This window comes from Ictalurus punctatus, chromosome 26 (genome assembly GCF_001660625.3).
Source record: "Ictalurus punctatus breed USDA103 chromosome 26, Coco_2.0, whole genome shotgun sequence".
NCBI lineage: Eukaryota > Metazoa > Chordata > Actinopteri > Siluriformes > Ictaluridae > Ictalurus > Ictalurus punctatus.
The window spans coordinates 9,070,628-9,142,716 of NC_030441.2; the positions used below are offsets into that span (position 1 = coordinate 9,070,628).

The window sequence follows — 72,089 nt, forward strand, 5'->3', positions numbered from 1 at the left end:
ATTACAGTGCAACAGCCAATATGGGTCCAGTCTCACGTTATTTTTGCTTTTTACCTGCCTGCAATATTTTCTAATGAACTTTCTCGATCTATTTCTCAAAATATAAACAATTGAGCAGTTTATAAACCACAAGGATCTTGACCAGATGAATGAATATGTTGCTTGATTAGGAGTAATTGTATTGTTGAGTCCCATGGGATCGCTGTTCTTATACGCGCCTCTAGTTTATACACAACACTTTATAAAGTTACATATGGAACAAAATAGTCTACAAGAGTAAACATAAATATATATTACATGGAAAGACAATAAGAAATATAAGTACAGTCCAGGTGATATTGTGCAGTATAAATAGTGCTGAAAGTGGGGGGGTGGGGGGTAAAATTAGTATTAAAACAAAAAAAATCATCACCAACTGTCTGACTTCTACAAGGTACCGTGCGGTAGCATCCTGGAGCCGCATCAAAGGAATCGGAGTGCCCAAATGCACGACTATCGAGATCATAGTGATATGGTTGCTGTCCATCATTCTGGCAGTGCCTGAGATCGTCGCCTTTGACATGATCGCTATGGATTATAAAGGAGATCACTTGAGGATCTGCCTGCTGCATCCCATGCAAAAGAGCCAGTTCATGAAGGTCAGTATAGTTTGTATTTTTGTGTGTGTGTGTGTGTGTGTGTGTGTGTGTGTGTGTGTGGGTATGTGTGTGCATGTTCGTGTTTATCAAATGTACAAACCCTGTTGCATCTCTAAGATGGTTTTGACTCTAAATCCGCATTCAGAATTCAAGAGCATTAAAAATTGGATAGTTAGATGTCTGTATCGTTCCATTAGCCTGCACAGGAATTACACACACACACACACACACACACACACACACACACACACACACACACACACACACACACACACACACACACACACATACAATTTTTGCACATTGAATTTAAATCATGTCATGTATTGACTGTAGAATTTATAATGGAGTAGCTGTGTGAGGTTTGATTCAAATGGACAGCCATTAAATTATTACATACTTAACCTTTAAGGTTTGTTCTAGTCAAATTGACTTATTTTAATGCTCAATTTTATAAATGGTTTAATGACTCATGATGTGCTTGGGTCAATTTCTCAAATGGACTGTCATTACTGAAAACATTAAACAAGTCATTATTGAATTTTACTATATTTAAAAAGAAAAAGTTTAAAACAAGACATATTGGCATATTTATGATAATAAGAAATGCCTTTGGTCAGTGAGTACAGTAAATGCTAAGTGAGGGAACACAAGGGTTGGAATTAATAACATAGTTTTTCAGGGAAAGTTTGTCAAGAATCCTTTTGATGCTTATTATTAATGTGGTGTGTGTGATTTTTTTTAATCTGTTCTCAGTTTTATAAATCAGCAAAAGATTGGTGGCTCTTCAGCTTTTACTTCTGCATGCCACTGGCCTGCACTGCCATCTTCTACTCTCTCATGACCTGTGAAATGCTGCGAAAGAAGGACAGTGTGCAGATTGCTCTGAACGACCACTTGAAACATGTTGGTGCACTCTATAACTATTCATGACCTCTGAATCCAGTGCCCTAAAGCCCTACAAGCCCCAATCAGCAAGTGGCAGTTTGATGCAATTTGAGTTATACGCTTGCAACATGTCTTTGAAGAAATTGAGGCCATTAAAATACATGTTTTCATCCTCTCTCCACGGCAACTAAGAGGAGTCCCTGAGTGGACAAAGCATTGTTTAGGCCACTGCTGATTGGAGCTTGAATATAATAATCGTGCTACCAAAAGGTGTTAGCTTTTTAATCAGGTACTAGCTATGAATGGGTGATACCACTTATTCTCTTCTCAAGTCTGGGCCAATTATAGTTCAAATAAATGCTTAATTATTAGCACAATACAGTCCCGCCAGGATTTCACAATTTTGCTATCGCAGAAATTAATGTAAAGTCAATTCATCTCCACAGTATTCGGAAATACAGCTTGAAATTTTTCAAAATGAGCACAAAGATTTGTGGCAGGATGCGTCACGTGAGCCAAAGCCCTCTTCGATTCGACACGAGTACAGCTAAAAGGTCTCATTTACCAATAAACATCACTGCGAAAGGTCGTGCAAAACAATTTCACCCGAATGTGATTTCGCCAGTTCGCGTAGTTTTCCACAGAAAAGCATCACAAATTTTGAAAATGGCCGTGGCAAAATCAAGCATTTTTGGCCGCAACAATCACAAAAAACTCCACGAAACCCTGTAGGTACTCACAATACTGTACTTCCTCAAGAATTTTGTTATAGGAAACTAATCAGTGATGTGAAGTGGAAGGCCATTACCATGCTAAAGTTGATTGTTTCCCAATAACAACACATCACAAAGTCTTTTATTCTTCTTATACTTTATTAATCAAAGAGCAACACCTCATACTATTAATTCATTTATACTAACAATTTAGTTCCATGTTATCATTTGTGTTATAGTAGCTCTAAACAGCCGTTCCTCCAACCACATCTCTTTTTTCACTCTACTGATGTTAATAAGACAGAAAAATGACAGCGTGTCATGCAATGGGGAAACCGTGGTCTCCCCCATCTTGAAGACTTTTCATTACAGCTTTACCTCTGACTATTACAATGCACTGACACTGGAGACTACTTCCAAAATGCCCTAACAGGAAGCATAACATATCAGCGATTGCACGTTTTCTTTTTTAAATCCGTTAATGTGAACCATAAAAATTCCTGTGAAGTTGTTACTATAGAAACAATAACATATTAGAACAAGCACAATAACAACAAATAAGCTTGGAGAGCTATTGTCTGAGCTGCTGTTACAGAAATTAATTAAGACTTTTTGCCAATCAGAATCACACATTCAACAGTGCTATATTATATACTAATAACTTTAGTATATCGTGTGAATGATCCCTCTCTGAAAGGATTCTGTCAGTGAACGCTGTTTCTCTCACAAACCCATTTTCCTGTGTTCTCGCCCCATCTGATCTCGCCTGCCTGAGCTCATCACGCTATGTAGCCGGCTTTCTTGTGTTTGTGAAGTCTTCTGGCATATACCGCACTTTGATAAATTGCCAGTTAATGGAGAGAATGGAGTGAGATAACGCAAAATGATCGTTCATTTTCCATCGCTCTATATACGAGAGAAGCACTGGTTCATTAACTCGTCTCGTGTGTCTGTGTGTTTCTCTGCATGGTCCTGTAGGAGTGGGAAGTGGAGGCAAACGGCAGGAGAAGTAGTTATCTTACCCATTTGAAAGTTAAAAAAAAATGATATGCTTCTTTCAGCATTAGGTCTACTTTTAGTATACAGGTACACCTAAAAATGATGTGAAGACTAATTCTCAAAAGGAGACAGATAATATTGAGGCGCCCGTCTCTATAGTTTCATGCTTGCTTATATTGAGAAAGTTACGTTACATGAAAAACTTTGATATCAAAATGTGGCGTTTTTTCTACCATAGAGACGCGAGGTGGCCAAGACCGTGTTCTGCTTGGTGTTGGTCTTTGCTCTGTGTTGGTTGCCTCTGCACCTGAGCCGTATTCTCAAACTCACCCTTTATAATGAGGACGATCCAAACCGCTGTGAGCTTCTGAGGTAAAACACACACTTTTTAGAACTTTGGGCTCAGTTTTTGTTGTATTTCAGCTCACCAGCTGATATGTTTTAAACTACACTGATTTAAAGGATTTCAATAAGAGAGTATTAGGAGAGAATGTTTTGCCCATCAGATAGCAGAAGAACATCTCCAAACACATATTTATGAAAAGCCTGGAACACACTTACATGTGGCCATCCATCCCTCCATCTTCTGTACTGCTTATCCTACACATGGTCGCAGGGAGCCTGGAGCCTATCCCAGGGGACTCGGGGCACAAAGTGGGGGACCCATTGGATGGGGTGCCAATACAGCACAGGGCACAATCACACACCCATTCACACACTATGGACAATTTAGAGATGCCAGTCAGCCAACAGAACATGTCTTTGGACTGGGGGAGGAAACCAGAGTACCCTGAGGAAACTCCCGAAGCATGGGGAGAACATGCAAACTCCAAACACACAGAGGAGAGGCCAGAATTGAAACCCTCAACCCTGGAGGTGTGACACCATGTGTCCAGTTGGTTTGTTTGCAATGAATCATTGTCCATGGTCATTCAGATTTTCTTATGATCAATGACAAATATGAACGGAAACCCGATTACAGTTTAATATACTATAAAGTACATGTTCTGTATTGTATCAAAGTGTGCATGATGTGTTATGTCACTGTCCTCCAGCTTCTTCCTGGTCCTTGATTACATTGGGATCAACATGGCTTCAGTGAACTCATGTATCAACCCAATAGCCTTATATATGGTCAGCAAACGGTTTAAGAGCTGTTTCAGGGTAAGGAAACTCATTCCATCATTTATACATTACTTATTCACACCTAAGGGCAATTTAGAATAGCCAATCCACCTACTAGCCTGGTTTAAGGGGTTGGGATGAACTATTTTCACTTAATACATTTTCCATTATTTATACCCTAAGTATATACTGTAAGTACACTGTTTGGCCAAAAGTATGTGACCTTCACACCCATCTGAGCTTTCTGAACATCCCATTCCAGATGTAGCCCCCCCACCCCTGCTGTTGTAATAACCTCCGCTCTTCTGAGAAGGCTTTCCACTAGATTTTGAAGCATGGCTGTAGTGATTTGCCCATTCAGCCTTAAGCGCATTAGTGATCAAGCGCATTAGCACTGATTTTGGGCAAGGAGGCCTGGGGTGCAGTCGGCATTCCGGGTCAGTAGTGTTCAGTGGGGTTGAGGTCAGGACTCTGTGTAGGACACTCACACCAACTTTGGAAAACCATGTCTTCATGGAGCTTGCTTTGTGCACAGAGGCATTGTCATGCTGGAACAGGTTTGGGCCTCTTAGTTCCAGTGAAGGGAAATTGTATATTATAGCATTACAAAGACATTCTATACAATTGTTTGCTTCTAAATTCGTGGCAACAGTTTGGGGAAGAAGCACATATTTGTGTGATGGTCAGTTTTCCACTTTTGGCCATATAGGGTATGTTTGCTTGAACTTCTCTGTTTGGACAGATCTGTTGTCCTGATTTTGATGCAAACTTTTTGTAATAAAATTTGATTTTGTGCCCAGTCTTGCCTCTGTTGTTGGTGTCTGCCTGCTGATGTGTTGGCAGTGGATGAACAGCAGTCCTGCATGAAGCTGAAATCGGCAGAGCACGGGTCAGAACAGAGCAGCAGCCGAATCACAAACAAGTACACTTCGGTGTAAGTGCTAACCCGAGGGCAGTTCTGTATAAATTAGTAATATTTGTAATACACACTTGTTGACCTCCAATCACCACTGAGACCTGTGCATCATCTGCACCACTGGCAGCACGTACGCTGAGGTTGTCTCAAGCAGTAGGTCAGAACACACTTAAAATGTACATAGTCATATTGTCTTGCTACCTAGTAAACCATTATCAGCTCTCAGTAACATATAAATAGTGTAATCAGATGAAATCAGATGAAACACACCATCTTGTTAAAATCCCCATGATGTTGACATGATCTCTTGAAACTCCAAGGTGTCATGTCACACACTTCACTTGAGTTAGTAAAGTAATCTAATCAGCATATTAAAATAAACCTTGCAGCCCGAGCTACTCTCAATACTGCTGTTATATAAAATTATTCGTTATCTTCTGACCAATCGGATTTGAGTATTCAACAACACTGATAGAAAATCGTTTCAAAGGGTGCTATAGTAGGTCGAATATAACGCTTAAAGGTGTGGGGAAAAAATGGATAAAAATTAATCTCAATGTTCATAGGCAAAGCTGTAGGCATATTTTTCCTCACTGACAAGAGCAAACATACTTTACGTCTTCTGTTAGCTTGGTACGATTGTAGTATTATATGGTTCACTTTTGTACAGAACTGTTACTAACTCTGATGTATTATTATTTAATCTAATGATGTTGCTGCATGTTACTTTAGTATCACATATTTAAATCAGCCATTGTGATTTTTTTTTCATTACTTTTATGTATTTTCGAAGTTCCATGAAATGTCTCGACTGTATGATTTGACTATATGATATTACATCGGGATTTGATTATATGATCTTACACACACATTACATATAGGAACACCTGTACATGTTCATTTTGCAGTTATCTAATCAGCCAATCATGTGGCAGCAGCACAATGCATATACAATGCATATAAAATCATGCAAATACAGGTCAGTGGTTTCAATTAATGTTGACATCAAACATCAGAATTGCAAAATATGTGATCTCTGTGACTTTAACCGTGGCATGCTGTTTGGTGCCAGATAGGCTGGTTTGAGTATTTCAGAAACTGCTGATCTCCTGGGAATTTCACACACAACAGTCTCTAAAGTTTACACAGAATGGTGCGAAAAACTAAAAACATCCTGTGAGCGGAGCTGCAGGCTGAAACGCCTTGTTGATAAGAGAGCTCTGAGGAGAATGACTAGACTGGTTTGAGCTGACATCAAGTCTATTGTAACTCAAATAAGCACTCTTTGCAACCATGGTGAGCAGAAAAGCATCTCAGAATGCACGACACATGGATGGGCTACGGCAGCAGAAGACCACATCGGGTTCCACTCCTGTCAGCCAAGAACAACGATCTCAGACTATCATGGACACAGACTCTCCGAAACTGCATTGTTGAAGACTGGAAGAAGACCAGGTCATTTTATTTTCTAATCCATTTTGGGTGAACCTGTGCCCATTATAGCCTCAGATTCTTGTTCTTGGCTGACAGGAGTGAACCCCAATGTGGTCTTCTGCTGTTGTAGCCCATCTACCTCAAGGTTCAGTGTTTTGTTCACGCTGAGATGCTTTCCTGATCACCACAGATGTAAAGAGTGATTATATGAGTTGCTATATCCTTCCTGGCAGCTCGAACCAATCTGGCCATTTTCCCCTGACCTCTGAAGGCGTTTCCACCCACAGAAATGTCGCTCACTCAATGTTTTTTTGATTTTCGCACCATTCTCTCTAGAGACTGTTATGTATGAAAATCCCAGGAGATTTCTTAAATACTCAAAGCAGCCCATATGGCACCAGCATTCTTGATATGGTTAGTCACACTTTTTCCAATTCTGATGTTTGATTTGTACATTATCTGAAGCTCTTGACCTGTATCTGCATGATTTTATGCATTGTGCTGCTGCCACGTGACTGGCTGATTGGATAACTGCATGGATAACTTTTTAACTTGGATAACTGGTGTACGTGTGTGTGTGTGTGTGTGTGTGTGTGTGTGTGTGTGTGTGTGTGTGTGTATACATATACATATACATGTTATCCATGAGAGCAGAGTATTTTTGTGAGTTTTTTTAACAAAAGATCAAAAGGTTAAACAATAAAGACCATTTTTCACAGCCTTCTATGCTCATATTTAACAAGGGTGCCAATATTAGTGGAGGGAAGTGTGTGTGTGTGTGTGTGTGTGTGTGTGTAATATATAGTGTATATATAATATAGTATCTATTAAATATAAACAGGCTACTTTGTAACAGTTACACATTATACACATTTTTGCTTTGAAACAAGGTTAACTTAGGTTAACTTAGGTTAACTTAGGTGCACGGTGGCTTAGTGGTTAGTACGTTCGCCTCACACCTCCAAGGTCGGGGTTTGATTCCCACTGTCCTGTGTGTGTGGAGTTTACATGTTCTCCCCGTGCTGTAGGGGTTTCCTCCCCCAGTCCAAAGACATGCATGGTAGGCTGATTGGCATGCCCAAAGTGTCCGTAGTGTGTGTATGATTGTGCCCTGCGATGGATTGGCACCCTGTCTGTTGGTGTACCCCGCCTCCCTGGGATAGGCTCCAGGTTCCCCTTGACCCTGAAGGAAGAATAAGCAGTATGGATGGATGGAACGTAGGTTGTGATGTAATTGTTGTGTTCGCATATGACTAGAGTTAATTAGATCTGCATATGTGATCCCAGTTTCTTAGTCTGATCAATGATTATTGTGTATTACTTTAATCTTTAGCCTGTAGCTGGCACTGCATTTGAGTAAAAACATGACAGAACTGGGTCAGAGACAAAAGTTTCAGCAGGTGGTTCAAAGTTCCCAAAGCTCAATTCATCTATGTTGATGAAAACCAAGCCCGAACTCATGCAGCTTGATCTACGTGTTTACTTCTGGACCAAAATAAACTTTTGTAATTTAGTTTTCCAACTTTGCAGAGCTGCAAAGAGAATAGCAGAGTGACTGTTTTTGTCAGGCTTTCAAACTAATCTTTGAAATGGTTTCAACCTCCTGCCTTTGTTTATTTGAATAGAGAGAATCTGAAGTGAATAGTCTGATGTACAATTGGGTTGTGACGAGAATACGCACAGATGCAGCCAATTTGGGATTCTACAATATCAGTTGAACAAAACGTAGTTATCTTTATAAAAATTTTTATTGCCGTTGTCTATGCAGAGGTCATACGGTTCACAGGAGTGCTCCTGAAGGACATCATGTGAGGGAGGAAATACAGTGCCACCTCTTATGACTCCCTCATTTTACTCTCTGGTCACACACAGCACATTAAAGCTGTGAAATCTCCCTTGGGTACTTTTGTCCTGCCTCAGGGGCTGTGAAATTGGCAACAGTGTTGCCACTGATCAGCAGCAGTCTCCCTCCATGGTCCTTGTCAAATCAGAATGGCCAAAGGCCCTTAAATGAGCAAGTAGATTACCTTCCAGGGGAATTTAATGGAAATAGCAAAGGACACAAAGAAAAGTTCACACAGTAAAACGGTGTAATACATTTGCAGTGGGGTCCAAAAGTCTGAGTTTATTTTGTTCCATAAAAAAACATAAGAAACATGTCCAAATTAAAGCCAAAAAGTGCCAATATTTGGTCTGCAATTTTGCTTTACTGATATTTATATGAATTCAGTATCAGGTATTATCCGTTAAGATGCAACAACAATTATTACTTATGATCGTTATTTATAATTACGCATCTTAACTTGTTTAGCTTCTTCTCAACACTTTCAATGTCTTGTTACATTGATTAAAAATAAAATCAACAGGACAGCCATTTTTTAAACCATGTATGAAATAAAACCTTTTTTACAAGAATGAAATGAAAATGCACTAATGAAAATGAACATCCTCGATGTAATGTTTGTTTAATCCATCTAGTGAGTCAAGTACAAGTTTGTCTTTTGTCTTAAGGCACACCGTTTACTGTAATGTATAACTGAATATGTAAATATTGTTCAGATTGAACAGATAATGCATTCTAAATGAAGACAAATACTGATACGGGCAGTAAGTGGAGTATTTCAAGAAAGTTTGCCAAAAAGCTTTTGCATGCGCGTAGGGTTTTTACTTGTGAAAGAGCTGCTTGTGAAAGCACAAACTGGCCCTTTGGCACATGTAGCAAGATTCACATCACAGCTATTACTCAAGAACTGCACAAAAAGTCTTGAAGTTACTCAAAAATGTTCAGGCGCAGAAAAAGCTAGATGTACTATTTCTCTAGTCTTTTCAGGGGAAGTTAATATGGGTGTGCATTTCTGATTTGCAGTATACAATATATTTTCCTTTTCTCATTTTTTTATATGTCATACAATAATCCCCAAAATTCAAATACTATGTAGCAGTTAGGCTTCAAAGGAGATTCTTGGAAGAGTGCTGCATTCCCTGCTTTACCCGCCTTGTTGCAGAACATGTGAAAATGTTCAGAAGAGTAGCCAGAATTCCTTGCAGGTTTGATCATCCATCCATCTTCTATACCGCTTACTCCTTTGGTCACGGGGAAGCCTGGAGCCTATCCCAGGGAGCATCGGGCACAAGGCGGGGTACACCCTGGACAGGGTGCAGGTTTGATCATTTTAACACAAATTTAAGACAAAACAACAACGCATGGATTTTCACACATGTTCCCCCTCACTCCACGGACTCAAATTCTATAATATTACATCCTATACTGCAAACTTCTTTTTACAATAACTAACTGTAGAAAAAATATTTACATAAAAGTACTGTAATATCTTTACAAATCATTCCTGTTATTTTTCCTGTATGTTTCCAGTTATATATTGTAAACTCAACAAGACAAATACGTGTAAATTTGATTAGAATATAAAATAAAACATAATCTGGTGCATTTGGCTGATACAGGATACAATTGGGCAGTAGGCTAGGGGTCTTGCTCAAAGACCCAACCATGGCAATTTGGTAGTGCTGGGATTTGAACACTCAACTTTCAATTCAGTTCAGTTTTATTTGTATACAGCTTTAAACAATGCAGCTTTACAGAAATATATACATTCCGGAGATCAATTTTAAATGTATAAATGTATCCCTAATGAGCGAGCCAGAGGGAATGGTGGCAAGGAAAAACTCCCTGAGACGACATGAGGAAGAAACCTTGAGAGGAACCAGACTCTAAAGGGAACCCGTCCTCATCTGGGTGACAGCGGATAGTGCGGTTATAATAATTTCTCTTCTGTAAATATATAATATACAGTCTAAAGTAAAATTATGTAAATAAGATCTTATGAGATTATGAGTAAATTCTGAGTATGAGCATATGAGAGTCATTTCTGAATTCATTATAGTTTTAACTTAAAGTCTATTATATGGAACTGAAGTTATTAACTGTTCAGTGATGGAGACTTGAGTGCAAACTGTTCTTAGCCATTGCAGTCCTAAAGAGATCCAACAAAGAACATCCACAGCCATCTTTATGGTTTCTATGTGGTACCATCTAGAGTAAACTGATGGTGAACTTTAGGCTGTCCATGTGGAGCCATCCTTAGCTGCAGCGAGTGATTATCAGGTGATGAGAACTCCAACCAGATGTAGGGCATCAGGATGGATCAGGCAGGTCTGGAGAGCAGAAGGAGTCAGGATCACTGGTATCTAAGGAGTAGCATGTGTAGCTCAGAGAGAGAGAGAGAGAGAGAGAGAGAGAGAGAGAGAGAGAGAGAGAGAGAGAGAGAGAGAGAGAGAGAGAGAGAGAGAGAAAACAGATTATTAGGTATGCTCTTGTCACGTAATGGTTAAAGAGTGCAAGCAGAGACTCTGGGAAGACTAGTTATGACAGCACAACTAAAGTGGTGCTTGAAAGTTTGTAAACCCTTTAGAATTTTCTATATATATCCAGAAAGACAGTAGATAAAGAGAACCCAATTAAACAAATGAGACAAAAAATATTATAAATTGGTCATTTATTTATTGAGAAAAATGAGCCAATATTACATATCTGTGAGAGGCAAAAGTATGTGAACCTTTGTTTTCAGTATCTGGTGTGACCCCCTTGTGCAGCAATAACTGCAACTAAAAATCTCCAGTAACTGTTGATCAGTCCTGTACATCTGCTTGGAGGAATTTTAGCCCGTTCCTCAGTACAGAACGGCTTCAACTCTGGGATGTTGGTGGGTTTCCTCACATGAACTGCTTGCTTCAGGTCCTTCCACAACATTTCTATTGGATTAAGGTCAGGACTTTGCTAGTTTTACTAGTATACTAGTAAGTATATTTTGCTAGTATATGCTAGTTTTTTACTAGCGTATAAAGGTAAATTTAAGGTTAACACAAGAGAATTTTTACCGTTTTCACCCCTGCCAAAAACACTAGTTAGCCAACTATGCTGTAAATTTGCAGCAATTTATTCCAGTTTAGGCCAGGAGGGATCTTATCCGATCTTACCCACCTATTTGGCTGGACTTAAAAACATACAACCAAAGTAACCCTTGTTGATGAGATTGAAGACCCCTGTATTTGTATGACACTATGACTTGGGCTCCCAGTGAAGAACAAAAGCTAATAATAATAATAATAATAATAATAATAATAATAATAATAATAATAATAATAATAATAATAATAATAGTTTAGTGCAGTTTGCTGCATTGTCATGTACATGTTTCATTATTTAAAATCAGGTTTAAAAAAAAAAAATCTGTTAATGCTAAATGTTTGTTGTTACATGATCCATTCCATTTATGTAAAATGCTTTTAAAACAGAAAATATTTAAAAGGAAGAACAAACCAGTAATCACCTGAGGTAATACACATGACCAAAATCGCGTAACCTTATCAAAATGATTTCTTGACACAGTTTACCTCTGCTAGAAAAAGTTCAGCAAGCAGTTCAAATTGCACTAATATTTGCAGAGGGGAGTGAAAATGGGTTTGCACATACTTCTGGGTTAGTTGTTCAAACATTTGGGAGAAAAATGTTGATATAATGAAAAGCTCAGTGGTGGGAAAGAGAAAGACAGCCAAAGAAAGGTCTGAGGAATTTTGTGTGCACTCCCTATCTCTGTTTGCCAAATGGAAAGGTAGAAAGAAGAGAAATGGCATTCTTTCTCATTTGTCATTCCTTTTCTTTCTTTTTTTTGTCAAATCCATAAACATATATAGATAAGCCAGGTTGTTGTTTATTCTAATTCAGCTTTGAAAACAAGCTAATCTAGTTTTGCAGAACAGACTATTGTTCTTATTGTAGCACAGAGTTGCATCCTGTCTTGCATTTTCATTGAAATTTATTTTCAGTTGTGTTTCTTGTCATATAGACGGCAAAGGGCTCAGGGCAAAGGGAGAGCTTTGAGATCAATTTCATTTTATTAAAATATTTTTAAAGGTAAAAAAAAGCAGTAGCTCTCTGAGGATTGAAGCATAAGAACTTCTGCAATATATCTGGTCTTAATCGGATAAAAAGAAAGCAAAAAAAAAAACAACAGTTTTTAAAAATCGATTTTTTTTTTCATTTAAAATATACATAATATTCTGTAGAAGCCAGATACATACAGAACTTTAAACAGATGACATTTTACTCCGAATCCTTAACTGGCCATTCTCTGAAGAACAACTCTAGGTGTACAGTATATTATGAAGTTAGATTAGCACCATCTATAAGATTTCTCAGATAAATGCTTTAACCACCCAAATCAATCCCAACAGCTTCCACATAAACAAAAATATTTTCTGATTAAGAAGGTTGTGGCAGGGGATGTTTCACAAGAAAAAACAACAACAACAAAAAACAACAATATTTTAAATGAATTATGAGCAGCTATGGGTTATCCAGGATAATTGGAATCTGGTGGGAAAACTACAAATGATAAAGATGCCCTGCTTTTCTTGTGACAGCTCTCATGCATAATATTCAACAAATAAATATATTATTTCTGCATAAATAATGTGAGTTCTCCAGTGATACAGGTCTTCGCATTTTTTCCCTTCTGCCAGGGGAAAAAAAAGCGTTAGATGACAGATTGTACGAGACAGACTCAAACCATTTACAGATGGATGGAAAGGGATCAAATCAAAACAGGCCCCTGGAATTTTTTATTCTCATATATTGGCTTGATTTACGCACATGGCACCATATGCTTAAAACATCACAAGTTCTATTCATCCACTTTCCCCAACCTCCAAGGACAACAGTAAATTATAAATGAACTCATTTCAGAAAAGGACTTTATGAGTGACTTAATGATACACGAAGACTACAAAATGAGTGTTTTAATGTCTCTTGGCTTCTGGTCAGCCGGTTCAGAAGAGACAGAAGGTGATACGCAGACGTGAGATCATGTTGAGTTATGGTTTCAAGACAAAGGCCAAGAAGGAAAGAGTTTTTCAGGTGCTTTCCACCCACGCCATCGTTATAGGTGCAGAAATCAGGTCACCCAACACACATTTCCTTCAGAACAAGACAGATCGCAACAAGTGGGAGAGGTTTCAGAAAAAAAGCTGATGAGGTGTAAAGTCAAGTCTGGTATAACAAGAAACATTTTAATCACCTTTGGTTGTGTGATCCCACATGCACTGCCAGTTTTTTGTTTGTTTGTTTACTTCTTATGCCAGTTTGTTCAGTATCGACTATTAACTAAGGAAATAAATAAACAAATGTTATATCAAATACAGAAATCTTTGTATATAAGGACTTGGAGACAAGTGCACTTGTTGAGCTAGTTATTGTAAGAATGTGTGTCACTGTAAACGTCGATGTGTAATACAGTTCATTCTAGACAATGTCAGTATTGTACAGTAAGAGAAATGTATGCCGTGTGCTATAAACGCCTAATACGAGTCATCCAGATGCGCCTCTTCCAGTTAGGGTTAAATTGTTTTCCAATAAAACTATGTCATTAACATTTCTCAGTTCACTTATACCTATTTCTTACTAAGTCTACCCTGTTGAAAAGAAACTATAGAAACCATCACAGAAATTCGAATGGTTTCCACTACAAATACCATTACAAACCAAAAACTAACCATTACAACCATTACCAGTATTGGTTCTTAATGGTATCCACTAGACATAACATGCCACAAGTAGAATTACCAGTAGAGACCCAAAGGGACCATTACAGCTTCCATTAAAACCAATACAGTTCCCATTAAAACCATTAAAACCATCCTATGAGGGTTTCTAATGTTTTTTTTTTTTTTCTCCAGTGGAGTAGAGTTTTTAACTTTTACAATTTAATCAAATATGTTAGTTCAAGGTGTTCAAAACCTTTTAATTGGCAGTTTATGGTCTCATTTGGATCCTCTAGGGTCCTACGATATGTACAAATCTCATAGTGACCCCTACTGGGCAATCAACAGGTTTTCCTGTTAGGATAACTAATCATAAAGTCTGCATTTTTTAGTTGCCTTGCTCCTGTTATTTACAACTTACTTAGCTCAAGCTTTTACACTTGACAATATTAGCTCCAGGTATTATATGTCTAACAAGCTCAACTTGTTAGATGACCCAATATAATTTAAACGTCAAGGCTAGACCTTAATCAGAAGGCATAGTGATATGACGCAATTTTCTTTTCAAAATATTTTTAAAAATTAATAAGCCACAGATTAGTTATTCATTTCAGAAATGTAAACTTGGATTGACTGTTTCATTAGGCTAACCACTACAGCTATACATAAATTCTACTCATGGTAGGCCTAAATGAGTTACTGTGACATAGGTAAGTTCCTTATGCAGGGAACTTATCAGTACTGGTTTGCAGGGCTTATCTCCCACTTCAGCAATGTTAATTACTGACTGCTAGTCACAAGCAGGAGTTAAATTGGGAATTAACTAAACTGGATAGCCAGACCTCAAACTTTCACTAGTCCTCATTTGTCAGTTTTAGTGTCAACAGTATAGTGTCAAAATATTTCTGTTTCTTTTTTTCTGACAAAGATACATGATGCAGTAAATTCTTCATCCTAGAAAATGAACACATTTTGTAAGTTCAGTTGAGTTTTATAGCACTTTTAACAACAGACATTAGACAGAAATGAGCTTTATAGAAATCAGGATTTAGCTGTAGATCCCTAATCAAAACAAGTCACGTTTATTTCTCATTTGCATAATATGTCAAGACATATGGACATTGAAATGCTTGTGATGAGGGTAAAGTAAGTTGCTCACATAACAGAACATCACACACAGGGCAAGAGCACAGAAAAATGCTTATAATAAACAAAGTGCAATACTGTATATGGTAACAGTGAGCAAGCCAGGCACAATAGTGGCAAGGAAAAAGACGAGAAGAAAACTTGAAAGAATACAGTATACAGCTATAGAAGAATAGAGGCAAAAAAATATATTTTGTATCAGCAGATGTGATGAAAAAGAGTCCTAGGATGAGTAAAAGACAGTCGTTATGACTACAACAGCAGTTCTTAGAATGTACAAATCTATCATCTACAGATAAGAGTATCTATTTCCATTTCCATTTAAGGCTTTTGGCAGATGCCCCTTATCCAGAGTAACTTACAGAGAATTAACCTGGTGAAGAGGACAGTCTGGGGTGGCGCTGGGGTGATAAGTGCTTAATGTAGGTGGGTACTGGTCTGTTTTTGGCTTTGCAAGCACGCATCAGTGTTTTGAATCTGGTGTGAGCAGCTACAGGAAGCCAGTTGAGGGAGCGTAGCTATGGGAACTTCCGGAGGTTGAAAGCAAAATGTGCAACTGCATTCTGGATTAGTTGCAGAGGTGGAAACTATGAGATGGCAAATAGACGCAAACCTGTCAGAAGCCAGATGCAATGACCTGGGTGGCCTCTGTGGATAGAAATGGCTAGATCCTCCTAATGTTGTAAAGGAAAAACTAGCCTGATTGTGTCAGTTTAGTGATGTAAGGCAACAAGGGCAGTTGGTTGGTTACCCCAAGGGTGTGTGCAGGGACATTTGAAAGTTGTCCAGGGAGATCACATAGTCTTGACATGGGGTGCATCTCAGGGATAGACAGAAACTTGTTTTTGCTGCAGATGTAGTTTCAGCTGCAACATCATCAAGTCTGCCAGTCATGCTTAGATCTGAACAGAACCATGAGTGTTTGAGGGAGGAAAGGAAATGATGAGTTGCATATCATAAGCATAACAGTGGTATGAAAACCCATGAGAGGATATGACCTCACTAACAGAGCATGTATAGAGGGAGAACAGAAGAGGACTCAGCACTGAGTCCTAGTTCAGGCTCTTTTTATCTCAAAACTGGACTACTGCAACGCACTACTCTCGGGCCTCCCAGGAAGCTCCATCAAACCCCTTCAAATGATTCAGAATGCAGCAGCACGCCTCATCTCCAACCAGCCCAACAGAACCCATGTCACACCCCTCTTCATCTCCCTCCACTGGCTTCCTGTAGCCGCCCACATCCAATTCAAGGCCTTGATGCTCACCTACAAGACCTTGTCTGGAACAGCACCCTCCTACCTCAACTCTCTCCTGAAGGCTTACGTTCCCTCACGCAATCTGCGATCAATCCACGACCGACGCTCAGTAGTACCTACTCAGCGTGGCTCAAGGTCCCTTTCAAGAACATTCAAACTAACTGTTCCTCAGTGGTGGAATGGACTTCCAACCTCAATCCGGACCGCAGAATCTGTCACTATCTTCAAAATACAGCTAAAGACCAACCTCTTCTGTGAACACCTAACTAACCAAATAAAAAATATATAAAAAATAAATACTCTGGCACTTACACCTCTACTCTGCGCACTTTGCCTCGTCTGGAACTCAATTAAGGGATCTTGTATAGTAGCACTACTTGCATTGTTCTCTGCTTGATATATCGCTTTGCTTGTATTTTCTTATCTGTAAGTCGCTTTGGATAAAAGCGTCTGCTAAATGAATAAATGTAAATGTAATGTAGCACTGAGACTTGTGGGACACCAGTGATGACTCTGCAGGTAGCATATGTGGATCTCTGCTATGTCACCTAATTTGAACGTCCCTCCAGGTAAGTAGCAAACCATTGCCATGCTCTGTGACTGACAATGCATGTGTGTATACTCATCAGGTACCATCATCACATTAGGCAGCAGAAGTGAGCATATTGCTTGACAAAGAGAGAGAGAGAGAGAGAGAGAGAGAGAAGATTATTAGGTCTTGTCCTATAGTAGTTTGAAGGATATACATTGTAAAAGGATATGCATCAGAGTGCAAGCGGGGACTCCAGATCCCCCCATGAACCCACAGATCTACACATTCACCTAAGAGAAGAGCTATTTAATCAAATGCTTGATTAACAAATAAGTCATTGAAGGGCTGTTTTATAGCTGAATGGCTTTATAGGGAAAAGGTCTAAATGGTAAATGGCACACTTATATAGCACTTTTATCCAAAGCGCTTTACACTGTGTCTCATTCACCCATTCACACACACACACCAATGGTAGCAGAGCTGCCATGCAAGGTGCTGACTTGCCATAGGGAGCAGCTTGGGGTTCAGTGTCTTGCCTAAGGACACTTCGTTATGTGGAGTCACACGGGCCAGGAATCGAAGCGTCAACCCTACGATTAGTGGACAACCCGCTCTACCACCTGAGACACAGCCTCTGCTGTAGTTTACATTATCCTAGGTTCTGATAAAGAACTTGCACCTTTTGATTGAAGCAAGCATGGAGAATCATAATAGACCAAAGGTTTACTCAAGTAATATGGGGCAAGACCTTTCAATTATACTTTATAGAGCATTTGTAAAAAAATTTATAAACAATGCAATTTCTTACTGAGAGCCAATGTAGTGTTGATAAAAGAGGGGTAATATGTTCAAACTTTCTAGTTTTACATTCTGCATTCTAGACTATGTGGATTTTGTTTATGCATCTACTGAAACATCCAAGCAACTCATATACTCAGACATCAAGGCATTATTGTAGTCCAACCTAAGCATGAACTAGTTTTCCTGCATCCTGTAAGTTTTTCTGCATTAGAAAGTTTATCAGCCTGAGGCATTCATAGAAGCTCTTCTGTCTTGTTTGAACTAAGAAGGCATACACAGCATCCGGAGTCTAAAGGTTTGGGTTTTTTTTTTTCTTTTCTTTTTACACATTTCTCAACATTATTAAGCTGGTAACTATCCTTTGATTTGGCTGAAACACACAACCGTAGGTCATCAGCATGACATGAAAAAAGCAGTGTCCCTATAGCAATGCCTTGGGGAATACCAACCTTTACTTTGCATGCATATAGAAGTTACCATTAACAATTGATAACAGTTGATGACAGTCAGATAAGAGCTCATTTGTCAGGTTTGTTTTTTTATTTTTCTCAAAATAATAAACATTTCTGGTTCTCTTCGGACTCTTTTATCATACAAGATTTAAAAAAAAATAATTAAAAAAACAGGCAAATTAGCACATTTTGTTAATTCAGTTCACTTCAGTTTGAATCAGGTCTCAGTCTAATTTGTTGATTGGTGCTGTATTCCCATGAGAAGTTAGCTGTTGTCACAAGTGGATATTATTAGCTCAGATATAATGCCATTTTAATAGGAGAATTTCAAATATCTCAAACATAAGTGATAATGGTTAGGTTTTGCTGTTGGCTGCTAAAAACAATTCGTCACGTTCCTGTGAAATTCAACGTAGAAATAGTGGAGAACACAAACGTTGGAGTCAAAGTGACATAATGTAATGTATGTAGTTATACAATGTTGCACAAAGTTACAGCAGAGTCTCAGCCCAGCTAAATAGTAGTGAGATGACATGAGATAACAAGTGTGGTTTGTAGCAGGGTGTACAGATTAGGAAGTGAGAGAGCTAGACAGACTATAGGCTTAAAGCGCTGCTGCATTGTTGTCATGTAATATCGGAGAAGGACTAGAGACTACGATTCCCATCAGCCACTGAAACTAGTCACATGTCCTGTTTTCACCTGATTCACATTTTGGCTCATTAGGATGGGTGTATATAAAGTCACGTTCTGCACTGCGTTAGTTGTCTTGTGTTGTTTGGTCTGTCTATCGGTATCACGTTATGCTTGCCCTTCTTTCATGCAGGTCTTGTCTTGTTTTATGTTTTGTTTTGTACATTATTAAATGTTTCACTTCAGTTCTGCATTTGCATCTGTCTCTATCTACACATGTGAAAGAATGCAAGACCTTATAAAATGGATGCAGCAGATTTCTTCAGCATCCAAGAGGCCCTTTTTGGAAGGGGAAAACCGTGGTGAGAGAAGGAAGGGGAGATTCTCCCTGATCAAAGCCAATCGGGAATGGCTCGACATGATGTACTCCCTCAGGGAGTATATCAAGAAGGAGCATTCCTACGAGGTTCAAACCATCTCCCACCCTCCCTGCCCCACTAAGGACATCGATCTGCCTCCCTCCCCTAATGTGGATCTCGTTCAGCCTGCTGAGTCAACGGAGAATGTCATTCAGCCTCCCTGCTTGACTGAGGACGCCGCTCAGCATCCCTGTTCAGCTGAGGGTGCCGCTCAGCATCCCTGTTTAGTTGAGGATACCACTCAGTCTACCTGTTCAGCTGAAGATGTCACTACTCCAGGCTCAGACATCGATCTGCCTTGCTACTCCACTGAGGTCATCGCTCTGCCATCCTGCTCGGCTGAGGATGTCGCTCTGCCTCCGTGCTCTGCTGAAGACGTCTCTTCTTTTCTCTGCTTTGCGACGTATGACACTCCCCCTTCTTGCTCCATGGAGGACATCACACTCCCCCTTCTTGCTCCATGGAGGACATCACACTCCCCCTTCTTGCTCCATGGAGGACATCACACTCCCCCTTCTTGCTCCATGGAGGACATCACACTCCCCCCTTCTTGCTCCATGGAGGACATCACACTCCCCCCTTCTTGCTCCATGGAGGACATCACTTTCCTCCTTCCTGCACCACAGAGGACATCACTCCCCCCTCATGCTTCACAGCAAGCATTGCTCCCCCTCGCTCTTGTTTCATGTAAGTCTTGTTTTGTGTTTTGTTTTGTACATTATTAAATGTTTCACTTCAGTTCTGCATCTGAATCCGTCTCTACCTACAAATGTTACAAATGTTCTCTTTATTTAGAGATGAAGCAATAAATGGGCTAAATCCCATTGGTGCTACCATCAGCACGTAGTCAAACAGTCCAATGCACTAATAATGCCAAGAATCACCAAGATGAGAACTGCATTTTTGTCGTGGGCTGAATTCATTTTGTAATAATCATACAATATCACAGTCAGTGATATTATCAGTGACATTGCCAGTACATGTCAGTACTTGGTTATGTCTTATACTGCAACATTAAGCACACAGAATATTGTTATTGTGTGTGTGTGTGTGTGTGTGTATTCATGGTGCAGTAGTACCTGTGTATCCACAGGCTGATATGTGAGTTGTTCTCCACTCGTGTCCTTTTAGTTTGTGCTTCTCTCACAGGTACTGTAGCTGTAGCTTTTCTAGATTTGAGAAAATGTCCGGGATGCTTTAGTTTCATTATGATGTGCTTATGGTCTAATACGGCATCATGTGTGCGCATATTTGCATTGTCTTAACCCCTCTCTGTAATTCCCACCTTCTCGCACACCAATTGGTCGATTATAAAAGGCTTGCAGCAACTATTGGCCAAATTCCTGCCTTTCAACCATTCACCTACTCTCAGCGAATGTGCAGCGGTGAAGCGCTGTTGCATCAAACATTTGCTTGACAATAGCAGCAAATGACAGATGTCCTGAGTCGAAACAATGCCCATGGCCATATAAGGTCATTTTTAATTTCATGTTGTCGCACTTCTTCGTATTATGGCCATTCAAATGTGTAAATAATGATAGAAGGTACACACATGGCATCTAATATTTTATCTTACCCCCCAACACTGTGGCTGTGTCTGTAGCTACAGTTGTAATTGTAATTGTATCTGTGGTTGTATCTTTTACTGTAGCTGTATATACATTTGCAGCTATATCTGTAGTTTTAACTGTAGCTATATCTACAGTTGTAGCAGTATTTGTGGCTATAACTGTATATACAGTTCTTTCTGTATCTGTACCTACAGTTGTATCAGTATCTGTAGTTGCATCTGTGGTTGGTATTTACAGTTGTAGTTGTAACATTTCTGTAACTCTAACTGTATCTACAGTTGTAGCTGTGTCTGTCGTTGTAACTGTAGCTGTATCTACAGTTGTATATCTATATCTATCTGTGATTAAACAGTTGTAGTGGTATCTGTGGCTGTAGCCGCATATGTGCTTGTGTGCTCTTTACCCATAACAGGCACCTGATTGGTTGTTGGTCAGTGAACAGCTCTGTTGTTGTAGGATGAATCACATGCAGCATGTCCTGTAGATCTATGCAGAGAAAATGCGACCAGATGCAAAGGGTGCCAGCCAGATGCTCACATGCGGCGTCCCAAACCGAATGTCATCATTCTAAATAGAATAGCACCATAGCTTACAAATTGGGGGCATAGACCATACTAAGTACAGTGTCATGTGGTTTAAAGGAGACAATCATATAAAAACTATATCTATGTAGCAGGCTAAAGGTACATTCACACATACAGCAATTTTATCTCTTCAAGTCGCTGTACTATGAAGTCGCCAATAGGCGTTCCTACTACTGGTTGCCATAGTTGGGTGGCGCAATTAACATTCAACTTTTGACAACAAACCAGTTTTCTTGCTGCTAAAATGAAACATTCTGGAGGGAGAGGATCTTATATAAAATTCACCAGTGTATATATGCATCATATCCTACGAGATGAAGGAGAAGCAGCGTGTGCTCGGCCATCTACCTGCGGCAAAAGCACAAGCACCAATTGGCTTAGCTTAGGTTATGGCCTTAGTGCTTTTAAAACAAAATAATAATCCATCCATCATCTATACCGCTTTATCCTTTTCAGGGTCACAGGGAAACCTGGAGCCCATCCCAGGAAGCACCAGGCAGGGTACACCCAGGACAGGATGCCAATCCATCACAGGGCACAATCACACACACTACAGACACGCCAATCAGAATACCATGCATGTCTTTGGACCGGGGAGGAAACCAGAATACCCGGAGGAAGCACGGGGAGAACAAACTCCACACACAGGGCCACGGTGGGAATTGAACGCCCGACCCTGGAGGTGTGAGGTGAACGTGCTAACCACTAAGCCACCGTGCACCCCACTGAGCTCCTTCCCGAGCGTCACCATCTGGGTGTCATTCACTCTATGTTCGATGGTGAATGGGAGCCGGACCGCAGCTCTTTGGTTGTGGCCGCTGTGTTTCCTGGGTGATGTGTCCGGCTTGGTGCCGCTCGTTCCTGGCCGCCGAAGTGGCGACAAGCCGGACACTTCACCCAAGATATAAGCTACACTGGTATTTTGCTCAAATGCAACAAAAAGTGAATGCTACATTATTATTTATTTATTTAATTAATTATTATTTAGCTTTAAACCTGCTAAGGTCCTAAACTAAGCTAAGCTAACAATGGCGCTGCTTCTGAAAGTGAGCAGGGTGGCTACAGATGGCGTGCGCTCTACTGTCTTCACTCCCATTGGTAGTCGCTGCAGAAAGTCGCTCCAAATCTGCATAAAGTTAACTTTCCAAGTTAACTTTCCAACTTTCTCAAATTTCGAAGTCGTTGGATACGCCCACATCTGGTCGTCAATGGTCGCCGTTTCTCATGCCGCCGGAAGTCGCCAGCTCACACTGAAAATGAATGTTCTCCGGTCGCATTATCACTGCAAGTCACTGTATGTGTGAACATACCTTGAATGTACCATAAATGTGCCATGATTATTAAAATGGTATTTAGCACAGACAGTACCCTGTCCATTTCGTCACACTCTTTTATATGCTGACATGCAGTTCAGGTTGTAGCCACAGGCAGGATTAATCAGTGTGAGCTCTAGCAGACTAACTCTGCTTATTAAAAGGATGTTTATCACAGTAGTGTCATGGGTAGAGGCGAGAGAGAGTTGCTAGCAATTAACTTCCAGTTGCGAAGAAGCTGACAAACTGAGGCACTAGTAGTCACAATGTGTTAATTCATTCTGCAGATTCTGTCTGTCAGAGGAGCTCCTATTAGGCCATTCTTATTTTTCATGTGCTGTGGCTATAGCAGACCACATGACAATGTCCACTGGAATACACACTAATGTTCATTATAAAACAGTAACGTGGACTGAGCTATTGAACTGACATGTTAAACAAAATAGTTGCAGGCTATTTTCCTCTTCCTGTATTGAGTGCATATCGCATCATGATCTCTATTCAACCACTCAGAATAAACCTCTCTAATGTAGTCACGCGACACTTTTAAAACTGGGAGAATGAGACTGCTAGATAAAGATAATTCAAATTGATATCAGTTTCTTGTTGCAAATGATATGGCACAATGATATGTCATAATGATGTTTCATAATGATATGGCATAATGATGGTGACGTCTTGAGTGCTCTTTTGGCTGCTTCGGCTCGGAATGTTTATCATTGAGGCATGCATTCAAGCTCAGTCGTGTGCAGCTTGCTCTCGTCTTTATTGGGATAAAAAAACATTCACTAATAAATAAGCAGTTTTGCACCATATCAATGTTTTTACTCTCACTCTTTACATGATTGTAAAGAATGATTTCATTCTGTAATATGGGTATATTTAGAATTTTATCTATACTATCAAAATATGAAAATAAATGCATAAATAACTTTCTGTTTATTTCCAATGTTTGTTTGTTTGTTTATTTAAATGGAAAACAATCCCAGATTTTTTTTGTGTGTGTGGTCTCAGGCTTTTGGACCCCACTGTACATATCCTTATACTTTGCCTGGTTTGTAAAATCCAATAAAATGTGGATTATAAAAAAGAAAACTATAATCATAGCCCAAGGTCAGTCATTATACAGAGATCCATAGATGTTGAGGGTTAAGTGCCTTGTTTAAGGGCCCAATAGTGGCAGTCTGGCAGATCTATTTTTATAATTCACAATTTACCTGTCAGAGAATCTTCACCACTAATTTATCACTGCCCTGGATATGAATAGCAGCACATCCTATACCTTTGTGGATAATAATGATATTTTATGAGCGCTTCCTTTAGATAAAAGGTTGTCAGTCAACCAAATGCAGTAATTCTGAATGAACACTTTCTTTAAATGTCTTAACTATAACGGCCTTTGACATTCATAACATGTTATAATTCGTTCATAACGGACTGCAAACATTGTTATTATTATTATTTAGGAAATATACTGTATTACACTGCACTGCATAGCTCATATTCATAATGCACTATGAATTGTGAATATACTCCATAATAAGTAGTCTGAATAATACACTAAATTATGGTGAAGAAACCCAGTGCGTTATGTTTAGTCATACACATATGAAGCCTGACTTATTCAGACATGCCTTCTGAATTGTACCAAAGATTTTATCCAAAAAAAAAACAAAAAAAAAATCAGATAAAATAAAATTCCTGAATGTACTTGAGTGGGAGGATTGGCTGGACAGGCACAATAGCTTTAACATGATAAGTCATCTATTGGATGTCATACGTGTGGATAAGTATTAGCTTTTAAGATATCTCCAGGTATGTTTTTGTTCTCTTGTTTGAAATATGATTCACTTATTATATATGCTTATTATATAGTGTCAATAATCTGCAATCATGAATGATAAGTATAAAAATTGCTCTTACTTGACTTGATGAATGGAAAAACAAATTTGACTATATGTTTTTATCCATATAATGCAGTACAGAAGTGTAACCATATTTCGTTCATTTATTTATTATATACACAGTGGTCTTCATACAACCAAAATAGTGACTTGCCTTTATTCAATCAAGAATAATATTGACATATGATCATTTGGCACTTGTTAGATGGGATATACTTGGTGGACATACTTTAGATGCAAAATCAGATATGTCTCAGATACAGTATGTGATTACAACCAATGAAGTCACTAAGGCATGTAGTAAAATGTATGTATGTATGTATGTATGTATGTGTGTGTATATATATATATATATATATATATATATATATATATATATATATATATATTAGATCTTATCCAGTCTAGTCTTCCTATCAATAGTAGTTCCCAGTTTTAAATTCAGTTACATCACCCTAGTTACCCTAAAGCGCAAAAGCAGCCATTGGGTGTCAGCAGAGACAAGCTCAGGTCGTCTTTCACGCCTCTGCTTATACATGCTCTTTGCACTTGTCTGCCTGTTAACAAGCAGCATGTTATCTCTGTTCCTCCACCATGAGGGCTGAGCTCACAGTTGCCATGGGTGATGTGGTTTTCACTCAACTGTTTGACGTCAGCCATAAAAGCAGAAGTGGGCGTTCCTTTTCACAGCAACAGAAGGAGGAACTCACCTTACAATGCAAACAAGCATTACAAGTGTCGGCTGCATGCCACAGACCAGGGGGTTGGGAGGCAAATTCTGTGGAAACGCATATTGAGGTACGTTTAACCTTAAGAAATTAGATAAGAGAATGTGTAAGCTGATGAATGAAAACTGCAGTTTGAAAAGTGCAGTTTTGGCTCTTGGCACTACCAAAAGAAGTGGAGAAAGTGAAAGTGCTACAGAAGTAGTGGTTGACAGGGGACATTTTGGGCTGTCAGTTATTCTGTGGGTTCCTTTTTTTCCACTGCAACTTTACCTTGACGGTTAATGAGTGACTACAGTCTCTTTTCTCAAACGTTTCAAAACAGGCCAGGGCAAGGTACATAGAGACGAAGCAATAACTGAAGTGTTGAACAGTCTGGAAATATCAATTCGTTGTGTGAAGTGTAGTGTTTATTTGTTCAAACAACAAAGAACTTTGATAGAGGTTTAGAGAAGAAGTTTATCATATAATTACAGTATGTATTTACCTAAAATTGTTACTTTGTGAGTTGATCATACAGTGTAGTGCTAAAATCTGCACGTTACAAAAATGATCTTTTAACCACAGTTTTGAGATGGCCCCACGCAAAGCTACCACTGACTTTTTTCCCCCCAATAACAGCATGTTCTAAAGTGTTTTTTTCCCCCTCTTATACCTCAACAACTTGCCACTAACAATTTTTAGTCATTAAAGAACGATTTTCGGTTTATAGTTATGTTTAATGTTGTGGAACAGCAGTGAAACAAGTTCCTGTTAACGCTTACATTATAGCAGCTGTAAACAGCTGTTTATAGCCTCATTTTTGAAGTTCAAAAGAAAATAAATGCAGCTTGTCATGTTACCGAGAAAGCTCAAACCACAACTACTTCTGACCGTTACAAAGTACTGACACGGAGACTCTTTCTAGAAATGGTTAACAAACATCACCCCAGAGAAAGCTGCTCCATATCAACGATTATATTTGTTTTAATCCATTTATGTGGTGTGTCCACCATAAATCCCTGTGAATGAGTTATTATAGAAACAACAAAGTTTTAGAATCAGCACATTAATATAATCGTGAACTACTGTCAGAGCTTCTGTTCTAGAAAATTAACTAACATCTTCTGACCAATCAGAATCAAGCACTGCAACAAGGCTATAGTATAAAGTATTATATTTTTGGAAAATGGATGAATTATTAATCAGTTGTTCCACATTCAGAATAATGACTTGGTCCGGTATGTTTTCAATGAATTCTCTGAACACAACTGTAAAATTGTTTTGGTTAAAAGTATTTATGATATTCAGCCTTCAGAATTTTCCAAAATAAGGGCAAAAAGCTATCCTTATACTACTTTGCAAAGGGAATGCAAGGTTTGTGGCAACATTATGAGTTCAAAATAACTACTTTGTGTATGTTAAATTTTATGCTATTTTATTTCTGGCACATACCTACAGTGTATTAATGAATGGAATCATTGCTTCTCGATGGCTCTTTGTTTAAATCATTTGTCTGTAGATCATTTGAATCCTTATACATTCTAGGAATGAAGTTGCGTTTACGTAAGATTAGACCATGAGTGCCATACAAGAGGGGAAAAAACATACACTTGAAAGTGTAACGATTCCCATTTGAAATCAATAGAGAGAGACACCAAGTCAATTAGAGGTCTACTGCAGTTCTTACTGGCTTAATTTCTCTCTCGATTTGTGTGGGGGTGGTGGAAAGTGAGCCTGGCAGTGTGAGTGAGGGAAAGAATGCATCATCCACACCTGGCCATAATTCAGCGCTAATTTTGTGTGACTAGGCTTTGGCACTATGCCTCACTGAATGCGTTTGATATGTATATCACCAGACACGAGGCTCGATCAAACAAGCACCTTGGGGGACACTGACTTATTGCAAAAGCTCAACATCATAATCAAAACATCCAACAAACCTCCCCAAAAATAGGCCAAGGTTGATAACGAGGCAGAAACCAGTGCTGATATGTAATATTGCAGCACAGTTGGCTTGTCTGTTACGCTTTTCCTTAAGGAATACAGTGGCGATGGGTGGGGTGGGGGGAATGGGGGTTTAGAGTTGCTGCTCTAGACGTTCAGAAGACGTTCAGCCTCTTGCCAAGAGTTTGACTGACTTCGAGTTTGATAAACCTTATATCAGAGCAGGGCAGAGCAGATTCAAAGACAGGATTTATGTAAGACGAGGTCTTCAGCAGCAAAAGGGCAAAGTCTGTTTAAGATCTGCTCTATGTTTGTACAGTACTGCTGTAAAGTCTTGAACGTCCCACTGGCTGGGGTCTTTTGATTATGTGCATTGTGGTTGTAAAAGTACTCAATATGTTTTTCCTTCTTCTTAATTATTTGCAGTATAATCAACATTTATGGAAATAAGTGTGGGGGGAAAAAAACATTCACAAGTAAATGACAAGTAGCATTTAATCTCAGACTATTCGTGTTCATTAGAGGAGGGGTTGTCAAATATTCTTTTAAGTACAGGGCACCCTTTAATTATACAACACATTTCATGGACTCTCTCAGCACAGATTTTATAAACACAATCCAACAATTCAAATAGTTTCAAATTAGATTCATTATTCAAATGTGCACAATCTATTTATTTATTTATTTATTTATTTATTTATTCATTTGGCTCTTTAGATCAATAGAGCTTTTTTTTATTATTTGTTTATTTATTTACTTTTTTATTATTATTATACTTTTCCACCAACAGAACAATAATGAATGATAAATGAAATATTCTACCACAGTGAATGGACCCCCATTTTGAGAACCACTGCATTCGAGAGGGCATGAATTTCATGCTGAAACAGAAACATGGGGGTTAAACTTTGTAAAACATTTCCCACCCACCATTTCCGTTTTGTCAGTTAGAATAAAGTGGCTATTTGTAACAAGAAAATATTGTACCGTCTTTCTCGACAAACCATTATCGTAGCTATGGACATGAGAACATCCTCACTTGCCTCTCTTACTGTGCAGAACAACAGGATGGGTTAATTGTTAACATTGGAGCAGTAGGTTGTTAGACGTTGGTTGCAGGAGATTTAAAATACCTCGTCTCTATGTGTCTGCTTGTTTCAGTGCAAACGTTTCCTCTCTGCTTCCTCTAACTTTTACACTTAGCTGTGGGGGTCTTTGAGTCAGACTGATCAAGTTATGAACAGACGTACTGAACTCATTCAGTGAGGTGAACAAGCAAAGGCAGGTTGTTAAAAGCTTGATGTGCTGGATTGTGTTTTCCCCTGCTGAATACTTGAACACGTATCACACATTTCACAGTATTTCCACATATGAAGACATAATCATTCAGATGACAGCATGTGGATTTTTAGTTTTGATAATAATTGTTCAGGTGCATTCTTTTGTCTCAGGTCACTGTAGTTCATTTGAAAAGCATTATTTTGTATAATAGTACTGAAAGAATATCAGGAAGGTAAAATAATCTATTTTATATTTTATTAACAGTGTGTAAAAGACAAACAGTTTTCATTTGTGGGTGAAATTGTGTAGTGAACAGCAGATTCTGGGGGATTTTTGGACTGACTGTCATTCATTTCACCTCATTGGCATGTATGTTCAAATGAGAAGTATAGAAATATTGAAGGATTTATGTGCATCCGCTTGCATTTTACAAAAGATGCATTGTTTAAAGTAACTTGGTAAATAATCAGAAAATAGTTTTACTGCATACTGCATTTAAAACAAACCAGAACGGTTCAAAAATGTTCCACATTAGAGGTAGGGATTTTACACTGTGGCAAGATGTGAAAGCTCTTAGCGGTCATAATTGGAGTGCACGCTGCTATTTTAAAATGCTGAAAATGAAGATGTAGACTACTGCTGCTTGCTGTTTTGAGTCAGTAATTCTCAACTGTAACTGCGAAATATTGTAGTGTTCTGATGGCCAAATAAAAATTCTTAATCCCCATCATCATTATCACCATATCATAATTTATTATTATTATTATTATTATTATTATTATTATTATTATTATTGTAGTAGTAGTACTAGAAGTGGTAGTAGTGATGTAGTAGTACATGGTAGTGGTAGTAGTAGTATAGATGGATAGATAGATGGATCACTTTTTATTAATTCACTTTTCATAGTAGTAGTGTTAGTAGAGGTAGTACTAGTAGTAGTAGCAGTGGTAGTAAAAGTAGTGGTATTGGTGGTAGTAGTAGTACTATCAGTAGTGGTAGCAGTGGTAGTAATAATCGTAGTGGGAGTAGTGGGAGTGGTAGTAGTATTGGTAGTAATAGTCATAGTGGGAGTAGTGGGAGTGGTAGTAGTAGTGGTAGTAATAGTCGCAGTGGGAGTAGTGGGAGTGGTAGTAGTATTGGTAGTAATAGTAGTAGTAGTAGTGGTAGTAATAGTCATAGTTGGAGTAGTGGGAGTGGTAGTAGTATTGGTAGTAATAGTAGTACTAGTGGTAGTAATAGTCGTAGTGGGAGTAGTGGGAGTGGTAGTAGTATTGGTAGTAATAGTAGTAGTAGTAGTGGTAGTAATAGTCATAGTTGGAGTAGTGGGAGTGGTAGTAGTATTGGTAGTAATAGTAGTAGTAGTAGTGGTAGTAATAGTCATAGTTGGAGTAGTGGGAGTGGTAGTAGTATTGGTAGTAATAGTAGTACTAGTGGTAGTAATAGTCGTAGTGGGAGTAGTGGGAGTGGTAGTAGTATTGGTAGTAATGGGAGTAGTGGGAGTGGTAGTAGTATTGGTAGTAATAGTAGTAGTAGTGGTAGTAATAGTCGTAGTGGGAGTAGTGGGAGTGGTAGTAGTATTGGTAGTAATGGGAGTAGTGGGAGTGGTAGTAGTATTGGTAGTAATAGTAGTAGTAGTAGTGGTAGTAATAGTCATAGTGGGAGTAGTGGGAGTGGTAGTAGTATTGGTAGTAATAGTAGTAGTAGTGGTGGTGGTGGTAGTAATAGTCGCAGTGGCAGTGGTAGTAGTATTGGTAGTAATAGTACTAGTAGTGGTAGTAATAGTCGCAATGGGAGTAGTGGGAGTGGTAGTAGTATTGGAAGTAATAGTAGTAGTAGTGGTAGTGGTGGTGGTAGTAATAGTTGCAGTGGGAGTGGTAGTAGTATTGGTAGTAATAGTACTAGTAGTGGTAGTAATAGTCGCAATGGGAGTAGTGGGAGTGGTAGTAGTATTGGTAGTAATAGTAGTAGTAGTGGTAGTAATAGTCGTAGTGGGAGTAGTGGGAGTGGTAGTAGTAGTGGTAGTAATAGCAGTGGTAGTAATAGTCGCAGTGGGAGTAGTGGGAGTGGTAGTGGTAGTAATAGTCATAGTGGGAGTAGTGGGAGTGGTAGTAGTATTGGTAGTAATAGTAGTGGTAGTGGTGGTGGTAGTAATAGTCGCAGTGGGAGTGGTAGTAGTATTGGTAGTAATAGTACTAGTAGTGGTAGTAATAGTTGCAATGGGAGTAGTGGGAGTGGTAGTAGTATTGGTAGTAATAGTAGTAGTAGTGGTAGTAATAGTCGTAGTGGGAGTAGTGGGAGTGGTAGTAGTATTGGTAGTAATAGTAGTAGTAGTGGTAGTAATAGTCGTAGTGGGAGTAGTGGGAGTGGTAGTAGTATTGGTAGTAATAGCAGTGGTAGTAATAGTCGCAGTGGGAGTAGTGGGAGTGGTAGTAGTAGTGGTAGTAATAGTCATAGTGGGAGTAGTGGGAGTGGTAGTAGTATTGGTAGTAATAGTAGTAGTAGTGGTAGTAATAGTCGTAGTGGGAGTAGTGGGAGTGGTAGTAGTAGTGGTAGTAATAGTTGCAGTGGGAGTAGTGGGAGTGGTAGTAGTATTGGTAGTAATAGTAGTAGTAATAGTAGTAGTAGTAGTAGTGGTAGTAATAGTCGCAGTGGGAGTAGTGGGAGTGGTAGTAGTAGTGGTAGTAATAGTCGCAGTGGGAGTAGTGGGAGTGGTAGTAGTATTGGTAGTAATAGTAGTAGTAGTAGTAGTGGTAGTAATAGTCGTAGTGGGAGTAGTGGGAGTGGTAGTAGTAGTGGTAGTAATAGTCGCAGTGGGAGTAGTGGGAGTGGTAGTAGTAGTGGTAGTAATAGTCGCAGTGGGAGTAGTGGGAGTGGTAGTAGTAGTGGTAGTAATAGTTGCAGTGGGAGTAGTGGGAGTGGTAGTAGTATTGGTAGTAATAGTAGTAGTAATAGTAGTAGTAGTAGTAGTGGTAGTAATAGTCGCAGTGGGAGTAGTGGGAGTGGTAGTAGTAGTGGTAGTAATAGTCGCAGTGGGAGTAGTGGGAGTGGTAGTAGTATTGGTAGTAATAGTAGTAGTAGTAGTAGTGGTAGTAATAGTCGTAGTGGGAGTAGTGGGAGTGGTAGTAGTAGTGGTAGTAATAGTCGCAGTGGGAGTAGTGGGAGTGGTAGTAGTAGTGGTAGTAATAGTCGCAGTGGGAGTAGTGGGAGTGGTAGTAGTAGTGGTAGTATTGGTAGTAATAGCAGTGGTAGTAATAGTCGCAGTGGGAGTAGTGGGAGTGGTAGTAGTAGTGGTAGTAATAGTCATAGTGGGAGTAGTGGGAGTGGTAGTAGTATTGGTAGTAATAGTAGTAGTAGTAGTGGTAGTAATAGTCGTAGTGGGAGTAGTGGGAGTGGTAGTAGTAGTGGTAGTAATAGTCGCAGTGGGAGTAGTGGGAGTGGTAGTAGTATTGGTAGTAATAGTAGTAGTAGTAGTGGTAGTAATAGTCGTAGTGGGAGTAGTGGGAGTGGTAGTAGTAGTGGTAGTAATAGTCGCAGTGGGAGTAGTGGGAGTGGTAGTAGTATTGGTAGTAATAGTAGTAGTAGTAGTGGTAGTAATAGTCGCAGTGGGAGTAGTGGGAGTGGTAGTAGTATTGGTAGTAATAGTAGTAGTAGTAGTAGTGGTAGTAATAGTCGTAGTGGGAGTAGTGGGAGTGGTAGTAGTAGTGGTAGTAATAGTCGCAGTGGGAGTAGTGGGAGTGGTAGTAGTAGTGGTAGTATTGGTAGTAATAGCAGTGGTAGTAATAGTCGCAGTGGGAGTAGTGGGAGTGGTAGTAGTAGTGGTAGTAATAGTCATAGTGGGAGTAGTGGGAGTGGTAGTAGTATTGGTAGTAATAGTAGTAGTAGTAGTGGTAGTAATAGTCGTAGTGGGAGTAGTGGGAGTGGTAGTAGTAGTGGTAGTAATAGTCGCAGTGGGAGTAGTGGGAGTGGTAGTAGTATTGGTAGTAATAGTAGTAGTAGTAGTGGTAGTAATAGTCGTAGTGGGAGTAGTGGGAGTGGTAGTAGTATTGGTAGTAATAGTAGTAGTAGTAGTGGTAGTAATAGTCGCAGTGGGAGTAGTGGGAGTGGTAGTAGTAGTGGTAGTAATAGTCGCAGTGGGAGTAGTGGGAGTGGTAGTAGTATTGGTAGTAATAGTAGTAGTAGTAGTAGTGGTAGTAATAGTCGTAGTGGGAGTAGTGGGAGTGGTAGTAGTAGTGGTAGTAATAGTCGCAGTGGGAGTAGTGGGAGTGGTAGTAATAGTGGTAGTAATAGTCGAAGTGGGAGTAGTGGGAGTGGTAGTAGTAGTGGTAGTAATAGTAGTAGTAGTGGTAGTAATAGTCGCAGTGGGAGTAGTGGGAGTGGTAGTAGTAGTGGTAGTAATAGTAGTAGTAGTGGTAGTAATAGTAGTAGTAGTGGTAGTAATAGTCGCAGTGGGAGTAGTGGGAGTGGTAGTAGTAGTGGTAGTAATAGTAGTAGTAGTAGTAGTGGTAGTGGTGGTGGTAGTAATAGTAGTAGTAGTGCTAGTGGTGGTGGTAGTAGATGCCAGCAAATGTTCTAATGTGTACCATACAGTACTATATCATTAGTATACAACTTGTATTCCCTTAAAAGAATTGTGCCTATTAAGTGATTAAAAGACATTTCCATTAACATTGCCCATTCTCCTTTTAGCTTTCCCTTAACTTCCCTGAAACAACGCAATGAATATGTTTCAAAGTCTATGAAATTAAGGAGAGCAGACTCTAGAATCTCCAGGAAAGCTGCTTATTAGAAGGTAGATCTACGTAGTTTGGACAGTGAGTTTTGACAGCCTCACGCCATGAGGCCTCTCACTCGGAGCACTCCTGCTTGTTTCATTTCCTACTATAGAGCAAGCAACAACCAAATATTTTCTGTTTGCGGATCTTCCAGAGAGCGAGCCAAAGAATACATATTTACACCACAGTCTACAATACACACAGACACAGGCGGGAGAACTATGGGAGAACAGAAACATAACCCTAGGGAGTTAAATGCCTTGGAGCTGGAGGCAGCTCCAGTAGTCCAGGTGTGCCTCGGTTGTCAAGGTGCTGTCACCATGCTTACGTCCTGTAACATGACACCAAATGTGGGAGCGGTAAGGTAAGGGGGGAGGGGGAAAATGTGTGTGAGAGAGAGAGAGACAGCGAGAGCGAGAGAGAGCGAGAATGATTTTCATAGGACAACAGCTATGGAGTAGCTAGAAACAGGATTTTCAGGTAAAACCTAAAACATATACAGAGTCCCTGGTGTTTCCAAACCATACAAAGGTTAAACAACAGATTAGGGCCATTATGTACTGATCACATAGCTCCTGGTAAAGAATTACAATCTTGGCAAATGCGACAAAACCATCAATGAAGCTGTTGATTCTGCGGCAGGTAATGCTGCCATCTAATTAAATATCATTTGTTTATTTTACTGTAGTCAAAAAAGATTTTTGCACTAATTTTGTGTGCTAGGTATAGTTATTTCTGAACCTTTAGGATACTACTGTATAACCTAAGCATGTAAACTCAAGTTATCTTGATCATTCATTAGTGAGTGATGGATGTCATGGTTTGTAATAAGCGAAGTATGTAGTTCGGCTGGTTAAGCTGAGTAATATTTAGCATGAATAAAAAGCATGTGCTGATTGTACAGTGTCAGGTGATGCAGGAGTATCTAGATTTGCATCATTCATGCATTATGTATAATAATTTTCTATGTTCTTATAAGTGAACAGTGCTTATTGGTTACTTATTAGACCATTAACACCTGCTATGTGAACATCTATTCAGTGTTGACTGTCCCTGGACTTTCTCATTCCATCCACAAAGGGTCTGTGCATCTAACATGATCATCAGAGCACCAAGCAAGGAGCCATATATTTTCAAAGGATTTAAGAGAATATATATATTATATTTAGGGCTTTTGGTTTGTATTGGTTAGGGCTTTTCCACCATCATGCCTGCAGCTGCTGTTTTAACCCGCTCTTGCTTGCCGTGACGTCAACAGTACATTTCCTTCCTGTTTCTTGTGTGGTGTGTCTACAAAGAAAGATAAGGGAGCGCAGCTAGAGCAGCCATGGAGGACGAGAGAAAAAGTTGTTTACAGAATACTACAGAAGCACGGCTGTTGTAACGCGTTGGACGGAACGAAAAGCACGCCTAAGCTGTCATGTAATGCCTATTCTGAATTTTTGTCTGTTGATTTAATAGATATGGAGAAATCAGTGATGTACGACTGTTTACACTTACGAAATGTGCTGCTGCTCTTAAATGTCTTAGATAATACCACTTGGCATGATGGCAGACATCAGACTCGGGTTATCTTTGGTAGAAGAAATAATTTGCAGGGTTCCTCTTTTGCAGATTCCCAGCTGCTTAATTACTGGAAACGGCAATGAAGTGAAACTTGTCCGTGCCTCATTGGTTCTATTTGAACATGGATGTTCAAACATGTTGCCTTTTCATAGAGCTTGAAGTGTTCTCTGAGTCAAAGTAAAACTTTTTGGAACTGAAACCAACACCCTTAAGCCCGAAAAGGCCCACTGTGATGACTTCTTAGGCCTATTTTTGGTGTTCAACATGGCCGCTGTGGTTCAGCAGACCGAGGGCGCTTGGGATGGCGCAATCAAACAAGATGATGACTCTTTGCAGGTAGTATTTCGTTTTCTAGGTTTTACAATGCCGTAATAGTTGTGTATTAGTGAATAAGTGATGCTAAACTAGCTGTCTTCCACAGTAAAAGGGGGTTGAAAATGCTGAAAGCCCATTTCTATTGTCAATTATTCATGTGCTGCTTCACTGTGTGGGCAACATAATGAAAGCTGCCATGACCTTGATTCATTCAACCCACTTCTATTATGGAACAAGCTAATACTGATGACAGGGAGGGTATTCACTCATTGCTTTATGAAGATCTGTCTGACACTATTCATAAATTTTCTTCTTCTTTTCCCTCCTTTTTTCCCTCCAGTTGGCAGATCCATCCTCTTTCCCGGCCGTAATCGTGGAGCAAATGCCACATAGCCACCTGCTCAATTATTCGGGACTGACTTGTGACCAGCCATTAAGACTGGGTTTGGAGCAAGATACTGTTGACGACATGACACAACTGTCAGGTTGGAGCACATATCCTACTCAAGTTTCCTCAAAAATGTAGAGGGTCTTTTGTACCCTTTTTGATCAACTTTTCTGAGAGTAACATATATGTTTATACAATGAGGGGGAAATAAGTATTCAGACAATTTTAAAGGGGTCATATGGTGCTTTTTTCATGTTTTCCTTTTCCTTTAGTGTGTATTGTATCTGTTTGTGCATGTATACGATCTGCAAATTTACAAATAGTCTCCCACAAAGGGACTTATTCTATCTAAAAGAGAATACTGCTCCAGACCTGCCTAAAACGCCTCGATCCATGTCCAGATATTACGTGCGCAAACATCTACATCACAATTTGTAATATATCAACATAATGCCTCCAGAATTTTTTTGATTTTTAATTAATAAAAATTTTTAACAGTATTTTATATTGTCACCTCAGGACATGAAGTTGTTATAGTGAAGAAGACAAATTAACATTTACAACATCGTATCTGAAAACTACGGAGTTACAAAATAAAACCTTTCTGCTCAAGTCGTGTTTGCAAAGTTGGTTCCGAATAATCTGCTCGATCATCCGCATTTTCAGAATCTGACTCGGGCTTGAACTTATACGGTAAAACCGACGACATTATTAACTGTGTTTATATTTGCTTTATAAGCCTTGGAAGTTGAAGCTCATTATTATGGTAAGGGGCGTTACATTTCCGACACACACTTGAGGTTACTGGCTAATCACAACATAAAGGGTCAGCTGGCCAATCAGAACTCTCTGGGCTTTTCGGAAATAGGGACTTTGAAGGAACCAGAACTCAACCGGAGCGTTTCAGGCAGCCTGGGAATAGAGGTACTGCAATAATGTACAGTATGTAAAAAAATAATGTGTTTTTTGACCATTAAAGCATGTTAACCTATTCTATTACACCCAATAAACAAAATAATGAACTTTTAAAATAGCATTTTAGGACCCCTTTAATTAATTTAGTTCCAGCATATATGAAGTGCATATGTCCACTTCAAATTTACACTTGGATTTTGTACTTATAAATATGAACAATACAAATACATTTCTGAAGAGAATTTAATCTTATCAGCCAAGAAACTTAATCTGACATTGCAACAAGAGAACAACCCCAAATATACAGACAAAACAACCCAGGAAGGTCTACCATGGCCCTGCCAATCTCTGCCAGTGGGAATTGAATCCCACTGAAAATTTATGGAGGATTTTGAAATTGTGAGCCCATCGGATTTATCCTCGTAACCTTGGAGAATTGAAAAAGATTTGCCAAGAGGAATAGGCTAAAACTGAATCACAATGCTGCACAAAACCCTAAGTATTTCTTAGTATACAGTAGATACCTCAAAGCTGTATTTACCAACAAGAGTTTTGCAGCAAAGTACTGTTAATAATTTGTGGTGTCAGAATACTTTTTCCCCTATCAATGTAGTTTTTTAAACATAACTTTGTTTATGATTATAAATATATACTTGTGTTCATATTTATAAGCACTATATATAGTGAGACAATCAGTGGATTTGGTATATAAACTTATATCACAACTTTGCTGAACGCTCAGTTCTGGTTGATCAGAAATGTTTTATAACAAATCACAGGTTTATATTAATACATTATTGTTTCTATAGTAACAACTTACACAGTGACTTGTATGGCAGACATGCCACATAACCTAAGGCTAATAATAAATGAATTTAAAAAAAATTGTTGTTCTTAAATAAAAAGTTTAAAAACTTATAGCCGTTTATATGATGAAGCTGTCTATAAGGCAACATTTTTTTTTTTTACATTTACGGAAAGAGTCTCTGGTGTCGACATTTTATAACAGTCAGTAAGTTTTCCACCTGAAACTCTTCAGGTCAGAGATTTCCACTTTCCAGTTTCTTTGTAACACAACAAGCGGGAGTTTTTCCTTTGTCTTATTAACTTAAAGAGAGAGAAGATAAAGATGCCTGTGAAGAAAAGACAGTTTAGAGCTGCTAAGTAAGTGATAACAGGAACGAACTTGTCTTGCGGATGTTTTATATTAAATGTAACTGATAAAAGGTATGACTTGATAATAACTGATATTCATAAACAATTATAATAGTTGGCAAATTGCTGTTGTTCCTGCTCATAATAAGAAACAAAACAATAGAAACCCTCATAGAATTTGTAATGGTTTTAATGGTTAGAATGGGAATTGTATTGGTTTTAATGGAAACTGTAATGGTCCCTGTGGGTCTCTACTGGTAATTTGTTGCCTTCTATTGGTGGCATATTATATCTAGTGGATACCATTAAGGACCTATTTTAATAGGTAGCTGATGGTTTGTAATGGTATTTCTAGTATAAACCATTAGAATTTCTGTGATGGTTTCTATTGTTCCTATTTTTCCAGTAGGGGTGTAAGAATAATAAAACACTCTATAGGAAAATAATGACCTTTGGAGTGGTAACGCATCACAACACCCCCTTGCCGTTGACTATTTTCTTACAACAGCATGTTTTATGACTTTTACATGGTCTATAAGGCCTAAGGTCCATGAATAAGAGGGAGGTCTATATGAGGTCTACGCTTAAAATGACACCGCACTGCGTTTTTATCGGGAAAACATCTTTATCAAATTTTATTTTAAAATAAATATGTTTTTAATGTGAACTTTTTGCTCTTTGGGGCACATTTCATCCCATAACTACGACATAGTAAACAAATAGGCAGCCAGGCAGGTCGATTGTACTACGTCTGTGTAGCGCAATCCCAATCTGCAACCTAGTGCACTTCAACGGGCGTTCAAGCCATTAGGTCGTTCCCTAGATAGTGCACCTAAGTAGATAATGAGGAGTGTATTTGGGACACAGCTTCAAGCCCCACCCCGGGCCAAGTTCTCACGTGGACAGTCAACAAGGACGCCGCCTGGAGCATAACACTGACGTCGGCGCTGTTTCTCGACTACACACTGATTAGCCAACTGATAGAAATCTCTTGAGTCGGAAAGTGGGAGAATGTAAGCTTTTACACAGGCGTCAAACTGAAGTTTGGGGATTAGACCTCACGCCGAACGCACTGTGTGTGTTCGTGTGTGTGTGTTTCAGAGAAGTAAGTGTGTACACGTCGGAACGCGTAGTTTAGTGAGAACTGTGTGTTAAGCTTGACTGCTAGCGGACTAACCCTCAACTCTTACAGTTTGTGAGCTTTAAAAAGTACTTTTATTGAGTGTAGTTGTCATTTAACTTCTTAAACAGCTCCTTACAGGCAACTTTTTGCTGTTAGTGCTAAAAAAAAAAAAAAGAAAAGAAAAAAAATGATTAGCTGACGCTTATCTCAGCCTGGAAGCCCCTCGGTTTAACACACTGTAGTGTTTAGTGTGTGAGATGAAAATACAGGGCGGATTTGACAGAAGGGAAAGCAGAGAGACTTGAGCTGTACATGTATAAAGGAAATTAAAGATAAAACAGAAGTTTATGATGTTGTTTTTTTTAATTATGATTATGATTTGTTTTTCAGTGGAAGCTTATCAGAGTAGTCATGAAGATGCCATGATGGAGAGTGCAGAAGCTGCTGAAGCACTGATGAACATCGATTCCTCCACTTCTCTTGCACTGGATGAGAAGCAGATCCGTAAGTGTTTGCATTGTATGGAGGGACTGACTCTCGGCTTGTTTATGTTCCAAGTTATACACAGACTTACAGGTGTGATGGCAAGAAGAAGAAAGAAAGAAGGGGAAAAAATACAATGTGTTGCAGCTCATCAGATCAGCGCCGGTGATGGATGGTGCATCCGTAGAAAGGGTTTGAGCTTTTCACAATGAGCAGAAATTGATGCAAAATCAAGTAAACCAAGGGCGTAACCACGGTATGGACACTGAGGGGGTCCAACGAACTCGGTGGGAGATTATGCAAGTGAATGTAATGTTAATGGTCAAAAACTGGAACTGACGTTAGCCTAGCCTACTTCGTGGGTGTGCAAATATCAAAAGTCAATTGACGTTCTTAAGAACAAACCAAGCCATGGTATGATGCCTTCTATACCTACTATTTAGGTATCTAGTTACTTACTGTCTGAAGAAAAGCTCGTATGTTCTGCTGCACTTTTCTACACTTGGCTGCTGTCTGCATTTCTTACAGACTGAGCTGCTAAAATATATCAACGAACTTGAGTTGAGTATGGGCGCAACCAAGTGTACAATTGGATTGGGGGCGCACACCTATTTTCCTTAACAAATGGAAATATATTAAAAAGGAATAGACATAAATAAATAGAATAGATGAAGAAAAGACAGATCCGTTGGCAGGGTTCATTAAATTGGGACATATAGGAAATATTTTGTACTGTATAAACCGGGGGGGGGGGCAGATTGGTATTTCCTCAACATTGGGGGGGGCAGATTGGTATTTCCTCAACATTGGGGGGGGCAGATTGGTATTTCCTCAACATTGGGGGGGGCAGATTGGTATTTCCTCAACATTGGGGGGGGGCAGATTGGTATTTCCTCAACATTGGGGGGGGGGCAGATTGGTATTTCCTCAACATTGGGGGGGGGGGCAGATTGGTATTTCCTCAACATTGGGGGGGGCAGATTGGTATTTCCTCAACATTGGGGGGGGCAGATTGGTATTGCCTCAACATTGGGGGGGGCAGATTGGTATTGCCTCAACATTGGGGGGGGCAGATTGGTATTGCCTCAACATTGGGGGGGGCAGATTGGTATTTCCTCAACATTGGGGGGGGGCAGATTGGTATTTCCTCAACATGGGGGAGGGGCAGATTGGTATTTCCTCAGCATTGCGGGGGGACACGACCCCCCCCCCAAAGAATGCGTGGTTACACCCATGAAGTAAACGCTGCGATATTCAGGGGAGTTTGCGTTTTTATTTACTTATTTATTTATTTATTTATTTATTTATTTATTAAATAAAATTACCGCAGATTTAACGCAGACATCATCATAACGCACGTCAATTCACGTAGTGGCGAGAAGATTGGTAATCGATTGTATAAACAAGAAATTACATGGAATGTCTTCAAAGATCCCCAATAGAATCTGTTTTAAAACAGCATTCGATCAAGTAGTGTTCACTAGACGTCGCATAGATCATTCGTTTCTGCTAAAAGGCAAAGACCCAACTCTGTGTATGTTCTGCAAGTCCCCATTTTCCATTAAACACATTTTATTGGACTGTCCTGCTTTTAATGCAAGTAGACAACATGTTTATGTAGTAAGCTCATTTGAGGACTCTTTTGGTAAGATTTTACCAGAAAAGGTTTTAGAATTTTAATCATATGTAAATGTAAAACATCTTATCTGATCTTAAAGTGCTGCATTTTCCTTTCGTTTGCTTTCAGTTTTATTGTCTTGATGCAACGCTTATCAGTTTTGTAAGTCCGTTTTTGCCATGAAGATAGCCACGGATGCTGATATGGCTTTAAAAGATGCACTATTACTAGATTCACGCGCATCGAACATGAGTACAGCTAAAAGGTCTCGTTTACCAACAAGCATCGCTGCGAAAGATGTGCAGAATAGTTTCGTGCGATTGTAATTCTGCCAAATCGTGTCGTTTACTGCCAAAAAAAAAAAAAACACAAAAAACTCCGCAAATTGCATCACAAATTTTGAAAAACAATTCGGCTAAAATCAAGCGTGTTACAAATATTACCGTATCATGGTATCATATGACCATTTACAAAAAAGTGATGAAAATTTCACTTTGTAAAAAAGTCTTGAAAAGTCTGCATACACTATATGGCCAAAAGTATGTGGACACCTGATCATCACAACCATATGTGGTTCTTAGTAAACTGTTGGCACAATGTTGGAAGCACACGATTGTATAAAATGTGTTTGTGTGCTGTAGCGTTAGAATTTCACTTAACTAGAGCTATGTGGCCCAAACCTGTTCAAGCATGACAGTGTGCACAAAGCAAGCACCATAATGACATGGTTCAGCAAGGTTGGCGTGAAATGATTTGAGTGCCCTACACAGAGCATTGACCTCAACCACACTGAACATCTTTGGGATGAACTGGAGTGCTGACTGCAGCCCAAGGTCTGGCCTTGAAATCTCCACAGCTACACAACAAAATCCAGAGTAAAGTCTTCCCAGAAGAGTGGAGGTTATTATAACAGCAAGGGTGGGAATAAATCTGGAATGGGATGTTCCAAAAAAAAAAAAAAAAAAGAGGTCATATGGGTGTGATGATCAGGTGTCCACAAACTTTTGGTGAAATAGTGTATATAAAAATCCTAACGTGAACAAAAAAAAAAAAAATCAATAAAACCTCTCTTATCCTCTTATGTTTTTGTATTGACGTGTTTTTTTTCTGTAAAATCTATTACATTGTCTGGGTTTATCACATTGTTGTTACAGGCTGAAAGAGAGAATGGATGCACTGCAGGAGTTTAAGGTGGAGCAGTGTGCAGTGCTGCCTTGCTAAAAATAGATTGTTTCGTTTAGTTCTGGTCAGAAGTGTCATGTTCATCTGTGTGTTTTTGATAGCCATCGTGTATGATAGTTACCGAACATGCTAGGAATGGCACCAGAAGTAGCAATGAAATGTTTACAGTAGCGAATTAGCCCACAAAGGGGTTTTCGGTGCAATCCGCCTCCCCGTGTTGAGAAACGAAGGTTGCTGTAATATGATTTAGAGGGCGTCAGGATGGAAGAGGTTATGAAATCCAACCTAGATTTTTTTGCGAAGAACACCAGACACAAAAGGGATAACTCCCCTAGAGTAAGAAACTTGATAAAGACGGTACAAAATGAAGATGTGGATGATAATGGATATAAATGAATGTTAATCAGTATTGTGAAAAAGTCAGCGCTAGGCAGTTACCTCAGTCATACACCATGACTAACTGTGAAAGCATAACAACTCTAGTCTTTCACTTTTATTTTCCTAAATGGTCAGCTTGTCTTCTTTCTGAAACCATTGGCGTTTTTAAACGCTTTGCATGCCAAAATTATTGCATTATCATTCAGTCCCAACAGTCATCCTTCATTTATTTATTTTTTTTTCCCCCTCCGATCACATAGCTCAAATGTTTTTTTTGACGTCATCTCTGGTAGAGGGTAACCAGTTTTTAACGGACGGTGGAATCGGACAGCAACAGTGGATCCACCTTCAAAAAGGATCTTTACCAGATGATAAACCAAAGGCTAAAAAGGGTAACTAATATAGCTAACACTTAATACAGTGAATATTAATATTGTATCGACTGTTATTCATGTATATTGGTACTTTTTGTGACTCTCAGGTAGAAGACCCAAACGACCACGGGCACATTCTCCAATGCCTGACATAACTATTAAGAAGAGCAAGGACAGCAAAGGTGAGAGGCTTTAAAAGAAATAAATAAAAAAAATCTTTGTAATATTACTTTTTGAAGATGGCTCAACACATGACCATGATCATCCTCACTTATGTAGATTACATTTTACTTGCCTGCAGGAAATACATTGTACCTTTGGGAGTTTTTGATTGCTTTGCTGCAGGACAAGAACGCTTGTCCCAGATACATCAAGTGGACCAATTGGGAAAAGGGCATATTCAAGCTTGTGGACTCCAAGGCCGTGTCACAGTTATGGGGAAAACACAAAAACAAACCGGACATGAACTATGAAACAATGGGAAGAGCACTTCGGTAGGTTTTCTTGCAATGCTTCACTGTTTACTTGAATGAAAAACCATTGTTTAAAAAAAAAAAAGAAAGAAGGTATTTATGATTTGTCTCATTTTCCCTTCTGACAGATACTACTATCAGCGTGGTATCCTGAATAAAGTCGAGGGTCAGAGACTGGTGTATCAGTTTGCAGAGATGCCAAAAAACATTGTCTACATAGGTGACGACAGTGACGGCCCTGGTGGCAATAATATCAACGTTTCAAACGAGGATGATGATGATCACTCCAGTGAGGCATCCATCAATGAACTAACATCTTTAAACTTCACCTCTCCCTCCCAATCAAAATTGCTCACTTCCAAAACACCTTTTATGAGTACCAAAGTTCGGAAGGCTGTGAATGGAGGCCAACGTAAGCCAGTTAACAACCCCATTGAGGTTACAGGAGCCACCAAACCAGCCCGTTCATTAGGTCTCATCCAGCAACAGCATCTACCCATTGTTTCTGCAGAGATGATTAAAACTCTTCAGAATGTCCAGTCCATTCAACCAGGCCAGCACGGGTCGGTTTTCCGCACAGCTCAGCTGTTAGAAAGTCTTCGTGTTAAGCAAGAGACCGTTGAGGTCAAGCAGGAGCCGCTGGAGGTTCAGCAGGATGGCCAGGCACCTCAGATCGTTACGCTCCAGCTGGTACCTGTATCTTCCACTGAAGAGGGAATGGATGGATCTGTAACTTCTCCTCAGTTCATCATGCAAGCAATTCCAGAGACCATCCCAGAGGAGATGACCCTCGTAGTACAGAACGTCACCCTGGACAAGGCTTCTTCTGATCCTTGCCAAGATTTTGTCAAGGAAAAGAGCGAAGAAGCCATCGTCTCTAGTTCTGCGTCAAGTAGTGCCTCAGTAGTGACATTTGCTGGAGGGCAACAGTTGGTTTCTCAACCTTCTGGTACCGTTATCCGTTCTGTAGTCACTGCAACGGAACCAAAGATATCAGGTCAAATAAGTGACCCCGACCCCGGAGAGGTCTGTGAAGCTCCTGAAAACTCCCTTGACGTCCCACAAAGTCCAAGCCTGGATAAGAAGAACCTCTCGGAAACAAAGGTGGAGCCATTAAGTGTGGTCATCTTTAATGACTCATGGGTGGGTTACACTTCCAACGCAACCACAGAGTCATCAGGCTAGACTGAAACCTCATTTTGTCCAATGCCATTAAGGCCTTACTCATCACATTCCTTTGGGACTTGCACATGCACTGGAATTTACAGGCACTCCTTTTTCTTTCTTTTTGCCTCTTGTTTTGTTTGCACCAGATTTGCCTTGCTATGCCATGCCATGCAAAGATTATTTTTTTAGGCGGATCAATGATTCTTATGCAGCTTATTCTGGCCTTAAATCCTATTCTCCTTACTTAAGTGCCCTAAATAATGTACTGCAATGTTGTTCCTCAGGGTTCTTCTCTGACACAACCAGTAATGTGTCGATAATGTCGCCATGAAATGGACGGCCAATTGCAGCCACTTTTTATCGTTCACAGGAGAGCTAGCCGGGACTTAATGATATCTCCTGGATGGTGATGGTCAAATGAATTAGTGATACTGTACGTGATGCATATCTTCTTGGTAAAGAAGCATGAGTGCAGACATGTAGGTAACTGATTCATACCTGGATCAAATGTGTGACTTGGCTATAAATATTAAAAAAAAAAAAAAAAGATGCTGTATTTTTATTGACCAAATAAATTTTCTTGCTAAAAAGCTATATGTTTTAAAAGCTGATCATGTGCTGTTGACTGTATTGCTGTTAATGTTATTTGAGAAATATACTGTATGTGACCAAAAGGAACTGAAAATTCAGGTGTTGCATCAACGTGACAATCATTTCATGTTACTTTACTCACTAAATATGTATATTCTGTTCGAAAGAAGTTGCTAATGATGCACTGCACCCTGGTTTGAGATGAATTCTATTGAGATGGAAAAGCAAGTACTGAGCTATAAACATTCCTTACCACAAGATGCTGCAGTTCATATTATTTCTATACATTTTAGGATCTGTCCAGGGCCTGCCTAACTTCATTTGGACTTGTGTTAAAATCGTGTTTTTGGTTAAATGGAATTTGGGTCCAAAATGGAAATTTAAAATTTGGGGTTCACTATTTAGATTTCAAAAACAGGGAACTGGATCTGGAACTTTCTGGAAGCACATATGCATTTGGCCATGCACATGTCCAAACTTTTACGAGGTACTTAACACGGTGTCTTTTGTTCCATCCAAACGTTTGATTACAATGACTGCATGTTTAAAATACAATGACTGAATATGAAGCTGTATGCCTCTTCCATCATTACCTACTAATACTGGGTCATCTCTTTTTGTATATGCCAGTTCTTTAATCTATAATCTTCCTTGTTTGTTTCTGTTTCTGTGTTACATGCTGTAGTACTGATAACTGTAACGAATGAATGTGACTCCCAATTTTTTTATTGCATTTTTTTTTTTTTTTATTGGAAAAGCCTGTACAATGCTCCTGGATATCAAAGCCATAATGTTGGTGTTTCTAATTAAATATCATTGAAAACGTCTACCATTTGCCTTAATATTTGATGAAACTCTTTTCTTTCAGTAGGATTTATTATTATTATTTTTTAATCTGAATTTCTTGATGACCTCATTAAACAAACCTCACGTACACCTTATGTTAGTTTTGGGTTTTTTTTTGTTGTTGTTGTTATTTGCAGAGCCATAATGTTAATGTCTCTGGTTATATATTCATTTTCATTAAGGGAATGATTTTCTATTCAGGAGGTTTTTAGGTTAAAAAAGTTAATAAAGATGACGATGGTGGATTTTACGCTGCTTTTATGATCACATTTGCTTATACAACTAAATAAGGGATATCTTAAATAACAGGTTTTTAAATCTCAATGGCATCCAGTAATTAGTTGAAAATAAAAAGCATACCTTTACCACACCCTTCTTACAAATTTGAATGATAGCAATGTTGATTTGAAGCTGAAGAGCTGTTGACCCATATACTCAAATCATTGGATAAATGTTAACCCTTCCTGGGTTCTTGTCAGGTTTTATTTTGTGGAATAATTGCTCATTTTCTTTGTACTTTTCAGAGTTGGACAAACTAAAGGCTTGTCACAAGTTTTTTTTTTTTGTTGTTTCATTGTTCGTTTGTTTTTAAAGCTGGGTGCTGGGTTTACTTCTCAACCAGCATCATACTCAGCTACCAACTGCCAGGTTTCAAAAAATTCTTTTCAAAATGCTCAAAAGATGAACCTGCATACAGTGGATATAAAAAGTCAAAACACCCCTGATAAAATTGTAGGTTTATGATGTAAAAAAAAAAAAAGAAAGAAAAAAGAAACAATTTCAGAGCTTTTTCTACCTTTATAACAACCAACAGAATTCAAGCCAAAAACAAATACAGGGGAAGAAAAAGGAATAAATAATAAATCCGAATAACCCAGTTAAATTGTGGCAGTCTGATAATAGATGTTACAGAGGTCACTTTTTGGAGCCATAATCAGTACATATATGTAATGACTTTTGAGACTTTAATTGAACTGATTTTGGAAACTAAACATAAAATATAGCTTATATATGATTTTACTTGCAGGATTAGACTGCACAATATAACATGAGTTCTGTATTTTAGAGTGTTCCTAGCTGTACAGCCATGCTGAGGGTGTTATGAGTTGTGATGCATGCATGTGACCACAGGGCGTAACCAGTAAACCTTGCACTTGGTCTTGTGTACTTTTTCTCTTTGCCTTTCAATATCGAGTTAGCCTGGTCTCTGTTTCCGAAAGTACTTCAGAAAGTATTTCTGACACCCAAATGTTTTCAGTTGTAGATGTCAGTGACAGATAACTATGCAGCTTAAATTAAAATAGTGTCCACCCCCCCCCAAAAAAAAAAAACAAAAACAAAAAAAAAACAATAGCTCTACCATGATACCAAGATAATACCATAGTACACACCTCACATTTGCTGGGTTGATTTTTATATCACTATAATTCTATTGTCATACGAGTACTGAAATGATTTGCAGGTGGATAATGTTTTATTTTAATTTATTTATGTAATAAAACAAACAATACTTGCAGGATTTGCATATATATATATATATATATATATATATATATATATATATATATATATATATATATATACACACACACACACGTATTTACTACTAAGAATATTCATACAGTTAAAAATCTGTGGTTTATATCAGAGGACGACAACTTCCGGATTCAGTCACACCAGCCTTTTCTTTTATAAACCACAGATATGTATAAAAAACTTTATTATCACGTCGTGCATTCATTTTCTCGGGAATATTCTCACAATTTGAGTGCAGCAGAAATACTCACACTGACTGTTAATATTTACACGGAGCTGCCGTGTATACTTTAGACGATATTTTCCACCCACCTGTATTCGGACAAACTCTTACTCCTGGGCTAGGACTTACCTAACGGCAGGCGCTGCTTAGCAAGTACCCAGCGTTCTGCGCTATGATTGGCTTGTAGCGCATCATCTCAGCAGTCAGCCAATCATAACGCAAGAGGGCGGGGTATACGGAATACCGGTAGGAGGAAATATTGCCTAGCACATCCAGAACTTTCTAGACGTAAAGCGCGAGAACAGACAGGCGGGCTAATGGCAAGCGATAAGTGCGTGCTTCTGAAACTATAATGGTTTGTGTTAAAAAAAAATGCTTTAAAGGCCTGTTAGTGAAATAAATATTTTCTCGTTGCAGGAGTTTTACTGACCGCTTCATAGACGCGGACCCAACGCGAGCACTTGAGGTAATGATAGAAGCTAACTGCTAGCTTTGGGGTGTTATTATTATAATTAGCTAACTCACTTAACAGTCCTGCAAACCCCTGACATCTACACATTCAACATGTGCTCACTGATAACAAACCCTGTCACTAATTTACTTTCTACGTAGCATAGTTTTGTTTTGTTTTGTTTTTTTTAGCTAGCTAGCTAGCTAAGCTAATATGAATAATATGAAAAGCTAAGTTAGTTTAGCACAACAGTGTAATAGATAACTAGCCATGGTGGTAGGCTGTGTGTTTTAACACCCAACTGATTTCTGTAGTGAATTGATTGTAAGTGTAAAGCCTCTGTAATGTGAGAACAGCTTTATCTGCGTGAAGAAACTGTTTATCTTCTGTACCCAGGGCAGTATTTACCTCCTGTTTGTTTATCTCCATCAGCATAACATCTGTATGAATGAATGATCACGGCTTGGAAAGCAATAATCTTCACCAAATAACAGTTCTAGGCGATTTAGCGCTTAACCACTGTGGATTCTTCATCTTCAGCTGTCTAACAGAGGCCCACAGCTTTTGTGCCAGAATAGATCGGTATATTAAACTATCAGTGATAACCTCTATATCTGGATTAGAACCGCAGTCCTAGCTAAAGAGAACCAGCCCCACAGCACCATGCTGCTGCCACCATGTTTCACTGGGTTTTACCACTTTGCCATACCAGTTATCCTAAACAGGGTCGTGGGGCACGCGCCTATCCCACCGAACTGAGGGCTCAAAATGAGAGACACCCTGGACACGGTGCCAACCCATTGCGGGCCACAATCATACACACGTTCACACAACCATTCACACGCTATTGTCGATTTGAAAATTCAAATCAGCCTCCAATGCACGTCTTTGGACTGGGGGAAGAAACCGGAGTACCCATTCAGTATGGGCCAGTACTTAACATATAATCCAGCACCTCTTCACCAAACAATGATTCTAGATGATTTTGCGGTTATCTACAACCTCAATCCCAAAAAAGTAGGGATGCTGTGTAAATAAATGTAAATAAAAACAGAATGCAATGATTTTTCAAATCTCATAAACCCATATGTTACCCATATGTCACAATAAAATGTAGAAAACATATCAAATGTTTAAACTGAGTAAATGTACCATTTTAAGGCAAAAATAGGGTAATTTTGAATTTGATGGCCACAACACGTCCCAAAAGAGTTGGGACTTGGGCAACAAAAGGCCGGGTAAGTGTTACTTAATTTCTTATTTTATTTACATTTTACACAACGTCCCAACTCTTCTCAATTGGGGTTATACCATGGTGGCTCCACTGCTTCGTGGAGCTCATGTGGTCAGTGTGGTACTGTTTTAATATTGGAAACTGCTGTAACAGTAAGCACTGGTTTCACTAATAACTATCTTGTACTATTAATTGGTCAAAGACACCTACTTTGTACTTGCCTTGTAATTTTTTTCATGTGCCTTGTATATACATACATATGCCCTCCATTTCTTATTTTGTTGCTTTAAGGTTGTTTTATTTTCTTCCACCGCCTCAACGCTGTTATTCTCGATTCTGATTGATCAGAAAGAATGCAATACTTTGGGGGAGTGCTGTAATAGGAGAATAATCCACTATAAGCTGGTGTATTGCGCAATTTCCAAAAACAGCACGTCCTAAAGTTTATTTTTTTCTTCAGTGGTTTGCCTCTGATTGTGACTTTCCATTTTACTTTTAAGCTAACTACACATTGTGCTTTTTAATCATTTATAGTTACTTATTATTTAATGTTCTAGAACATCAGCGAAAACAAACTAGCACCTGTTGTCACTTATTATACCACAGCATGGTTGGATTCTCGAATCTGATTGGTCAGGAGGTCTGCATTATTTTCGCGTGACAGCACGGCTCGGACTCTAGCATGAACTATAGGTTAATATTAATGTGCTCGTTCGAACGCATTATTGTTTCTATAGTAACAGCTCATACACAGGGACTTGTACAGCAGACACTCCACATAATCTAAGACTAATACTGAACAGGTTTAAAAAGCGTGGGGTTGTTTAACAAAGTAAAATGTATAATCTAGTCATTGATGTGACCTTTTATATTATGAGACATTTATTTAACATTTATGGAAGGAGGCTGTGTTGTAAACTCTTTGTAACAGTCACAGTGCTTTGCAGAGTTTATCAGCATAGGAAAGTCTTCAATTTATGCTTACTACTTTCTCTGTAAAATGTTGAGATGTGCTTTTTGAGAGAGAGAGAGAGAGCGAGCGAGAGATTTGATCAAGTGGAGAAAGCAAAAAGGAGATGCGGGTGAGGGAATGACTTTTATGTAATATAAGTGAGAACAGGAACTAACTTGCCTCTCGGACATTCCACAACATTAAATCAAACTATAAACCGTTAAAACGCACAACATGTGGTTCATTAATAAACATTGTAATTGTTGGTAAATCACTGTGTTGTAAGCAGAATAACACACTCCAGATCATGCGCTTATATGAAAAGAATATGCAGAGCAGGAAATCAGTCACTTACTGAAAAGTTTTAAGGAAAAAACTGCTATTTTTGGGTTGTGCTATTAACAATAATGACAATTGATCATTGACTACGTTTACATGGACAGCAGTAATCTAATTATTGACCTTACTCTGAGTAAGATAATAATGTGATTAAGGAGTTTACATGAGTCGCTTTTAGAATACTCCTGTCATGTTCCCGCATTACATGTTATAGAACATAATTAGATTAACAGCCCGCGCCACGCCGTCCCTCCAGAATGTCACGTATCAACATAGAGTTGGTCTTCGTTATGGTACCGTATACAGTTTTGGGTGTTTTTATTTAATTTTTTTACAAACGCTTTAAGTGCAGTTAATTATTTGTCATGCTATACGTGTTAATAGACGACTGCTTGAAGTCGTGGGCTGCGTCTCAAATCGCGTACTTACCGTCTATATAGTAGCCGAGATACATGTATTTTTCCCCACTACAGGCCTATAGTAGGCAAGTATGCGGTTTGGGATGCAGCCAAACTCTCTTGTTCGCGGTAAAATGTTGAGCACTGCTGTGAGATCGTGTCCTGTTGCAAAATGTGGTGAAAACTCTCACACGACATTAATAATGTGTTTAAGGTGTTTACATGTCTGTAATACACCTCGATAATGTGACTAAAACAGGTATACTCCACCTGTCTTAATTCGAGTATGACCTTAATTAGATTAAGCTAAGTAAAAATTGCTGTTTACATGGTAGTTTCTTAATCAAAGTATGGTCTTAATCGGGTTAAGAGTAGATTATTGTCCATGTAAATGCAGCTATTTATTGTTAATATTTATATACATGTGGTTGAAATCTTTTTTTTTTTTCTTCCTTTTTGGGAGACTCGAAGCATTGGTGAGTCATTTTGTTTTAACAACTTTACATTTTTAGGCTTTAGGAATGGGCATGAGTAGTTACTGTGGTACTGTTCGTCTCAATGAAACTGATTATAGCTATAGGGTGCTGCAGCACACACACACATACACTTAGTATATCACCGGTATGTTTTATTCTCGTATAACCCTACAGAGTGTCGTGTGTTATTCCTTACTTAGATAATACATGGTTAAAAAGTAGCATGTGACGTTCATTAATAAATTTTATATTGTAATCATTGTTGTGGTATAAGAGGAATAAAACACTTCGGAACATGGTGTTATGGGGGACGACTTCAGGGTGGTCACTAATTCTGATGTAACTCTGCTTCATTCCAGCCCACATCACACTACCGTGTCGTTGATTATGTTCCTATAACGACATGCCCTGTCGTGTTTTGTTCAGTCCCTCCAGGATTATTGTGATCGCAGAAATTAACGCAAAATCAAGCAAACTCCGCAATATTCGAAGGAGTTTGCAATGATTTTTTTTTTTCTTCAAAATTACATATTCGCATCACACGATGCACTTTCAGCCAAAGTCCTCTTCGATTCACGTGCATCGAACATGAGTACAGCTAAACGGCCTCATTTACCACCAGATCCCACTGTGAAAGGCCGGGCAAAAGTATTTTGTGTAATTGCAATTTCACTAATTCAAGTAGTTTTCTGCAACAAAAGCACACAAAACTCCTCAAGTTGCATTGCAGACTTTGGGGACACACACACCAAAAACGCACAAAAAACACTCCCCGAAATCCTGTACAGATCGTTTATTCTTTAATTGAATCCTTGTCGTGTTTTGTATGTTCTTTCTGCTCTAACACCCCTGTGTCTATCCTCAGTGTCTGTCTTCCTATCTACCTGTCTGTCCAATATTCCCTCTTCTTCTTCTTCTTCTTCTTCTTCTCCTTTTTCTTCTCCTTCTTCTTGCCATATTAGCCTCTGCATTATTGATATCTCAGAAGCCTGCCAAATGGAAATGTGTAATTTACCAAAATACATTTTTTATTTGCTCTTGTGAGCATTCTGAAACAAGTTTTCTGTGGGTGTTTTGATTAAAATGCTGCATTGGCGTGTCAAAAAAACCCCAAAATGCAATATAGGTCTATTGCTAGATATATCACAGTTTTAGTGTGTACTAATATAATTGCAGTGCGCTATTTTAGGCCATATCTTGCAGGCCTACTATTTATCTGTCTGTCAAAACTTTTGAATGACAGTGAGTGAGTTAAATCATACTATTAACACAACTACAGGCTTACAAAACTAGCAAATTAAACCATTAATAGCATTTCTTATTGTAGCAGCACCTGATCATTTATCATGTTTTCTTGTTTTTGTTAACAGGAGCTGAATGTGGCTTTAGGTGAGACGGCTAATAATGCAGAATGGCTGTGTCAGCGAGCATATGCGCACATCCTGCTCAAAGACTATAACAGTAAGTGTGTGTGTGTGTGTGTGTGTTCTTTTCATTATTATGTGGCTGTTTTATCAGTTCACTTATCTCATTCCTCCAGAATGACAGTAGGAGCTTCAAAGAGTTTTGAGTTGTTTTTTTTAAACCACGATGTGTGTTTGTCATCTTGTCTGTCCATTTATGGTTTGTGTGAAGGGTTGTCACAGTACCACAAAGTTGACTTTAATACTGACACTGATGATGTTATTATAATGCCTCATTTCATGGTCAAAAGAAAAATACTTGAAACCAACTTTGATCACACTGTCCATCACACTGTTTGTGTTTTACTTCTGTTGCTTGTTTTTAGGAATTCACATATGTAACTTAAGAAAAATAAGTCATGTGCTTACATGCTTACCAGGTTTACATTCTCATTGTGCTTTTTCTTGCGTTACTCTAGTGGTTATGTACCCAAACAAGTGTTGAAGTATACTTCCGTAGACTGGAGAGTAGATCTGTGTCGTCTTTATGCTTGGGTTGAATGAGGGGAAGCACTTCTAATATTCAGGATGACAGCTGTGAAATATAACTAGCTTCTTGACTATGTCTAGATATGCTCCAAAAAGGGGTGAATCCACCACGCTCCCACAGTTGCATCAGAAAAAGGCACACTAAGTCCGGCTTCTGCTGTATAACGATTCAGTATCTCTACACAGTATTACTCTGCCACAATTTCCAGTGATGTTTACTCCTATTATATTATATTATATCATATCATATTATATAGACCAGTATATTTTATGTTACCAGCCAACCTTTTAAACATTTTTGTGTAGGACCTCTACAGTTTAACATTGGAATGAACTAGTAAGAGTTATTGTTTAAAAACGCACCAAAAGAGCAGTCTTTTTCCACCTTATAAAAAAACGAGTGTTGAAGCCGGAATGATTTGCAGAGTTTTATTTAATTTTTTTAACTCTCTGATATTACTTCACACTGCCTGGAAGCCACGCCCTCTTTTTCCATCTCACATGTCGACTGTTGACCCGGAGCTCCGACACTTCCTGTAAATGGAGAATGTTTTGAGTTCATTAATATGAAAAAAAATCTACCGATATTTGCTCGACTTGGCTAACAATCGGCAAGTTTATATTTAACATCGGTTAACTATCTATCTATTAGGGATTCCACTAAAAACATATTTGAAAAAGGACAAAGGTGTCACTTTCAGTTGGCCGGAAGAGGGGAAAAGGTGACGATTTTGACCTTAAAAGATTACAATGAAGTGTCAGTTTTAACACGAGTACAATAAACGGTGAAGTTAAAGTGATTAAGTGAGATTAGGATTGATTGATTTTATTTATTTATTTATGCCCATCATGCATCAGTCAGTGCTCAGACATGTTCAAACCCTTTGAGCAGCAGAATAACAGAAAATGTTGGCCATGTGGACATCAGACAACAGATTAGTAACAGGATTTTATCTGAAATTTATACTGTTTACTGAGCATTACTGTGGAATAGCCTAAAAATCCACCATCCAAAATTGAGTTTTTACAATTGCTGCTGCGAGAAACCTGCCCAGCTGATAATGTTATTACACCATCCTGTACGCTCGTTTAACCCTGAACGGGTAGAAATTCTCATTATCCTATTTTTTCTTAGTCTATCTGGATGTTTTTTTTTATTAAATTTTGTGGGTTTTTTTAAAAGTGATAACTCACAAGCAGGGAAAAACAATATTGTACAAGCATACTGTAAATACTTCTGTAGCACCCCTTGTGAAACGGTCACAATTCAGATCGTGCTTGTGATGGTGTATCTATTACACTGTGACACCGTTTAAAAAGCTAGAATGAATGAAATGGACCTTGTGTCAAAGTGTACTTATGTGGATTACGTGTTTTGCCATTCACCATTTTGTAGTCCTTTGTCACTGCATGTTGTACCTTGTCTGGTTTGATAAAGTAACTGTGATCCCGCCAATTGTTGCCTTTTCCACCGCCAAGTGATCCGTGTTATACTTCATGCTGTATCTAGTTACCGTTCTTGCCCAGGCGCCATGCGACCCGAGCCGCGATATACAGATGGATCTAAAAATAGTGCGGACCACTGATTTAGTCTAATGCAGTCCAATTAGTCAAATTGGCTGGTAGCACAACAGGTGGTGTGATTTGGAAGCATGTGCACATCATGTTACTGCAATGCATGAGACCACATTTGCTTTTGCAAAAGACGCTAGGAAATAGGGTTTATTTTCTTTTTCTAGCTGTTGAACGTACTTAGAAGGAAAAAACACTAATAGCTCGGCTACGGACCTGCTTGTCCAAGGCTATCGGACTACTGACCTGTCCACCCCTGTTATTATTTGTATTTTATTTGCATATTCATTTAGGAGCAGTTGATGACGCTAAGAAAGCCCTGCAGCTTCAGCCTGGTATGTCACTTGCATTCCTGAGAACAGGGTGAGTTCCTACACAACATTATCACCCAATACTTCATGACTGTTTGTTATAAACTGAATACCGATTGGTCAGTAACAGGCAGTTTTCAGTTGTAAACATTATTGTGTTCCACTCAGACTTTTAGCATTGTAATTCCATTTTCATTTCAGTCAAAATCTGATCTATTATTCACATTTAAATACGAATTGGCCTGTAATGTTCTTTTGCCACATGCAGAAAGAACAGTAGCACTCCTATGCATTCATATGGCCTAAACAGCTAGAGGTTATGTACTCTGTTGTTGCAGGGTTGTTGGCCTGCTATAGTAACTTGATTACGTTTCATTAAATCTTCTCATATTTTATGTTTTCAGAATTGCAGAATATCATCTTGACAACATCAGTGCTGCACACCAGGCTTTCACAGCTGGAAAAGGACTTGAAGGTGAGTCAGTTTATGCTTGAAGGCAGCCAAAATACATTGTCAGTCACGATTATGTTATTGTGGTGCTGAATACATTTAGAATAGAAATTGTAATAAGTGCACGTTTAAGTTAGAGGTGTGGCCGGGAATGGTTTTAGTCCTGCTCCCGCAATAATTATTTGTACGGTGGAGGAATTACGTTTTCAGGTTGTGTGTCTGTCCGAGATTCTTATTACACTGTTGAATGGATCCAAACGGAGTCAAGGTCAACTGTCTGAAATGGTTTTTCTTCAAGAGCTTCCTTTCTGTTTGAAGTATATACAGACTAGTAACAAGAAGGACAAGACTTGTTGATGGCGGAGGTATTCCTGTCGTTTGTTATATACCTGCCCTCAGTATTTATTTATTTATTTAGTTAGTTTGTTAGTTATTTATTTTCATGAACTTAGTGGGTTCTGTTACCCAAAATATAAAAACCTGCCATGTCCTGTACACACCTGTGTTAAGCAGTGTGGCCGTTTTTCCTCATGCAAGCTTCATATCTGACAATCTGCATGAAAGTAGCATCTTTCTCCACTTTCTAATTTCTGTTTGTTTGTTCCAATGAACACCTATAGTTTATATTTTTCACAGGTGCTAATGAAGACTTTCAAACATGGATCAAGTGTTGTGAAGAGAAAATGGCAAGTAAGTTTATTCAATTCAATTCAATTTTATTTGTATAGCGCTTTTTACAATAGACATTGTCTCAAAGCAGCTTTACAGAAATATCAACATGGTATACAGATATTAAAGGTGTGAATTTATCCCAACTGAGCAAGCCACTGAGTGGCGACGGTGGCGAGGAAAAACTCCCTAAGATGTTTTAAGAGGAAGAAACCTTGAGAGGAACCCGACTCAGAAGGGAACCCGTCCTCATCTGGGTAACAACAGTTAGTGTGAAAAAGTTCATTATGGATTTATATGAAGTCTGTATGGCCTTAGGAGCAGCCGTAGTCCCAGCAGTCTGGAATTAAAGAAGATTTGAGCTCCATCCAGAGGCAGAAAGGATCTGGATCTCTAGTATCTCCATAAATTCGTGTGGGGCTCGGCGAAAGGAGAGAGGGAGAAAAAAGATTATGACTGCGAAGTAGTAGAACAGAATCTAGTCAGGGTAGGCTTGAGTAAACAAATACGTTTTAACTGATAAGTTTAGACTTATTAATTATTGGATTTCAGACATCTTAGACACTGATTTTGCTATACAATGAATCTGGGTCGTTTCCTCATTTTCGTGTATGTTTAATATTCTTATTATTATTACTAGTATAAGTATAAAAACGAACCCAGAGTTTAGCTCCACTGGCTAGTCTGACCATTTTCCTTGAAAAGCAACATATGAGGCAGCAGGGTTGAGTAAAACCTTGTGTTTTTTTTTTTTATTTTATTTATTTTTTATAAAACCTGTGTATATAACTCGTGTATACACACTGGAACACGTACACTGAAATGACACTTCTACAGTACACAGGACTACATAAAGTGCAAATTTACACAGTGTGAGACGAGTGCACAGTGTGAGACTTTATAATGCACAATGTCATTATAAAGTGCAGGTAAGCAGTGGTGGTTGTGTGATGGTGTGGTGTTCGGAAGGGTTTGACTAGTCCAGGTAAATGTTGGGAGATAGCAGTGTGTAGTTTTCCAACTGCATTAGGGAAGAAGCTGTAGTGGAGACTGGAGGTGGTGGTGGCACCTTGGAACCTCTGGTACTTTTTACCCGATTACAGGAGTATGCTAGCGTCCTTGCAGATGCTGCGTTTGTTCTAAGAATCGCACCAATGGTAGGTAGAGCGACTCAGACCCCAGGTGGTTTTAATGTTGTGGCTGATCTGTGTATATTTTTTGAAACAGGAAATCGGAGGGGGAATTTATAGTAGTGTTCAAGAAGCAATGAAACTGTTGCTTATATTCTAGAAACTCAGCTGTAGCTTAGCAAACCGGCTAAATAATGTAGCCAGGAGTGTTTAGAACTTGTTTTTAACTGTGTAGTATTTTCACTGCAAATTTGCCCTTTGTGACTTTGTTGTATTTATCATGGAGCAGAGCTTACCAGCCACGGTGCCTCAGATTGCCATTGGGCCGTGGCTCATTTATTCGCTTGTAGCAGTTTTTTTCCTTCCTTTGGGCAGTCCTCATGAGGCTGTGAGGGCTTTGGGCTTCCTGAGGATTGAACACAAGGCAGTGAAATTAAAAAAAAAAGAAACGGTCTGGGGGAAAAAAACACCCTTCTGGACAAGTTAGAAACACACTGACATGCATCAATATCTTAAAATTCTTGCTTGCTTGCCATGTCATACACTCATTAGCTGTGTGCATACTAGCTGAGCATCATAGTGAATAGACCATCAGTCAAGGCAGCCTGTGCTGTTTTTTGAAATAAGGTCAAAGATATTTGAGCTAAGATCAAGATTTTGGAGGAGGAAAGATCAGACCCAGAAACTCCAACCATCTTTTTAACACAAAAGGGAATAACTTGTGGAAAACTGCATGAGCAAAACTACACAAATAATCTATATTTGATGTTAACTAGCTGCTGCTGTAAAGTTTGTTGAGCATTTGTTTGGACACACATCGGATGACAGCACCAAAATAATTTTTCTGGCATTATTTTTCTCAGAATTTATAAACTCTCAAATTAAAATATGAACATTTACAAAACTTCTTTTTTTTTTTTTTGTCATGGGTGTCACTGGTTCAATCCTGAGCTTGAGTGAATGTCTGTGCGAAGTAGATCTGTAACAACTAATCGATAATAATCGATTATGAAAGTCCTTGTCAACGAATCTCATTATCGATTAGTCGGTCTGCGCGGGGTGCGTTTACTCATTACATCACTTCTGTTCCGAAAACACGCATCGGAGAGTAAATACTAAAGTTGTGTCCCATATGATGCAGTATGTACTCTACCGTCTAGTGTATGAATTTTAGAAAGGTAATATCATCTGAAAAGGAACATGAGCGGGTTGTTTAATAACCGGAAGTATTAGCCATTTCCCAGTCGACGGTGCATGATGTCATACGCACGAAATATGATGCCGCTAACTTTAACCTAATACCCAGAGTCACCGACAATGACTTTCTTCAGTTTACTGTTTGTCGACGTTACCTTTTATAAAAAGTAATGCATAAATATTGTGTGAAATTTCTCTCTATGTTCTCCTTGTTTATTTGTGGGTTTCCTCCAGATTCTCCAGTTTCATTCCACCGGCTAAATTGTTCTTCGGTGTGAATGAGTATGATGGCAAGTCCACCTTAACTCTGCCCAGAATAAAGCAGTTAATATCGATGGATAATTGAACGAGGAGGGACCATATACTGTATGCCTGTATCAAATCACTTATTTGATTTCATGAGCACTATTTTAATGATGATTACATTGTAGAAATGCAATATCTTTTTTTTTTCTTTTCATTTTTTTTTTCCTTCACTGAGATGCACTTGAAACAGACAACTGAAATTTGTCAATTGACAACTGAAAATGGATTTGCTTTCAGTGCGCGTTGGCTTGTTTTCGAATTGATTTAAACAAGGGTTTTTCCATTATTCTTATTTTTCAAAGGCTATAAACATCACAAACTTCTCTTTTGCTCTATAGTAGAAATGCTACACTGCTCATCATGCAACAAATCTTTATCTCTTTACTAAAATATATTTATAAATATAAACTCTGAAATATCTTCAGAATTTGATGGTTGTGCTTCATTTCCAGTGCCATGTGTTTTGTTCAGATATCCTGCTCATGATTAACTGCAATTATCTTTCCTTTTTTTCTTTTTTTTTTTTTCTTTTTGCACAGTGATCTAATGTACTTAACCCTGATATTCAGATATTTTTTAAAGCCTTGTAGATCTCCGAGAGCAGGATTGAACACAGCTGGCAAATAAACAGAATAAATATTAGTATGGATTCAGTGGCTGCTGCATCGTAATGACCCTTAGTTAAACGTGCATGTCAAAAGTGAGCTTATTGACCCAAGATCTCCATTAGCAGTTCGCGCGCTCGCTCACTCGTAGAATATTCCAAACAGGGGCTATTCTTAGACCCAGCATGCTGAAATGAATGCCCGAGGGTAACAAATAACTGTTAATGCACTGATGTACATGATAAACAACCCTGTTGAACTTGCCACCAGCAGAAGCTTGTGTGTGTGTGTTTAGAATAACACTGTGCAGTGCATGCTGGGAGCAGCATGGTTGTTTTTAAAAAGCAGCATCGCTCTTTGGCTCTTTTAGATGATTTAAGACTCGAGCAGCATGCTGTCCTTTGGCTGTCACTGTCAGTTCTCATGCAAAGTTCTCAAGTTATATTTCTAAGGGTTGAATTAGAAACTGTCACAAAAACCATTTGTTATTTAGTACTTTATCCTTTGCAGTAGGTTTTTACGGCGTGGAGTGTCTAGACTGATCAAGGCCGTCTTCCTCACTTCTGTATTGAAATGATGCTTTATTGTAGTGTTAGTCCTTTTATATTGTAAAGGACATTTACCATCTGTCTGCATTTACTTAATTTTTTTTTTCTTTTAACCCCCCCCCCCCCCCCCCCCGGCAGCTTTTGGCTCTTCCACATAGAACAGAAATAGAGAGAACTCAAACCTAGAGATTTTTTTTCCTTCTCTTCGTATCTCTCCCCCTATTTTCCCCCTTCTTTTGAAATGCGACCTCATTTTAAGTGCCATTAATGCGCCGTCGGATGCTCGCGAGCTCCATCTCATACTGTTTATGAAAATCTTCAATAATTTATGAGACATAACAGCTTAATACTGGGGGAAAAAAGACCTCTTAGGCTCATATTTGCTTCCATAAAATTCACTTGGATTGGTAAACAGCTCTCAAACTATAGAATTATATCTAGTGAGTAAATATTTTAAAGTCTAAAGTTTGTTATAAAGAGACAGGTTATGCCTTAAAATTGTGAGTGAACTCTGTGGGCAAACTAGACCCAAAAATTTACATGAGTCTCTTTTACGTTCCGTGTTTCTAATTGTGTACGTACTTTATTTCATCAAGCATAAGATGTGGGAAATAGTTCTGGTTGAATACAGTATTTATTTGCATTCAGATGCAGTATGATGTGCCAGATGATGGAAGTTTTTATTTAGCATATGTCATAAACTGACAGTTTATCTTACTGATGCTTTGTTCTTTCTGCTTCCCTGTAACAGCACAAGACCGAAATGGAACCTCAAATTTGGTATGCATTTAATTTTTTTTAAGCTGTCCCCATGTAAATACTACCTCCTTTAATATTGCATCAGAGGCAAATGAATTACCCGAACATCAAAACTTAAATGACCTTAACAAAGAGATTGCAATTTATTTTATTTTTTTTAATCAGGGTTATGTCCATCATGGTGTCAGCTTTCAATTACTCACATTCTGCTCAGTAAATGGGAGAAAGTTCTTTTTTTGTTATGTGTTGATAGCATGATCATGTTTTCTAATATGAATAGCAAACGAGTGTAGTATGAGCCCTCTGTACATGCAAAGATAGCTTCCAGACATTTTTTTTCCACACTCCCTAGGGAAATTGTCTTTGTATATTTGCCTATATATTATTTTCCCCAGTTGGGGGCACTGTTGCTCCCTTTAAAGGAAACAACTCCAGGAGACATTAGATACAGCAGGTTATAAATGTTGTAGCTATTTTCTGGTGTATTTTAATTGATCTGTGACTTGTTTGTCTTTCCCTTTGGTTCGTGTGGAACGCACACATGCCTCAACATCAGCAGCAAACTGCAACTCCACATGTCAAGTAAGTGCAAGAGAATTACTGACTGATGTGTTGTAATACCACATAATGCTCTGTAACAGCTTGAACCACAGTCCCAGTGTCGAGTGAATATTTTGTGTGAGCTTTGAATAAATGGCTGTTGTGATCATTTGGCTATTATATTGGTACTATAACCGTAGTCGTTAGTATTCGGTTGCTCAACTTTCCTTCTTGTCCCCTCAGACGTGACTGGTACCAGACAGAATCTCAAGTTACTGTCACACTAATGGTCAAAAATGTCAAGAAGGAAGAAGTTCACATCACATTTAAGGAGAAGGAGGTAACAACTAAGTTCTTTCTAAGCTTTGCTTTAACAAGAGGTATTCAGTCATCAGATAACCTTTGAAGTACAATAACGTCATTACTGTTAATAGTGATACTGAGTAGTATCATTATCTTTTCCAGGTTTTTTTTCCCCTAATAATGAAGTTTAGATGTTTTCAAAGTGCAAGATTTAATCTAATCATTTTTACTAAAGCACAGATGTTCAGTCTATTATTTTGAATTACAGAAAGTTGAACAGGCATATCACATGTTTTCACAGTCGCTAACATGCCACCTTACACAGCGATAAACAACTGCTCATGTCCTTTTACAAAGCGATCAGATTAAAAGAGAGACGTGGGAGGGGGGGTCTCTACAGGGCCCCCCTTTCTCTTCCTCCGTTTATCTTATCCCTTTCTCCCCAATAAAAAGGGAAAAATCAAAGTTTCACCCGTTGTTTGATGTGGATCCTATAAATTAATTACGGATAATGTGAGTATAGTGTAATAATTTGGTTGCAAACGAGTTGGAGACTAGATAAAATATGAATGCGGTGCTATCAGGGGAACCTGCCTGCGGGCTGTTTTCGCGGCTCCCGCCGGGATATACCAGCAGTCTGCGCGGCATTAATGAGGAGGTCTTGCCAGCTCAAAGCATCATCCTCTAAAGCACACAAACTCCGAATATGTGTGGGGAGTGGAGGATGAGGAGAGAAAGAGAGTAGAAGAGAGGAGAGGAGGCGTGATCGGGAGACTTGGAGTTGAAGCAAGCCTCAAAGCTAAGCCTTAGGAGAAGTTTCAAGGCTGGGGGCTTCCATCTCATCCTGCTTTGTTTCCAATGTGTGATGCACTCCAGGGCATCAAACATACCCCCTGGCTTCTCCCTCACCACACCTGCAGCGATGCCTTAGTACAACAAAGTTTTGTTGATCTACATATTTTTTTAGAACTGTAATCTAATCGACAACAGAATCTCTGGTTAGCAAAGGACTGTTAATATTTTTTATGGGTTGGCTGGAATTAACCACAATCACGTTCATATTAAGTTCTCAGCCTGCCTTGTTTCTGTTAGAATACTAATTTTCACGTTATTGATTTATGATCAGCTAACTAATGTATTTAAACTCTACACGATGTAGACCCGCCTGACGACAAAATGAAAGCAAAATGTGACCTTTGTTGTTTTTGTTTTTTTGCCCTCCACAGTTGAAAGTAATGCTGAAACTTCCATCTGGTGAGGATTACTGCCTAAATATCCACCTTCTACACCCTGTGGTTCCTGAGCAGAGCACATACAAGATCTTCTCCACCAAGGTACATCATTAACCTTTTGCATTTTTCAATATAAAATTTATAGAATATAAAATAGCTTATTTTTTTTGAAGCCCTGTTGGGTTTTCGTTATTTTATCATGATGAAAGAAAAATTCAATAACTTTTTATAGTGTTAGACTGTAAATTTAGGCTAAACAATGGAATTCTGAAATCTAGAGCTGCAACAACATATCAGTATTATTGATAAAGTATAGTCAATCTTGTCGTTATTCCATTTTATTAGTTGGCTTAGCAATGCTTCCAATCAACGTCGCTTATTTGAAATCGGGGGGAAATGCAGATGGCGGATGCTGTAATGCAGCGTCACGAACTACGAGCCAAGTTATAAGATATAGCATGTCATTGTCTGCTTTTCTGCCAGTTCTGTTTTAAGTTTAGGGGATGAAGAGATGTGCAATAGTTTGAAATCCTTCGTCTAGCGTTCATTAACATGGCTGTAATACGACTAGGCCAGTGTTAGCCGTTGGCAGAAAACACAGTTGCTTGTGCATGCTGATGAGTAGGATTTCTCACAACTAATTTGGGAGGTCTGTAGCTGATGGCAGACAGAGATTTGTAAAGCTGTCCTCCAGAGTCTCTCTTTCATACCCGTGTACCGCAGTTAAATGAGAGAACATTGTGTAAGAACTTTTTTTTATTGATTTGTTTTGTAGAATCAGATGAGTAGGGGATTGCTGCAGTATTTTCCTTGTAGTATCCATATTATGGACAGCTCCTGTGTAATATCACTCCTGAGCACGCAGAGAGCTTGGAGTCTCCTAAAGCTGTGCATGTGCAATGTCATTTGCCCTGAGTGCTCAGTAGCCTGAGTGTTTGGTTGTATATTGGGTAAAACATCAAATGTTTCAAATACGATATCATGTAACGATAAATATAATGTACATAAAAGATCATATTTAATGTTCATTTGTGACAGGCTAATAATTTTTCTTTGCTGGATTATTTGAACTCCGATTGATCCAATAATTAATTAATTAATTAATTAATTTACCGACCATAAAAAGAAACTGACCTACATCCCATTGATGTTCTCAAAATAGACATTTTCCATTTTAATGCATTTAAAATGTACATTTTAGTGGTGTGAAGCATCTGGATGCTGTAACTATAGTCCATACTTCCGAATCCCAAAGACTGCTGCGATACACACGTCGGCCGAGGTGCGATCTGGTTGACGGTAGAATCGGTGTGATCTATATGCTCCAGTCACGATTCGATTCAGGATACAGTTTGTCTCAATTCACGGTACGATTCCCAGAAAATTTTAATGAAATTTAAATGATGAAAAATGATGATTGAAAAGACTTCTTTATTTTCATATTTATTACTATTATTTTTTTTTTTTTTTAACGAAATGTATTACAGGTTCACCATATCTTTAAAATACATAATTACATTTCTATATTCCTCTGCAGTGTTTGTCCCCAGGGTTAAAAGTTTAAAAGCTATAGAAGAGCTCTTTTTAACCATACTAACATGGTCATGTATCCGTATAACGTATACTTGCGTGTTGGTCGCTGCAATCCAGAGCTATCAGGCCATCTGTCACTTCACGAGTGCAAATGATTCCCAGTAACGGCGCAGGCTCTCCACAAAAGAATGTGATGAAGTGACCAGCATGCTCACTGCAAATTTTAACTCTGTGGGCTGCACAGATTAGAACCTCCGGTGTTCAAACAGCGACACCGCATGAGATATAATTAATTGAATGTGGAGATCAGAAGTTAGCACAATGCAAATCATCACATTTTCGCATTGTGATGCATCGTGTCATAATGTATTGTTACTATTGGTGGGCGATATGGACTATATCACAAAATTTCCTGGTGTTTATTTCGATAACGATGTCAGTGACGATATAAATATAGTACCGTTCACCACTGTGATAGCTGTGATTTTAAAAATTTTCTGTAACCGAACCAGTTCCAGATTGTAGAGGTGCAGCAGCTCCTCGTTTAGCGATGAGCTCCTCCTCATTCACGTCCGCCTTCTGCCGTAATTGTTTTCGCTCTTCACGTGAGCTGCGAATGGGTTGCAGACCGTCGCACACAGAGATACCTCATTCACTAGGCTTTATCTTTATTATCGCGGGAACACTAATTCTTATTGTGGGGAGAAGTTCTACCAATATATCGCAAACGATAAGATCCGTAATCGTTACACCTCTGTGGTAGAATCATCGCATGGGTGACAAACGATCTCGTCTGAATCAAGAGCATTGAAGCACTGACAAAACCTAGCAAAATCCAGCACAAAGCTGTTCTATAACTCTCCAGTGTACTACATGACAATGCTAGCCAAACTTACTTAATATCTTCAGTAATGGTAATATCCTGCACTTGCCAGTAGCTTACTGACTTTGCCATGTTGATTTGACGTCAATTGTTTTTCTTTTGGTTTCCTAATCAGGGGTTGGAAATGACAAGTGGCTTTCCTTTAGTCTCTATTAATTCACTAAACCAGCGAACCTACTCATTATATTTAATTACATTGTGCGCTACCACTTTTTAGCCTAGCCTGTGTGTGGACAACCAAAACATGGGATTAGGCAGTGCATTTCAGCCTTTTTGCCTGGTGGGCTAGCTAATAAATTTAGGATTTGTCCACTGCTGTATCTTATTTATTCTATAATATGCCTCTTGTCAGTAGAAACACATTATTGATGGGTAATGTAACAGATTTCACTTATAAATGTCAGGCACGTGTGTGTGTGTGTGCGTTGTTGCCTGTGTAAACCAGTTTTAATAGATTTTTAGCTTGATTTATGACGAACGATTACGTTAAAAGGTTTTTCAGTGTGGTCAGGCTCAAAACTTCCGTGTAGGTGCACATCTCCTTGCACTCTGTGCACTAACCTTGAACAAGAAATGCAAACGCTCGCTGTGAAATAGACACTTGGCATGCAGATAGACGCTCCTATATTCTATCCTATATTTTAGGAGAAGCCAAAATAACACTTGAAGGATGCTTGCTTCTAAAAATGGACAGTAACGTGGATAATGTGCTTTTCCAGGTGCACACTTGCGGTCCAAAAAAAAAAAAGACATTGCAAAAATGTGTATATAGAGTTTGTACTACTTTTTTTTTTTTTCTTTTTAGAAACTAAATTAGCGACCGAAAGCTTGATGGATATTTATTTTCCTTGTTTTGGACTTGGTATCAAACAAGCAGCCATTGTTGTTGACTAGCCTTTGAATTTCTAGCCTCTGTAGAACAAACACATTGCAAAGACTGGTAAATGGCAAGTAAATGATTGTTTTGGTGAGAGTGCACACACACACACGCTTGTTAAATATGTGTCTCTGAGAAATGCCCCATCAGATTCACCTCATTTCCACCCTGAACCTTGTGCCATGGCAACGGTGGAAAGCAGTGCATACCACGGATGCCTGTATAGGCTAGTGTAACAAGGGCCCTGTTTAAATGGGATGAAGAGCAGAGGGAGGTGCAAACCTCACTCTCACACACACTCACTCACTCTCTGTCTCTCTCTCTCTCTCTCACACACACACACACACACACACACACACACACACACACACACACACACCACTCGTGGACGCTGGACCTGAACCTTCACAAAGCCCCACTTGTCCATGGGTCTGCCTGGCCCCTCTGGAGCACCTGGTTTTAGCAAACATGCTGGCATGGTGCATTGCTCAGCACTAACCCACTATCATCAAACATGGCACATGCTGTGAATCCAAACCTTCTTTCGTCCTTCATTGTAATGCAGTTTCACCAAAGCTGTTCAACTGCTCTAGATTTTTTGCCACACGGTTGCTTTTTCAGATCCTGTATTGTGTTCAGTGTTTTTATTTGAACACTTAAAACATGAACAGCAAGCAATCTCTAGTCTTTAAAAGTGCAGGACTCTCTATATTCAAAATGCAGTTTGTGACTTGTGACCTTGAAATTTTCTATAGTTTTTTTTTTTTTTTTTTCTTCCATAGGTTTGCACTTGTGTAGATTTCAGTGCACCACCAGAGCCTGCAGACCAAACTGACTGACTCAGCTGCAGACTCGCGCAGTTGTCAGACCTCTAATGACTGACCCACACATCATTATTTTTACAAGTCTGTTTGCTTAATGATGCGGTGTCCACAAATTAATTAGCTTGACTCAGGAAACCTTTTTGTTTCAGCAAACCGGCCTGATTAGCATATATACAATAAATGTTTAGAGCAGTACATGGAAATGATCTATAATGTAAGTGTAAAATGTTTTTATCGAAGGAATTTATAGGAATATATTATTCTCATGCTCTTGAATATCCCAGAAGCAATAAATATAAATCGCTGGGTATCTGCTTCAGTGTGCCTGACTTTGCTACCAATCAAGATTTTGTTGGCAGTGAACAGTAAATTATTTGCATTGTGTGTATCAGCTGTGTAATTAGTCCTTGATCTAAGTCAGTGGTTCTCTAGGGCTCGGGAACTTGAAAATGGATGGAAGCCCTAGGCTCTTGAAGCAAAAGCTTTTTTATTTTTTTATTTTTAATAAAGCGCCTTGGGGTCGGTTTTCACTTTCAGTCGAACATGATCTCAAATGAAATGTCAACATGGAATTCTGAGTTGGCAAATAGGATTTTTTTTTCCTCTGTGAAAAACAGCGTGCCTAAGGCATCTCAAGTAGGAGGTGAATTAGAATGTCAAAAGTTGGACTTTTGTACTTAATCTTGTTAATGCAAGCATTCTCTTAGTGCATGACATTTTTTCATGTGTTTTTATGCAAGTGTGTTTCTTCCCCCTCGGTGCTGTTTTCTTCACATACTTTAAATAAGTTGCGCTTACTTGACTGTCTTAACCCCTCAAAAGTCCATTTTCAGCTCTGTTTGTATAGCGCTTTTAACAATGGACATTGTCCCAAAGCAGCTTTACAGAAATATATCAATTCAGGATATAGATATAAAATGTGTGAATTTATCCCTAATGAGCGAGCCAGAGGTGACGGTGAGGAAAAACTCCCTGAGACACAATGAGGAAGAAACCTTGAGAGGAACCAGACTCAAAAGGAAACCCGTCCTCATCTGGGTGACACGAGAGAGTGGGATTTTATTAATAAATAAATCCCTTATACAAATGTGCTAATGTTACATGGTCAAATAGTGCAATTGTGTAACCAGTAAATTCATTACAGTTTTTACATGAAGACTGTTTGTGAAAACTTAGTCATCAGTGAGAGGTGTCTGACCTTGCTTGCTATACCAGGATGACTAGGAACCAATTACCAACCACTTTAATGGACAGAATGGATGGATGAGGAAGGAATGGAAAAGCAAAGGGCATGATCTGAAGCACTGCTGTTTTTGCGAATCATTTCCCTTGCAAACAAATAATCAGATCCACCCCCTTTTAATTTCCAGGTCTGTCTCTGTTGGGTTATTTATTTATTTTTAATGAGATGTCTTAGAATCCACAGATATATGTCAGTGTCTTGTACATTGACACTTTGTACCCCCCCTAACCTCCTTTTGGATATTTTGGGTGGTGTGAGTTTAAGAAACTCAGGATATGTGACATGCCAGGGATGGCCGCCGGTTGCTCTAATGGCTGTGATGATGACAGGCAGGCGGTTTTTAGGTAGCATGGTGGGATTTTTTTTTTTTATATTTTTTTCCTGCCACCCCTCAGGGTCCTAATGGCACTGTCAGGCAGCTTCGCTGATGCCCGTCAGGATTCTCAGCGGTTGTGCAGTGCCTGTCACCTCCCTTTACACCCAGCCCCAGCAGACATGGGAAGGAGATTAATGTTGCATACCCCAAGAAGGAGTGAAGGTGGAAAAAAAAAATGAGCCAGTCTTCACAAGTCACCATCTATGGCAGTGCTGATAACTGCTCAAAGCTGCAAAAAGCAGGAGAGGTGTAAAAATGTTCACCTGCTGTTCAGAGGGCAACCCCTCCCCCCTTTTCAATTTCTTTGTTTCACTGAGGATCCATCTTTGTTTTGTGCATTTTCTTTTTTTTTTTTTTTTTTTTTTTTTTTGCTTCATCCTTTCACACGTTCTTACTTGACTGTTTCACCATGCCAGAGGTTTTAATTTACAGCTTGATTGCCTCCCCCTAAATCACTATTTAAGACACTTTGATGCTCTAGCTGCACCATTGGAACCGATTTTAATTTAGTCCCATTTATATTTCTGTTCCTGGTCTTAAAGGATGCTTGGTGATAATGAAGCTCTGTTATAGGAGAATATATTGACCAAGCAATTTCAACTGGGAAATTGCTTAGAATAAAATAAGTGCTTATCAGAAGTTTGTCTTTTTTTTTTTTTTTTTCTTTAAGCATTTTATGAATCCAAACAACTACCATACTCTAGCATCCCCATTTCCGATTTGCAACTGTCTGCACCAAATGTCCAGCTAACCTTCATGAAAACATTCCCTATTATGTCTGCACACATGGTTTTCCACTCAGTATGCGTCTTGCTTTTGTAAGCTCATTGGCGATTTAGTGGTGCACAGCTCTGTTGTGCTCCACTGCTTCTGAGGAATGCGCTCCTATTAGAATGCCCATTGTGTCTGTGAAGGTTTACTGGTATCCCGATCATTTTACATGCCTAGGCAACAAGTCAAGGTGACTGGATTTGACAATGGCTCATTGTCTGTTTTTTGCTCTACCTCCCTCAGGTTGAGATAAAAATGAAGAAGACAGAAGGCATCCGGTGGGAGAAGCTGGAAGGCGAAAGCATCCTTCCAAACTTGAAGCACTTTTCTCCCTCTCCGAGTCAGTATCAAGAAGCACATATCTCCTCCTCAGAAATAAAGTCAGCCTGACAATTCCCCGCTCTCAATTTCTGCTTTTCTCTGTTATTCTGTTCTCATTTCAGACCAATACCCATCATCCTCCCACTATACCCGCAACTGGGACAAGTTGGTGGGTGATATTAAGGAGGAAGAGAAGACTGAGAAGCTTGAAGGAGATGCAGCACTGAACAAGCTGTTCCAGCAGATCTACACTGATGGCTCAGATGAGGTCAAGAAGGCCATGAACAAGTCCTTTGTAAGTATTGGCTTGGAATACAAGCAACCTTTCATTGTTTTGCAGTAACATTCAAACATTATTAAGTATAAGGCGTTAGAACAACACTGTCTCGGTACACATCACAAACTATCCCGAATCTACAGCATGCTTAAGTCATACAAGATCTCTCAAGATTGCCAACATACGATTTAGGTTTATTTTCAGGAATTGACGAATCATAAATTCATTAACTAGCCCACCAAGCAACTGAAAGCTCCAATGCTTGTTTGTGTTGCCCAGAAACCTAATTAAGAAGGCTAAAAATTAGTAGCTAACGTGTTTTAACTCCGAAGGTTTGAACAGCTAGTTAGACTGGTTAGGAAGATGAGTGAGTACTGAAATTCACAGGGAATCCTGATCTAGCACTTTGAGTAATTGTGGGTTCTGTCATTGTATCACATGTAAAATATACTATAAGAATCTCACTAGTGTCTTAATTTTTGCTAGTCACAAAGGTGTGTTGTGCCACTGTTAGTCGTATACTACAGTATTTATTTTTAGAATTTCCACATGCCGGATGCTAAAACTAGTAATGTTTAACCCGCATGCAAATTAAACTTGTTTTTGTTAAGTTTATAGGAAGGTGTTTTTTTTTTCCTTCTTCTTTATTTGGTTTCTGGATGGAAAGGAAAAAGAGAAGGAAAACACTCTAGTTATAGGTTCAGTGAGCTGCTGATGCCGACTTGTCTGCTGGGCAACTAGGAATAAAAAATAAAAATAATAGACCTGACACAATCTGCTTGCTCTATGCACTCAGCCTTGGTAAGGGGAAGACTTTCATAAAATGTAGGCGTCACCTTATTTTATTCATAATAAAAAATAAAACACAGACACACCCAAGTAATTTAACAATCCACTTAGGATCTACTTTTTCGTAAAAGGTAATATCTGAAAGGAATAAACAAATTTTCTCTCACTTAGAGTAGATCAGTTACTACCGGTCATGTCACTTCAAACAGTACCATTGTTGTATCAGAATTCCCCCCGCCCCCCCCCCCCATTTTAACTGCTGATTATTTTTTTTTCCATATTTACTCGTGTAGTGCTTAATCATTTATAAAAGTACGTTATTTTAAATTCTTGTAGCTGTTACACATTTCATTTAACTGTTTTGAGCCATTGCTGTTTTGTGCACCTAGTTCATTCTTCAAAAATATTGTCCTCTTTCTTTAACTGGTGAGATGTGGAATGACGAGCTGAGAGACATTTGGTCCTCCAGACCAAAATATTTAAGATTAATATGATGAGTATTTTTTTTTTTTTTTTAATCTCTGGGGAAATATTGCTTAGCTTGCTCTAGGGGGGGAAAAGAAAATTCATTTTTATGCTCTGATTTTATCACTCTTTCTTTCTGACTTTATTTATGAAACATCCGTACGTTTTGTCTTCCAAAGAGTACACTGTGAGTCTTGTTTCTTGTGACCGTCATCATATATTCCGCTGCATACACTTCCTGTGCTTGTCAAAATAGCGATTTTGTTTTATAATGTCGTTTTCTGAGAGCTTAATCACTCCTTAATCTTTACACAGATGGAATCAGGAGGCACAGTTCTCAGTACTAACTGGACAGACGTGGGCAAGCGGAAAGTAGATGTTAATC

The 72,089-nt window shown here is 38.9% G+C and overlaps 3 protein-coding genes across 11 annotated transcripts in view; all 3 read left to right on the top strand.

Annotated features, from left to right (window-relative positions):
* Positions 1 to 7,431, top strand: part of ednrba (endothelin receptor Ba) — an 11,377-nt gene extending 3,946 nt beyond the window's left edge. The window contains exons 3-7 of one of the 2 annotated variants that reach the window (XM_017456877.3): positions 434 to 638; positions 1,395 to 1,544; positions 3,477 to 3,610; positions 4,294 to 4,402; positions 5,164 to 7,431. In XM_017456877.3, coding sequence (XP_017312366.1) covers positions 434 to 638; positions 1,395 to 1,544; positions 3,477 to 3,610; positions 4,294 to 4,402; positions 5,164 to 5,301 — 736 coding nt within the window. In that variant the 3' untranslated portion in view covers positions 5,302 to 7,431. The remainder of the gene's footprint in view (positions 1 to 433; positions 639 to 1,394; positions 1,545 to 3,476; positions 3,611 to 4,293; positions 4,403 to 5,163) is intronic. The other variant, XM_047151348.2, reaches the window with a different exon arrangement.
* Positions 7,432 to 25,556: 18,125 nt separating this feature from the next.
* LOC108258693 (ETS-related transcription factor Elf-1) lies at positions 25,557 to 46,142 on the top strand. 7 transcript variants are annotated; one of them, XM_017457502.3, is made up of 9 exons: positions 34,008 to 34,229; positions 34,886 to 35,009; positions 35,202 to 35,489; positions 35,809 to 35,953; positions 39,440 to 39,553; positions 42,971 to 43,102; positions 43,192 to 43,266; positions 43,386 to 43,578; positions 43,686 to 46,142. In XM_017457502.3, the coding sequence occupies exons 3-9, from the start codon at positions 35,418 to 35,420 to the stop codon at positions 44,740 to 44,742; spliced, it is 1,788 nt and encodes a 595-aa protein (XP_017312991.1). In that variant the 5' UTR covers positions 34,008 to 34,229; positions 34,886 to 35,009; positions 35,202 to 35,417; the 3' UTR covers positions 44,743 to 46,142. The 7 variants fall into 7 exon arrangements, with proteins under 7 accessions (XP_017312990.1, XP_017312993.1, XP_017312991.1 ...); XM_017457501.3 differs by lacking the exons at positions 34,008 to 34,229; positions 34,886 to 35,009 and adding an exon at positions 25,557 to 25,681; XM_017457504.3 differs by lacking the exons at positions 34,008 to 34,229; positions 34,886 to 35,009 and adding an exon at positions 25,557 to 25,681 and having other exon boundaries at positions 43,004 to 43,102.
* Positions 46,143 to 48,134: 1,992 nt separating this feature from the next.
* The window catches only part of sugt1 (SGT1 homolog, MIS12 kinetochore complex assembly cochaperone), a 24,484-nt gene continuing 529 nt past the window's right edge, over positions 48,135 to 72,089 (top strand). The window contains exons 1-13 of one of the 2 annotated variants that reach the window (XM_017457507.3): positions 48,135 to 48,251; positions 48,338 to 48,386; positions 53,141 to 53,231; positions 55,588 to 55,657; positions 56,010 to 56,080; positions 56,693 to 56,746; positions 61,263 to 61,291; positions 61,827 to 61,852; positions 62,054 to 62,150; positions 63,340 to 63,447; positions 70,096 to 70,192; positions 70,296 to 70,468; positions 72,020 to 72,089. The exon at positions 72,020 to 72,089 is cut by the window's right edge and continues 529 nt beyond it. In XM_017457507.3, coding sequence (XP_017312996.1) covers positions 48,238 to 48,251; positions 48,338 to 48,386; positions 53,141 to 53,231; positions 55,588 to 55,657; positions 56,010 to 56,080; positions 56,693 to 56,746; positions 61,263 to 61,291; positions 61,827 to 61,852; positions 62,054 to 62,150; positions 63,340 to 63,447; positions 70,096 to 70,192; positions 70,296 to 70,468; positions 72,020 to 72,089 — 949 coding nt within the window. In that variant the 5' untranslated portion in view covers positions 48,135 to 48,237. The remainder of the gene's footprint in view (positions 48,252 to 48,337; positions 48,387 to 53,140; positions 53,232 to 55,587; positions 55,658 to 56,009; positions 56,081 to 56,692; positions 56,747 to 61,262; positions 61,292 to 61,826; positions 61,853 to 62,053; positions 62,151 to 63,339; positions 63,448 to 70,095; positions 70,193 to 70,295; positions 70,469 to 72,019) is intronic. The other variant, XM_017457508.3, reaches the window with a different exon arrangement.

What these genes read in the sequence shown, in the direction of transcription:
- LOC108258693 (XM_017457501.3), top strand. Translation starts at nt 35,418, where the DNA reads ATGGCCGCTGTGGTTCAGCAGACCGAGGGCGCTTGGGATGGCGCAATC. An exon ending in ACTGGATGAGAAGCAGATCC is followed by an intron (nt 39,554 to 42,970) that starts GTAAGTGTTTGC and finishes CCGATCACATAG; the next exon opens with CTCAAATGTTTTTTTTGACG. An exon ending in ACAATGGGAAGAGCACTTCG is followed by an intron (nt 43,579 to 43,685) that starts GTAGGTTTTCTT and finishes CCCTTCTGACAG; the next exon opens with ATACTACTATCAGCGTGGTA.